The sequence below is a fragment of the Dermacentor variabilis genome, chromosome 9, assembly GCF_050947875.1.
Source record: "Dermacentor variabilis isolate Ectoservices chromosome 9, ASM5094787v1, whole genome shotgun sequence".
Classification (NCBI taxonomy): domain Eukaryota; kingdom Metazoa; phylum Arthropoda; class Arachnida; order Ixodida; family Ixodidae; genus Dermacentor; species Dermacentor variabilis.
In genome coordinates this window covers 39,320,747-39,392,835 of record NC_134576.1, presented here as the reverse complement: position 1 = coordinate 39,392,835, position 72,089 = coordinate 39,320,747, and the positions used below count along the sequence as shown (strand labels likewise).

General features: G+C 45.8%; 1 protein-coding gene across 1 annotated transcript; it reads right to left on the bottom strand.

The window, feature by feature from the left end:
* Positions 1-39,169: 39,169 nt before the first annotated feature.
* Positions 39,170-63,537, bottom strand: LOC142592628 (uncharacterized). The gene is made up of 5 exons (XM_075704169.1): positions 63,417-63,537; positions 60,986-61,331; positions 57,849-58,102; positions 56,864-57,368; positions 39,170-40,179 (listed from the first exon to the last, which is right to left on the bottom strand). Exons 1-5 carry the CDS (start codon positions 63,469-63,471, stop codon positions 39,939-39,941), a joined length of 1,401 nt encoding a protein of 466 aa, XP_075560284.1. The 5' UTR covers positions 63,472-63,537; the 3' UTR covers positions 39,170-39,938.
* Between the last annotated feature and the right edge of the window lie 8,552 nt (positions 63,538-72,089).

Here is a 72,089-nt window from a genome sequence, read left to right as displayed (position 1 = left end):
TAAAGCTGGGATTATCGATCAGTACTGTAGAAAGGGTGCATAGAATAGGAAAAAAACGGCCTGATAAACATAGACCAGTCATAATGAACTTCTTTGATTACAATGAGAAATTGCGCGTCCTACACAATTCAGTCAAACTGAAAGGCTCAACCATTTCTGTTAGCCACGACTTTTGTGTGGCTAGCTTAAAGAAACGTTCTAAACTATGGCAACACGGCAAACAGTTTAAAGCTAAAGCCCATAAAGTTTCTCTGGAGTATGAGTGACTTCGGGTAGACGATAGCGTTTACGTTTGGGATGAGACCACCTCGCAGCCAGTTATGCTACCTCAGATTAATTTCCCTAGAACTGGTCCTTGATTGCAAACAGAGACGCTCCGTTTTATCTTGCTTAATGCAAGAAGTCTTGCCAACAAGTCAACCCAGTTAGAAGATATCCTCATCCTCTATGACCCACACATTTTGGCAGTCACAGAAACTTGGTTGTGACCGGAGATAAATGACTCCGAAATAATTCCCCCATCCCACAAAATAATTAGACATGACCGTACTGGGCAAGGAGGGGGCGTTGCCTTGATCACAAAAAGGGAGATAACTTGTGTTCAGCTTCCAAATATACCACAGCATGAAAGCATTTCGTGTGACGTTAAATATCGAGATTTTTCTATTTTAGTCGGTGTCGTGTACAGGTCTCCCAAAAGCCCAGTGTCATTCGTGGAATCCCTTGCCGTCTACCTAGAGCGCATGCTCCGACCTAATCATAAATTTCTGATGGCCGGTGACTTCAATCTACCTTGCGTTGATTGGGAACAGTTATCAATCTCTGGCTCACATGATGCTGACAGTGCACGTTCTTCTTGATTCTATGTTCTTTCATGATCTTAAACAGGTTGTGCTACATCCCACACGTGTCACAGAACTCACCCAATCAATTCTTGATCTTGTTTTTATCAAAGGCTTGTCGGACAACCCTACTGTTGTCTTAACTGAAGGTATAGCTGACCACAAACTTCTACATGTGGACTTAGAAATACAAAAAACGACCAAGTTGCACCCATCACGCAGGCCTTTCTAGATTTTTCATCGGCTGATTACGAATCCGTCTTGGATTGATTACACCTTTCCCTCGATTAATTCAAATGTGATGATGGCGTCATGCTTCTCTGGGACAAGTTTAACTCTGTTGTTAGGTATTGTATTGATAAATTCGCACCGACGCGTAGAAAGAAAACTAGACGTCATAATCCATGGATCATTCGTGAAATCAGTCATCCCAAACGTAGAATAAAGCGCAAACGCAAATATAAACTTGCTCAGAGTACCGAACTCCGCTCTTTAAGGGATGCTTTGCTCATCGAGCTTCGCAACGCCCGTGACAAATTTCATAATCAGACTATGATTACATTCCTAAAAAGCTCCCCAGATAAGTTTTGGCGTTTCCTGTCTGACTCTAATTGTAGTGTTCAGCAGCTAAGAATAAACAACAGCGTAAGTTCTAATCTTAATGATATCGTCAATGAATTCAATGAAACATTTTATAAAGCATTCACTCCACCTTCAGTTCTCAGCGCCCATGATAAGTCGTATACGCTATCTACATCTCAATCAATTTCTGACATTTCAATTAGTCCTGAAGGAATTCTTACTATGTTGCTTGATATTGACGTAAAAAAATCGCCTGGAGCCGATGGTTTGCCTAACAACTTTCTTCGACGCTACTCAGAAGTAACTTCTCAATTCCTATACGTTATCTTTAATGCATCTCTTAAACAGAGCTCTGTACCGAAAGACTGGCTCACGGCCAAAGTAACAACACTGTTTAAATCTGGTGATAAACTTACTCCTAACAATTATAGACCTATTTGCCTCATAAGCACATGTTGTAAGCTCTTGGAGCATATTATCGCTAATCACATATCTAACCACTTGGAAGCGAATAAATTTTTTGTTGATTTTCAGCATGGCTTTCGTAGAAACTTTTCAACCTCAACTCAATGGTTATCCATTGTACATGACTTTGCCAGTGCCATTAATGACCGCCTGCATATTGACGCTATATTCCTAGACTTGTCAAAGGCATTTGACCGTGTGCCACATGCAAATCTAATTGAAATTCTTAAATCACTTGGGTTACCAGAAGATATAGTACATTGGATTCAAGCTTATTTAGCGAATCGTGTTCAATTTGAGGAAATCGATGGTGTGAAATCTAATAGCCTGCCTGTTTTATCCGGTGTACCACAGGGGTCAGTGTTGGGACCCTTGCTGTTCCTTATCTATGTAAATGATATTGCGAAAAATTTGGATCTTAATGTGAAGGTGAAATTGTTTGCTGATGATTGTGTCATTTATTCCACTGTAATTAGTTCTTCATGCCAGGATACACTTAACAACAGTCTTTGCAAACTCGCCGACTGGTGCGACGATAGAGGAATGCAAATAAATTTTTCTAAAACAGTGTCAATGACAATAACATGGAAACGAAAACCACTACTTTATACTTACCACATTGGCAATCGGAACCTTGAATGAATTACCTCTGTTAAATATTTAGGCATAACAATTAACAGCAGCCTCAAATGGGACACCCATATTAACAACATATGCAACAAAGCTTTCAAAAAACTTTGCTTTCTACGTAGAAAGCTAAAGAAGTCCCCTTCATCTGTCAAAGCTTGAGGCTTATCGTTCCCTCGTACGCCCAGTCCTAGAGTATGCTTCCATAGTGTGCGACCCGTTCATTAAAAAGTAAATTCACAAACTTGAACGAATTCAGCACCTGACTGCACGGTTTATTTGCTCTGATTACAAAACATCATCAGTTTCTGGCATGCTAGGCCAACTTGGACTGGATCCGCTCCACACGCCGCAAAATCGCCAGGTTAAAATTTTTTTACTCGTTGTATCATAATGAAACTGGTTTAGCAAATGCAACATATATTACCCATGCTCCACAAAGGTCGTCACGTATTTTTTCTTCTAAAATAGTTCAGTCATGCTTTGCTCGAACTAAAATCTTTCAGAAATAATTTTTTCCACCTACGAGCGAAGAATGGAATCATTTACCGGAATGTGTTGTTGAATGCACTTCTTATGTTTCATTTGAAAATATGCTGACAGAGCATCTTTTGTAAACCCTCTCCTGCTTGGGCAGCATTGCTGCCTGCAGTATTGTGTAAATAAATAAATAAAATAAATAAGTACTGGTTAAACAGTGAGGAAGATCAATAATGTACACCAGGAAAAGTAAAGGGCCTAAAAGTGAGCCTTGTGGGACACCCTTAGTTACTGATTTAGTACGTGAAAGTGAACCTCCGAAATTTACAACTTGGGTTCTGTTAGTCAAATAAATGCGGATGAGCGTAAGAGCTGGGCCAAGAATGCGCAGAGCTTCTAACTTGTAAGAAAGGATGTTATGACAGATGCTGTCAAATGCTTTACTGAAGTCAACGAAAACTGAACCAACAATATGGGAGTTTTTCCCAGCAAGGCACTGCACCAAATTTGACGAGGTTTGTTGCATTAGAAGAAAAACTTAACATTTAGTGACTTTCGATTTCGAATTCTTGATTTAGGTCATCATTTGTTTGTTAAAAATTGACAAACATCGTAACTTTTCAGAAAACAAAAGATCAAGTTTACATCTCTGTCTTTCAGCAATGAAAAATAATATCATTCTGTGCATTCCATCTAACAGTACATCTAAAGCGGACAATATTGAGATATTACGAATCAATAATGATTTCAAATTATGATCAAATCAAATGATCATTACAATCTAAATAATGTAGTAATATGGAAGTACAGCTTTCGCAGAACCCTTGTACACAACGTAACGAATTGTGCACAACGTCACATCCGCTGTGAATGATCTAGTGGATGCTGTTTACAGAATCGCGATATCTGTTCTTGATGCAAAGCTATTAATTTGTAAACTTCGTGCTTCTATTTTTTCTTTATTTGTGAAAATTCTTTCAACAAAATTCAAGCCGTAACTAGAAATTCCCCTTCCAACAGTCACTAGAATTTGCGTTTCTCGATCAAATGCAACAAATTTCATTAAAATTGTTCCAGGGCTTATCTCAGAAAAGTGTTTCTGCGTTTTACATCTATTTTAATAGGCCTCGTCGAAGTTGGGTCCGAGTTAAATGTTCCTCTTAACGGCTTCGCTGTATAAAAAAAAACGAATACACGGAAAAGAAAACGCCTCCGCCATCAATATCGCCGTCCCCGATTTCGTCATGATGGCAGCGTCACCATCGGCACGGCTCCGTGAGCAGCGACCAAGCTGTTCACTTTCGCTATGTTATTTCCCTGGGCGGAAGCGCATTGTCTTGCTGCCAGCGACTCGCTAAATCTGCCCCATCATTGCGTCATGCATCGCTTCTGCAACCAAGCAACTTTCGGCAGCACACGTTCGCTGCTATGTTGACAGTAAAGCTTTAAATTGCTTGCCTTCCAAAAAACTACGTGAATAAAGATCGAAAGCGGACCGCCCAAAAGGAACATGCTCACGGGCACATACTATTTATGACAGCATCACAAAGGCTAGGTTCGGCCAGGTTGACTTTACAGGTTTGCAAGGATTGACTGACGAACTAGGTGATTTATTATCACAGAAAGGAAAGCGATGCAAGTTGTTAGCGCTTTGTGTGTGTGGTTCTTCCATTGTGTCCCGTCTTGAAGCGCTGTTCTTTCTGAGACTACAGACGTTCTTTTTCTGCGTCAGTTACGCTTTCCAAGATTGTTTAATTGGAACTTGTTTGTTCGCATGGCCCTTACAGAAGCATGTTTAATCAGAATTTTTGCGTTCGGCTGGATAACTTTGAGGCCGGGCTCCAAACTGTTCCTTTCCTTTAGCCACCTAAGATCAAGTATTGAAAATTTAATTAACATACATTTGTTAATTACGCACACAACTTATTAACTTGCTGTGCATACTGAGGTTACAAATCTTAACAATCGAATGATAAAAAGTCATTAATACTTGTATTGGTTTATCAGTTTGGTGCAGTTAAAACCAGCCGGAATATTGATGGTACTGTAGCTTCTAATAAAGCAACTTGAAAGCTTGGACAGATTATCTAATCGCAAATGAACTTCATGAGCTTAACACATGTACCCAACCGTGTACCCCTGTCTTTATAACCGATTCTCATACATTAAAAAAGAAGCACCTCAGCGCTACGGTACACCACACAAGCTGTGCTAGAACATTATGCACGCTCCCGATTAGATTTCAGAACGTTGGCGGCATCTGGCTCGGTTTCCTGGCATCATCAGGAATAACACCTGGCTGGCGGAAAGCACTGAATACAGTTTCAGTACTTTATAACATGTCGATCAGCGCGGATTTGTACGTTAGAACAAACAATACTGAAATATTAAGATCAGGATTTTGCTGCGAATATTTTGGCCGTCTAATGTTAAGATCTAAAGAGAATATGCCGTGATTTTTGTGACAATTAATGCTGACATAAAATATTAGCTCCGACACAGTACCCGTGGTGGAACTGGCACCTGGACTACAGGGTTGTTTTGAACCACGAAACCGAGGTAGCGCAAAAGAGACACATAACGTTTTTATATCGTTTATCCGAGACGAAAGAAACGCTTTAAAGAAGAGGCGACTAAGACAACTTCGTTGGTAAAGCCTCGTATATGCCGGCTAATGTCCGGCTTAATTCCTTTTTTCAGACGATCTAGAACAGCGCTTCAAAACGTATTCGAAAAGCTGGTCTTGAAGTAGCGTTGGGAAAGAGAAATAATGCCGTTGCCAGGGCTCTTCATATATGATTTTTAAGCGCTTTTAAGACGTTATCTAAAAGCCGGTCTAGAAGTAGTCTTCAATGGTTTACGATAATGTGAAGCTCGTTTTCGTGGTTTCCAAATGAGTCAAAGCGTCGGTGTCTAGTGCTACTGAGCTCCTGGCGCAGTGCCAAGCACTGTTGCCTGTACACGCCGACGCATCCTCGACCAAATCACCTGAAAAGCACATGTCCACGAAAATGAATTCGCAATGCCGCTTTTGGTATGCAGCAAAAATGTTTAAAACGAAATGGGAATGACATCCCGCAAAGAAATGCTCGCGGCTTGACAATCGGTCAGACCAGGATTTTTGTGCTATAAGCACATGAAACGAGCATATTACAAACCAGCACTTTATTGCAAAAATGGTACTTATGCAAGGTTTGTGCAAAATATATGAGAAATGCAAGGTAAATTGAATTAAAAGCACATCAAAAATCACTAAAGCTATCAGAAACAATTCTTATTGAACTAGAAAGGGAGCAACAATGGCTATAACATGCATAAACGAAATTCGTAAGTACGCATAAAATGAACAGCAAGAAGGTGAAGTGTGCTAAAGTTTCTTATTTTGCACAGTAAAGGGCACATGCTATCAGATGAACAAACTAGTTATTTAGAAATTGATATCTGATAAATTGAGCAATTGCAAGAAGCAGGATGAAAATGCGAGATTTAGTCGCATGCTATCTGCCTACAACCTATGTTTCCAATATTCTAGGAGCTTGAAAAGAACACGGAAAGGAATAACGACACATACGATCAAAAATCAATCCTGTGATACAAACCAAACTGGAACATGCTCAGCTTGAAAATATTGCATGTACGGTACATCAAATAGAGTAATGGTGAGAGAATTAAAAGAACCTTAAAAATAAATCAACCAACCTCGTGAATGATCATAAAGAATACTCAAATAAGGAAATCTGTGTGTCATGTGAGCAGCACTGTAATGTAGAGTACCGTCAGACTGAGTAATGCTATGCATAACTAAAATAATCATAGTACTCTAGTACACGAGAAATGAATGCAGAAGACTTATTATTACAAAATTGCATACAGCTGGAAATTTCCCGGCCGCAGCGGCCGCATTTCGATGGTGGCTGAACGCAAAAACACCAATGTACATAAATTTATGTGTACGTTAAAGAACCCCAGATGGTCGAAATTTCCGCAGTCCCCCACTACGGCGTGCTTCATAATTAGATAGTTGTTTTGGCACGTTAAACCCCATAATTGAATGTTTTGAACATGGAAATTAACTGCTATGCACAAGAAGCTGCGTTTCAGTGACCAATGGAGCAATGGTTATAATAAATACGAATCCGCTTACATAAATAGTATTGTACAAAAGGCACATATGTACCACTCTCACAAATGCTGTCATAAGGTCGCAATGAATCATTTGCAAACACATGAATACATTAGTACACCTAGCACGCAACTCCAGTCTCCCAAAGTAAATAAAAGAAATTGGCTCGCCCTCCCGGCTCTGCGAAAGTGGATGTCCAGCGAAGCTGTTTAATACCAGCACTACAACTGCTGTGGGGGTATGCAGCGCCTTATTGCTTTAAAGTGATGGTAATTTTGACAGCCCGCCGCCACCTGTGGCGATGCTGCACCAACACTGAAATCAGGTGCTAGGCTGGTTATTCCCTATACGTAAGGCAAGGGACGTAACTTCCCACGTCGCAAGCTGCCATCGCCGCGGCAGCTTGCACAGCAGTAATCGCTATCGGGAAACGTATGCGGGGAGCGCTACGTGCTTCGCATTGTTACCAGGCGCACCTTATCAATTATGTCGCTCGGATGCTTGTTTTGCGCTTGTTCCTTATTGAAAGGTACGCTGTTGTATATGTTGCATCCGTTCTTCCAAGGAATGTATGCACTGTGCGCTTCACTTTGCTGAAGCCTCTGCCTTACGAGGGTACGAGCCATCGCTTCTGACCCTGCACTGCCACCCCGATTGGCCAACATTTTCGGTAATGGACACTGACACAAAAAATGCCGAACAAGTAGAGGCTAACAGCCTCGCTGTAAAAAGCACTCTGAATGACAAAAACCTTTCACACATGTAGCCCCGAGCCAATGCTTTCCCAGTTCACATTCACTTTCACATCCAAAAATATTTGGCACAGAGTCCAGGCAGAGTACCATTGATGAACAGCTTGGGAGAACAGCACATTGCACTTTGCAGTTCTGCGGGCAATGGCACTGCCATACATGCTGGTACTTGAAATGTCTTCAATGTAAACACAATTGGTGCCCTGGACAGGTGTGCCAAATTTATTTGTACTTATGCTCCATTTCGTCGAAGCGGATACGACGTTTTGCACTACGCTGGTAGTTAAAATGTTTTGAATGGAGATGCAGTGGCTTCACGAGGACGTCTTGCCCACGTACCATCTGACACATGTATGCGCTCACTCTTCAATTGGTAGCACTGAACTTAAAGTGTTCCCACTTGGTGTGCTAGCCAGATAAAGTGGGCAGGCATCACATTCAAATTTTTGTAGCTTGTAATGAAAGTTATAACAGCACACTTAAGTTGCAGTGTGAAAGATATGCTAAGTGTATGACTCATGAAAGTGGCATGAGCACAAAATATGCAACTACAACTTGTATCCAGATCATCAAAAGGAACATAACTAACGCTAAGTATAACAATGTATTTCGGAAATTGTTTTGAACAAGCTGTTCAATGAAATGGGCACATAGTATTGTAACGTAAGAAGACGCCCATGAAAAGTTATATACAAGTATATTTACATTTTAATACGCCGCACTTCGCCAAGAGACAACAACCCGCGCTAGCCTCCAATCCTCGTCGTCGTCTTCCCACTGCTCGCTTCTTCGTCATTGGAAATACTGTTCCGTAGCACTACCCCCGGCGGCAAAAGCGCCGTCCCGACTAAAGGCCGGACTCGGAAATAGTGTAGTAGGCCTTGAGCCTACTGGCGTTCACGACATCACTAGATGCCAGAGTAGACGACGAGGTTGAGCTCACAGGTGCAATTTCGTACGTCACATGCGTCACTTGGGGCAGCACGTGGTAGGGCACTGTGTATCGCGAAAGGAGCTTTTCTGAAAGCCCCACGTGACGAGAGGGCGACCACAGGAGCACGAGCGCACCAGGCGAAAACTGTACGTCGCGGTGTCGGCGTTGTACTTACGCTGCTGAGTGGTTTGCGAGTCCGTCAGTCAAGTACGGGCAAGCTGGCGTGCATGGTCGGCGAGGGCGATGGCCTCGCGCGCATACTCGCTTATTGAGATCGCAGCAGGAGGAAGTGCCGTGTCAAGGCGCAATGTCGGTTCGCGACCGGAGAGTAGTTAAAATGAAGAAAACCCGGCGGTGTCTAGCCGGAAAGAATTATACGCAAATGGGACGTAAGGAAGGGCAATGTGTCAGTTGCAGTGGTCCTTGGAAACGTACTTGGACAGCATATCGGTAAGAGTACGGTTTAACCGCTCTGTCAGGCCATTGGCTTGAGGATGGTATGAGGTAGTCAGCTTGCGTTGAATAGAGCAGGGACGCACAATGTCGGCGACAACTTTCGAGAGGAAGTTACGACTACGGTCAGTAAGCAGCTGTCGCGGGGAGCCATGAAGTAAGATGATATCACGCAAGAGAAAGTCCGCGACGTCAGTAGCGCAACTGGTAGGGAGAGCCCGCGTGATAGCGTATCCGGTGGCGTAATCAGTTGCGATGGCAACCCATTTTTTCCCAGAGGATGACGTGGGAAAGGGACCGAGGAGGTCTAATCCCACACGAAAAAACGGTTCCACAGGGACGGTGATCGGCTGCAGATGACCGGCAGCCTGAGGTGTTTTGCGATGCTGGCAGGGATCACAGGCTGTAACATAGCGTCGGACAGAGCGAGCGAGACCAGGCCAATAGAAGCGGCGGCGGACGCGGTCGTACGTGCGGGTTACCCCAAGATGTCCTGCAGTGGGTGCGTCATGCATCTCAAAGAGTACAGTCTGTCGTAGATGCTTTGGCACGACAAGAAGAAGATCAGAACCGTCAGGGAGGAAGTTCCTTCGGTACAGAATGCCGCCCTGGAGGACATATCGGCGAACGGATGCGTTGGTAGGTGTAGAGCGTAGACCCTCGATGAGTACTCGCAGCGATAGGTCTCGGTACTGCGCATCGGAGATGTTAGCGAAGGCAGACACAGAGAAAATGCCGTTGGCGGTACTACTGTCGGCGTCGTCAGGCTTGTCTACCGGGTAGCGAGACAGGCAGTCAGCGTCCTTGTGTAGTCGGCCAGATTTGTAGGTGACAGTATAGGAATATTCTTGGAGGCGTAAGGCCCAACGACCAAGTCTTCCTGTAGGATCTTTCAGTGAGCATAACCAGCAAAGTGCGTATTGGTCTGTGACAACGGAAAAGGGTCAGTCATATAAGTATGGGCGGAACATCGCAACCGCCGAAACTAGGGCCAGACACTCACGCTCAGTGATTGAGTAATTGCGCTCCGAGGGTGAGAGGAGCCTGCTGGCGTAAGCGGTAACACGGTCGTTGCCGCACTGGCGTTGTGCCAGTACTGCGCCATTTCCGTGACCGCTGGCATCAGTATGGACTCCGGTAGGCGCAGAAGGATCGAAATGGCCGGAACGGGAGGCGTAGTGAGAAGGTCGATTAGATGCAAGAATGCAGAGGCCTCGTTATCGCCCCACTGGAAAGGGGCGTCTTTTTTCAAAAGCTCGGTTAGTGGTCGTGCTATGGCGGCGAAATTTTTCACGAAACGGTGGAAGTACGAACAAAAGCCGATGAAGCTGCGCACATCCTTGACCCACTTCGGAACGGGGAAGTGCGTAACAGCATGGATCTTGCCTGGGTCCGGCTGCGCTCCGTTCGCGTCAACGAGATGCACAAGGACGGTAATCTGGTGACAGCCGAATTGGCACTTGGATGCGTTGAGTTGCAGACCGGCTCGACGAAAAACGTCCAGGACTGCTGAGAGGCGCTTGAGGTGCGTAGCGAACATGGGGAGAATACTATAACGTCGTCCAAGTAGCATAGGCACGTGGACCATTTGAAACCGTGAAGGAGGGAGTCCATCATGCGTTCAAAAGTGGCAGGAGCATTACATAGACCGAACGGCATCACTATGAATTGATAAAGACCGTCGGGTGTTGCAAAAGCAGTCTTCTCGCGGTCGAGATTGTCCACGGCAATCTGCGAGTAGCCGGAGCGAAGGTCAATAGAGGAGAAGTGGCGAGCACCGTGGAGGCAGTCAACGGCGTCATCAATCCGAAGTAGGGGATACACGTCCTTTTTGGTAACCCTGTTAAGCTGCCGATAATCCACGCGAAAGCGCCATGAGCGATCCTTCTTTTTTACCAGTACAACAGGTGACGCCCATGGACTACATGACGGTTCTATAATGTTCTTGCCAAGCTTTTTGCGAACTTCTGCGTGAATAACTTGACGCTCAGCTGGTGACACTTCATACGGGCGGCGATGAATAGGAGGGGCAGTGCTGGTATTATAGCGATGTTTCACAGCTGTAGTTTGGGCCAAAGGACGATAGTTAAAGTCAAAAATATTGTGGTAGGAAAACAGAACGCGGTAGAGCTCACGAGCATGCTCGGAAGGCATGTCGGGCGCAATCATTTTCTGTAAGTTGGCGATGGTACAAGTTGCCGTCTGCGATGGTAGAGGAGGATTGGCTGAATATTTGTCTACTGAAATAGATGCTATTGAGTGATGGTCGAATGAGCAAAGCTGGGCCAGAGACATCCCGCGTGGCAGCACTTGTGTCGTCAAGCCAAAATTGACTACTGGCAGGCAGACGCAATTCACCGTAATAGATAAAACGGTTTGAGTTACTGTGATCTCGTGTGTAAGTAGGACGTCGTGTATACGAGCCGCGATGTAGTGACCGTCGGGGACTGGTGGGGATGACACTAAGTCAACGTAAGTCAATGTCGAAGGTGGCAAGCGAACGAAATCGACGGAACTGAGGTGACTGCGGTGTGGTCCAGCGGGATCCAGAACAGGCAGGTCAAGGCGGAGAGTACTGGCGGAACAATCGATGAGAGCAAAATGTGCGGAAAGGAAGTCTAAGCCGAGAATGATGTCGCGGTGACAGTGGGCGATGGCTGTGAATAACGCAATTGTGGAGCGATCGGCGAAGGAGACCCGGGCGGCACACATAAAAATTACGGGGTCTGTTCCGCCATCGGCGCCACGGCGTCGCTCCTGGTCTCCGGGGCGCGTGAAAGTGTGTTCGGTGTTGAGACCCGGTTCACTGTTGACACGCTCCTGTTAACTCTGCTTGCAAATTGCGTGAAAGTGCTTTAGGCTTGAGTTTCTGTGCACAAGTTCACCCACAATAAACCAGTTTGTCTAGTATGTTTTATTGAAGAGTGCTACATTTCTGGTGGAGGTGCGGGGTATGAATTTTAGTCGCCAGTTTCTGAAAGACTGGAGCACGGACCCTCAGTGATTAAAATCCAGAGAACTGACTCCAGTACTCCAGCGCACAAGCCGGTGCCTCCGAGGAGACCCGCCCGAGTTCGGGCTACCTGTTGCTGCAGCACTGCATCGACGGTGCAATCATGGCCAGCAAGGTGGCATCGTCGCAGCTCATCGGGTACCCACCACGCACGCCCGAGTCCCTCCACAGCGACACGTTCAAAGATGTGGAAGACTGGTGAGAACACGTCAAGCGAGTCGCAGATTTGAACGGCTGGGACGAAGCATGGAAGCTTCGCAACGTGTACTTTGCGTTAGAAGAGTCAGCGAGGACATGGTACGTGAATCATGAAGCGCCACTATCTTTGTGGGAAGAATTTCTGAGACAGTTACTTGCCACGTATGCCAGCACAGATCGGCGAGAGAAGGCAGAGCACGCTCTCCAAGCCAGAAACCAGCGCACTGGCATGTGGAAAGCTCTCTGCAGCTTTACATGGTAATATTACACGAACTCTAAGCAGCAAGTGCTATGTATTTTTACACATCAACCTACTTAATGAACCGACACCCCTATATGCTTAAAAGGTTCCTCCGTTTGACGTACGCTTGGAAAACTTGTCGCACAAGGATGAACAGCTGATGCCCTGTTGCACGAAGTGCACGAACAATGCACAAATCGTAAAAACCGCACGAGCGCTTCCGAAACTCCGTGCGTACACATTACACGCGCACGAACTCGGCGTCTGCCGAGTTCAAGGCCGCGCAACGTGGAGACCGGCAGCAGCCGGCGCCCGCCTGCGAACCGATGTAGTCGCACCCCCGTGAGCACCAGACGGGTAAGCATCTAGGGGTAACCCTTTCAGAGATTAGAATCCATAGAAACATCAAGTTTTGGGAGCGCAACGAAAAGGTGCGGCCCGTGAGAGGAAACCGAAACTAACTGCCGTGCTCCCTCGTACGAACGCATGCACGAGTGGTCGTTGAAGCGTGTCGAGTTTTGTAGCGTTTTCACCCGTGCAACTAAGACTAAGAGACTATGGAGCAAATATAAAAAAATACTTCTATCCACACAGGGTGGAAGCACTTGCTGGACAGCAAGCAGTTGAAAAAGTGACGCCTTTTGAAAATATATAAGGGCGCCGTAAATATACGGCGTCGACCATTTGGGACTTGTTTCGCGGCGTCGCATAATATTGTATCATATTATATATATTTAAAATAAGAGCTTCAATACTATTACAAAATGGTCCATGTGGACCGTGCCATATCCCCGTTTGATCGAATCGTTTTATGTGGGAGCATACCGGGTTATTATTCAGTATTGCGTATGATACTTTGGTCCATTTCCTACTCTGATACACTTCCCCAGTCAGCCACTCCTTTTTGAACTTATGCATGCAGTTCAATGTTATACAACTGGTTTCGAGATCTACAAGGTTTCGGTCCTTTACATCTAACCGGTTAGATTTAATTCTTACCACTGCTCCTAATCTTTTACATGGTATTACCTACATGCCCGGGTTGTGCGACCACCGCCTTATTGACTTCAAAAGAATATATACTACAAAGTTAACAGTGTCAAGACAATTAGAGACTATGTGAGAGGCGACTACGCATTAATTAACACCGAACTTGCACTTTTCATTGAAAGCTGCATGGCTATCTTCTTTGAGAGAACAGTTGATCAAAATTGTGCATTATTTAGGAATACAATCGCGTCCCTAGTTGATAAGTACGTCCCATTACGCCTGATTACGACAAACTCCCGATCACCGTGGTTCACCGTCGCCCTGAAACCACTTTCGAATAGGAAGAAACGCTTCTTTTTCCTTGCAAAACGTGTTAACGCTTTGGAACGATGGTGCGCATTCAGCGATGTTCTCCGAAATCATCGATTAGCTATCAAAGCAGCCTATCATGTCTTTGTGTATGACACATTGCCTTTTCTCATTTTCACTAAACCATCTAAATTCTGGAGCGTTATCAGACCCGAACATCAAATTGTCATTCAGCTTTCTCCTATTGCTGGCAATACTATAACAAGTGATGAACGTTGTGTTGCCTTAAACGTCGCCTCTGCAAACTCGTTTTCTGATTGTACTTGCGATGTGGCCCCAGAACTCCTTAAGCGGGATTTTTTCCCGTGAACACCGTTTTCATTGATTTTACGAGTATTCTGACGTTAATCCAGGGCCTGAAGTTTTCGTCCGCTTGCGCTTTTGACAACATTAACTCAATTTTTTTTTTAAAGGCCTGTTTATACGTCTGTTCCGTATACTTAGCGCACCTTTCCACCAAGTCTTCTGATCCTTCCACAATGCCGGCTGAGTGAAAGGTAGCGAGAATGGTTCCACTCTCCAAACAAGGTAATCCGAATTCTCCTCTAAATGACTGAGAGCGATTCGGCAGCCCCGTCAACAGCACGACGTGTTAAACCACCGTTTTTTTCATCGCTGCAACTGGGCCAGCGGCCAATTTTTACTGTTTCTACTTAGAATATTGCGGCTGGTGAACTGCTCTCTGTTGCCGTATTACACCTTTGTTTCATGTGCGCTTTTCGTTGATGTACAGTTGATATCTTGCTTTGCACCATGGAAAGTGGGAAACAGTGACGCTCTCAAACAATTCACTAAGTCTATAGGAGACAAACCACCTGGATCTATAAAGGAGGTTTTTAAGACTATGGTGGAAATGAACGCGAAATTGGCTGAAGTTTTGTCACAAGTGAAAGCAGAAATGAAAAATATCGACGCATCAAACAATAGCATAAAAGCAGAGCTCAAATCAGTTGCCGCTTCAATGGGCTTTCTCAATACTAACTTTGAAGAGTTCAAGCAAGAAATTGCAAACCTTCGACAAGAACTTTCTCAGGTGCAGAAACAAAGCCTCATTTGTCAAACAGAAAACAAGCGGCTGGACCAAGAACTTACTGAAACTGCGGCGACTGACTGAATTGAAACAGTACAGTTGTACAAATAATCATGAATTGAAAGGCATCCCCTGCACTAAAAATGACGTTCTTGATGAAACTATCCAAAAAATTTCAACATTCTTGAATATTGACCTTTTAGGTGGAGTCATTGATGTCATTCATCGTGTGCGCACAAAGGGTGATGGACCAGCCAATGTTATTGTCAGGTTTCATTCGCGCCGAATGCGCGACATGATCCTAAAATCCGCAAGAAAAAAAGACCAATAACAGCAATGCTTGGCGCGGAAAAAGCTCAACCGCTGTACGTGAACGAACATCTATGCCCCGAATATAAGGCACTACTCGCCCAGGCCATCTAAATGAAGGGAGAGCAAAAGTGGAAATTCACATGGGTGTCTGATGGCAAAGTACTTATGCAGAAGACAGACTATTCTAGGGTAATCAGCCTTACAAGTGAAGAAGATTTAGCCCAAAAAGTGTGATTCCATATATTTTGGCTGCCTCACAGATGCAATCTTTAAATCAAAATGGCTTACACATCAAAGCAAATTGCTTACCTTTGTTTAAACAGAAATGCGACAATTTTTCATTCTAACATACGCAGTTTAAGAAAAAACGTAGACCTGTTGACCTCATTTTTGTCAGTGAGTAATTTCCTGTATGACGTCATTGCAACAAGTGAAACTTGGCTTTTGAACGATGAAATCGTAGATATGCGAGGGTACCGATTAATATCCCGCCCTCGTTTGTCACGTTATGAACGGGGCGGTGTCGCCCTTTTAGTGAGAAATAATCTCGATTTTACAATACTGCCTTCGATTGGATTCCCTTCCTGCGATATTGAAGTACTGTTGGTGAAAATAGAAACCGGTTATATTGTAGGCGTGCTCTATCGACCTATCAACGCGAGCTTTGACAGTTTTCTCGATAATATCGAATTAATTTTACCTTGCTTACAAACTGCCAAGCCACGCAGCTTGTAATCGTTGGTGACGAGAGTATTGATGTACTTAATCCAATACACAACGATTGTTCTTATCTCCTTAAATCGTTCAATTTCTTAAATTTGATATGTCGACCGACGCGTGTAAGAAGCACTACCGCTACTCTAATAGATCATTCACTGACGAACATCGAGTCTGGAATCGATAGTGGAATGTACAGTCTGCCTCTTTCAGACCATCTGCCCATCTTCAAGGCATTTAACAACCAAAGTCTTAAGAATAATGATGACAGGAGGCTTATAGCCAGGTTAGGTTACAAGAAGCTTAGAGATAAAATTCTTGAGGTCGACCTTGAACAAGTGTACAATGATAATGTACAAATAGAGTTTTTCAAATTAATTAACTTCATTGTCCATTTGATAGATGAGCGTAACAGTACATATACTCGAAGTTCTTATAATCAGCCTATCTGTGCACGGATTACGACACAAATTTTGGAAATACTGAAAACAAAAAAATACTGGTATAAGAAATGGAGGCATTATAGGAGTAATGCTTAATACTTAGGTCAGTACAGGACATTTCGCAACAAAGCGGTGTCCATGACGAGGGTCCGAAAGATATATTTCAATTCGAAACGTATCAGTCAAGCTGCCGGCAATTCCAAACAACTGTGGCGAATTGTAAACGAGCTTACTCGTAAAAAAACAAAAAAGTGCGTTTATCCTCCCACTGTCGATGCAGACACTGTGGAAGACTTCAACACATATTTTACTACTTTAGCTCCAGCACTAGCCACTCAACTACCACAGCTAAATAGTGAAGCTCCTCCGGCTCCTAATCCAGTAGTAAATTCGTTTATTCTCGGAGAGATAGAGCTCAGTGACATCGTTTCAAACATATTAAATACACCAAAGAATAACGCGTCAGGTCAGGACGGCATTCCTGTAAGGGTGTTAAAGGAAAATATTGATATATCAGGCCCAGTTTTGTGTCGAATGTTCAATCACTCCGTTACTCAAGCAATATATCCAAATTTTCAAAAAATTGCCAAAGTCATTCCGTTTCATTAAGAAGGTGATCCGTCTGACCCTTCAAATTATATGCCAATCTCTGTTTTAGGCATAATGAATACTGTTTTTGAAAAAAATTATCGAATCGGATAAAAATATTCCTTTATAAGTACAATGTGTTCTGCCATCAGCAACGTGGCTTCAGGCCTCGTTTCTCAAAAGCTACTGCAGTCATCACGTTAACGCAAAATATAAATATGGCTTTACAGCTAAATAAACTAGTAGCTGTCGTCTTTTTAGCTTTAGAGAAAGCATTCGACACAGTGGATCATTGCATCTTATTGGACAAACCTAAACATTGTGGGTTTCGAGGCAAGGTATTTGACTTTTCATCAAGTGATATGTACGATCAAGCTCAGGTTGTAAAAGTCAACAACATTACTTCTTCAAAACAAAATATTGTTACTGGAGTCCCTCAGGGTTCCGCAATGACCTGCAAAAAATTATAGACTCCGCAGAAGTATTGATGTATGCGGATGACACATGTATTATAGTAAGTGCGGATAATCTTGCAGAACGTAATCATAAGGTAAATCTAGAGTTAAACAGAATTTCCGACTGGTTCTTCGCTAACAAATTAACCATTGACGCAAAGGAAACAAAATATATTGTTTTTCAGTCACGCTTCGAAATAGGAGATACGACACCTTTAAACATACATATAAATAACATGCCACTGGATTAGGCAAGTTCTTACAAATACCTTGGGGTAATTTTTGATAAGTACCTACAATGGGAAAATCCCATAAAGAGCGTCTGCTCTAGATTGACATCAGGTTGTAACGGCTTAATTCTAGCCCGCGAGTACTTTGATACCTCAGTATTACGGCTCATGTATTGTGCTTATATTGAAAGTCGATTAAGATATTCCATCAACTCGTGGGGATGGGCATATAAAACCATATTAAATCCGATTATTAGGCTCTAAAAACGAGCAATCAGAATTATGTCTCATTCTAAGAATTACGATCACACGGCTCCATTATTCCACCAATATCGCATATTACCATTTAACTATTTACATCAGTAGAGCATTTCATTGTGTGTTTATAGGGTTGTTAGATTCAACCCCCCATTCAGCTAATCCATATTTCACTCGTCTTCGCGATGCACAAGAAATGTAACTGTAGGTCATTTTAATCTAGCACCATGTAGCAATATATACGGAGAGCGTACGCTACAGTTCACAAGCACTAAAACCTGGAAAGGACTCCAGCGGGAGTCATTAATTCCTCGAACTTCCCTAGTGCCCTGAAACAATTTTTTCTTTGTTTGTTAAAGACAGAGTAAATAATCAATTTCTTGACAGATTTGTGCAAAGAAAGGATAATTATATTTTTAGACTACTTTCTGCTTATTCCATGCAACTACTATGACGCGACTGTGTTGTTTTGTTATGCATTGAAATGTCATATTGCTCTCGTTTTTGCTCATCATGCACATATTGAATTTCTTAAATTGTATCCTTTATCAACCAGTTCAGTACCAATCGATATTGTTTGCAATTATTTGTTGGATACGTAAAAGAAATTTACTTCATAGTACACATCTCTACATTGAGATATGTATTCTCCTGTATTTGAACTGTGCCCCTTACACTCTTCTTTGGTGCTCTGATGTATTCACTTACTTTTAGTTGGTTTGAGAAATAACAATCAACAGCTTTGTATATGCAATTACTGTTGCTCTTTTTTTATTCCTTCTGTTCTAGGATTTCCTTTACATTTTTTTCAACGGACCTTCAACTAGACTTCGGCTACAGGTTCGACAAGTGATTGTCACTTGTGTATAATAATCCGGAAAAAACTACACATCTAAACATCTTTCTACAGGCCTATTTCATTAGCAAGCATTGCCTGTCAACTTTTAGAGCATATTATATATTCTAATCTCGTTTCTTTTCTTGAAAGCAACTCGTTCTTCAGTTTTGTCAGCACGATTTTAGCAAGAATTTTTCTTGCGCGAGTCAACTCTTGTCAGTTTTCGTAAAAAAGTGCTAAAGACGGAGACGAAGGAACGCATACGACAGGACTCGCGGGACAGGAGTGCGCCATTCCTGTCGTATGTGTTCCTTCGTCTTCGTCTTAAGCGCTTTTTCATGAAAACCGTCAAGATGAAGCAAGTCGCCCAGATGTAGGTATTGTTCCAACTCGTGTCTTTCCCTAATTTCTTAGAATCGTCTCTAGGTGGTAGCTTGCTAACGGACTGTATCTTTCCAGACTTTGCTAGGGCACATCGTTTACTCATATTTAAAATAAGTTCCCTGAATATTGAGCCTAATATTTTGTAACGGATTGAATGTTTCTTGTCTAACCGCTCCCAGTTTGTGCCAGCTAACGACTCGTTATCATCACCACGTTGCGTAACATCTGGTGTTCCCCAAGCTTCCGTTTTGGGCCCTTCACTCTTTTAAGTTGATGTTAAGTCTTTTCCATAGCATTTTCCTTCATAACCAGACATTGAAAGAGTAATTTTTTTCTTCAATTCGATCATACATATCATCGCGTGTAGATCATCCGCGTCATGTTGCCATCCGTAGCTACAAAATGAATGTGTTTTTGTTTAATTCTTCCGTACCTAAGATTAGCGCAGAGTGGAACCTTCATCCGCCCCTTATTGCCTGCACTGAAGACACGCAGTCCTTCAAGACAGCCATCACCCAGCATGTGATCGAACAAGCATCTACATAATGAATATTGCTATTGGCTTGTACTTTTTTAGTATGCATAACCCTTTTGTTTTTCCACCGCACTCTTTGTAAGGGCCCCGTAGGCACTGAGGGTATTGTAATGAAATAAATAAAAAATAAATAAATTCTACAACATATTGTTACCTGTTACGTGTTACATGAATACCGAAGATATGAACTTTGTGCGATTTTTCGATAGGGAAGAAGCTCAATATATGCTTGTGCACGAGGTTCATCAACGCCATAAGGACACCTTTTGGAAAAATTCGAGCAATACAAGTTATTCCCATGCTGTTTGAATAGGCTCAGTAGTGGAGCACGCAGGCACTATAGTGCCACCTCTCCCTCTAATACTGTTCTAATACTGTTTGTATGGAACTTCTGGCTTGGAGGAAGCCACGACATTTACTATCCGCGAAAGATGTCTAGAACCATAGCTCCCTCCTTGTCCGATTGAGCTCAAAACGTTGTGCGAAGATTCCGGAAGTATGCTTCCACTTCGTCGGGTTGGCGCTTTCTCTATCCGTGCCCGTGCTCGAGACCTTCTTTTTTCGCTTCCTCGTTCGGGCGTTTCTCAAAAGGCGTTTGCCGACAGTTTAAAAACTGTGACAAAACGGCCTCGTCTGCGCAGGCTGCCAGCGTGTAAATTAATCCGGCCCGGTGTGGGCGTACGTCGCTGCTGCGAAGAGTCCAGAATGAAGATACGTTATCATGGCAGGGCCTCTCAGGCATAAAAACTCGCTGCCGGCGTGGAGGGCTTTCGCACTGCGTTTCCTTGGCAGGACCGGAGCGCAGCGGTCTCCTCCAGTGTGAGTGTATGACTGATTTAGTACAAGCCTGCGCAACATGTCTTCCTCGGTGTCCTTTCTCTTGGTATTATTGCTACCAGTGTCCATGAGTGGTAAGTTCAGTTAATAGTACTTGCGTTTTTCCTTTTACTGTTTCTACTTTAACTATCGGCACTTTATTGTCCGAACTGACAGCTTCACAGACGGCTTGTTGATTTATTCAGGACATGTGAATTATGTCAAAGGTTATATCAGGTCACGTGCGCTTCGCTGGTACCTTTTTGCACTTTCTTCTATCATTTCACTATATCTCGTGACGTAAGTAACGGATTCGCAACTGTTAACTTAGTCTATTTGAGCTCCTTATTTTCTCTACATTGAGTCCCTTTATTTGTCAAACTTTTAATTTGGCCTTCTAGGTGTGAATGAGGATTTTGAAGAGACCAGCTTAATTTTGTGCACCTGTAGAAGAAACGAAAAGAACAGCGAAGAAAAATGTGGAGTAAGAATTTTACATGCTATCAAAACTTTACGTGGCTCATTCCGCAAACTACAGAAAGTTTTAAGTATTTCGAATTTCTAAGTTGGCAATGACAAGAATTTACATTTCATAAAAGTTATACGCTGTATCTGGCAGTTTCTTATGATGCGGGAAAGGCACCCAATTTCAATAGACCGCAACCTACAGACATCTAAAGAAAATTCATGGATAGTCAATGACCTGCAGCAGCAAGCGTACATGTAATTAGAGTTGGCACAACAATTTCTCACGCTAGCTCTGGCTTCCGTTCATCTACGTGCCCAATATATCTTGCGAAGCATTATGATCCCTACATATATCGTTGGTCCGAAAAGTGTCGCAAGTTTCTCGAGCGTGGCCCGTAACATGACCGGGACCGTCAATCACCCGCGTGTCCCCCGATTCTCATAACACATGGCCCAAATTTTTGCGAAGTGACATACCGATAAGGTTTAAAAAGCGCCCCGTATCTTCTCGCCGGCACAATAGAGCCAAAGATACGCCAGCGAAAATCCCATCGGAGGAACGAACATACAGATGAATACGCACCCATCTTTGCAGGTGCACTCATCGCGGAAAGCTCCAAGGTCCTCTTGGCGGTAGAACGTCGTGAACTGTTTAACAGTAATCTGAGAAGCTCCTGTCATTTTAATGACCTTGGGTTGGCTCATAACCTTGACTGTATTGGATATTTCCCCCTCAAAGTCCGGCAGTCGTCATTTCCTTGTTTTGGCAGTGCACTGCACCGCGCTGCTTTCCTATCCCCTGCCGCAGCGAACTTCTTGCTACCAAAAGCAAGATTTCTCAGTTGCCACTGCAACTTCCTCGATCCCCCTCGCATACCAAGCAGAGAGCCTATGCCCGATAACCAGCGGCGTTTGCCCGCAAGGCTATCTCTAAGACCAGTACATACACTCTATCAGCAGACCTACAAGTGAACTAGAGCGATGACAGCTTTACACTACTAAAAACACCGCAAAAGGAGCTGTTGTTTCTTGCTTTATTTCACGGCGACGTCCTTACGCGGGAAAGTTTGTTCACCTTCAAATTTTCGACTGAAGCAACGTAATGACTAATCGAAAGAAACTAGGAGTTGATAGAACGCTGAGTACTAATTCGCTTTTACTTGGGAGCGCCAAGGTTTAAAGGGACACTAACGAGAAACACTGTATGAGTTTACACTGACGACCTCATTAACAGCGGTAGCCTAAAGAATGTCGTTGAAGCGAACGTTTCCACAAGAAGATCTGTCTTCGTAATGACAGCCGCTGTCAAGGCAGAAGAAAGTAGTTGCGGCCCTGTCGAAGACAAGTTTCGTTGTCGAAAACTTGGCGTCAGTGACATTCCTTGTTTTACTGTACTGTTAACCACTTCAAGCCTCCATCTTCCTGCGAACGTCATTCCTGCTTTATAGACTGATGGAGTATCTTAGGATTTGATAAGCAGAACGAACGACGCTGTCAAGCAAGTGGAAACCGCAGCTGTCGCTGCGCTTAACAACAGTCCTATGTATGTCTCACCAACAAGACCGAACTTCAAAGCTCGTGATGAAGAACTCTTTCAAAACTCCATTTCGGTTATTTTGCGATACTACTTACTTTATTTATTTGTGATACAACCGATCCCTTACAGGACCAAGACAGGAGCGGGGTACCTATGTGCTCACCGCTTATAAGAAAAATGTATGTCAAAACAAGCACTAGAACGATCAGTACAAAAATCTGCAGTTGTGACAAACTTAACGAAATTCTGAAGACACAAGTGTGAATTCCTTTCGGCTAACTGCAGAAACAACGCAGTCAGGGAGTTGGTTCCATTCCCTTGCTGCTCGGATGAAAGAAAGGAATGTTTAAGCAGTTTTTATTGGATCTTGATTCAGTTGAATGTACACTATGTTGATTCTGTTGCATCCTAGATTTCGTTTTCTTTGCATAAGGATTTTATTAGCCAAGGCCGTGTTGACCGTAACATTGTAAAAAGGTTTAGCCTCTACTACTTTCATTGAAGTTGTAGTAACAATAGGATGGCGTTTTCATACAGGAGCGAAACAGAACCTACGTTCCTATAACGAGAATGAATGAAGTGCAGTGATCTAGGCTGCACACTTTCTAATTTGAGTTCTTGTTTATTTGTATGCAGATCCCAAAGCTTTGCAAGCATATTCCAGTATCAGACGCACTAAGATCTTGGAGGCGATTAACTGAGTTTCGGCAGAAGCAAGTTCGAAGGTGCCGCGGACAAATCCTATGCTTTTATTAACTTTGCTAACAATATTGTCAACGTGTCGATTCTATTTTAACACTGAAGGTATGGTAACGTTGCTTTTGTTAAAGGATTGCCCAGCAATTTATAATTGAAGTCTGGGGGCCAGTGCATGTGACTTATGGTCACGCGCATACAGTTTTTCTTGTGCCCATTCAGTGCCACTAATACCACCTCACAGATCTCAGACCCCTTTACACTTATACTGACATATTGGCGGTCGCTAGTTAGAAGCATTGAACAACGTTAATCTTTCGTAGAGTTGTATTTATTTTAATTATCAGTTTGCTGTGACTCACTTTAACAAAGGCTTCTTTGAACTCCGAGTATATTATGCCAATTTGCACTCTTCCATCAAGCAGTTAGGCAACATAATGATTTGTCTCTACTAGGTGCGTCACTCTTGTACAGAGTCTCCTGAAACTCACGCTGATATTCGTTGAAAAAAAAAACATGCCTTGAGAAGAAACGAAATTCCTTATGTGCTACGCAACTTCGTGCTATAATACTTTGCTCGACGTCGATTTTAAGATAATCGACCCGTAAATGAACACAATAAATTGATCACCAGACGAAAAAAAATTTTTAAAGATTTGGGATGGAATCTCAGCGCCGGTATACTTCAGTGTGACGTCGCAAATTTCAATTTTTCTGCTGTTTGTAATGGTAAATGGTAAACGTTCTCAATACTTGCTAAGTTCAGTGGCTGGCTCCTTTGCAATACCATGTCGTCCATCTAGCATAAGAATGGTAACTGGGTGCAAGCACGCACCCTCAGAATTGACAACGTCGCGGCGAGCTGGTGCGGAAACTTCAAGCTGGCCTTGCCACCTGTATTTCGCTTTGGCGCGTTTTCTACCTCACCAAGCTCCCTTTCCCAGTAAGACCGGCTTTTATTTGGGGGGGGGGGGGGGTATTGCAGGAGAGTCACTTACTCTTCAACCTTGACTAATATTTCTCTTTAGTTGCCGTTTAAAAGTTTAAAAGGCTGGCGTTTCAGAATTAACTTATGCTGGTTGTCGGCACTTATATTGTTCTCTGCCTTTTTTTCCCGCCAATTTCTTTCGCGACGGTTTAGCTCGAAATTTTAAAGGTTATTTTCGCATCGTTTCTTGAAAGACAAATTGCTCGATGCTTTTCTTTTTTCCTTTTCAGAGACCTAATATCGACGCGAGTCCGTTTTCGACAGAGGTCTGAGAAAGCGGCTCGGCTCAGATCGATTTTCCGAAATAGATTTGCCGGACTTTATGCAGAACGTGGATGAATTTTTGAACGTGAGAGCGGGCTTCTCGGATGGCGTGCTGCGCGGCCTCGGCAGCACACGGAGGAGCGGCGAAGCCGTGTTCCGCGCTCACGACTCCGGCAGCCGACTGACTTTCCATGCAGTGGGAGGGCCCCTGGAGGCTTACTATGCCGCAGGACTCCGGGCTGGTTTCCTGCGAGCAACTGTAGACCTACGCGCACGCATCCCACATTTCCAGGCTTCGCTTACCGTCCAAGAGTAAGTGACCGTAGTATCGTGACCACCATATGTTGGCTTGGCGCATAGCACGTAGAGTCATCATCATCATCATCATCATCATCATCATCATTATCACTGTCATCAACAGCAGCAGCAGAGCAGCAGCAGGGGGCTATTTGAAGTTCACTGCACAGAGCCTTTCTTGCGTCAGCTATCTCTGTCAGTCATCCCCGTAGATTACAATAACAGTACACACAGGTTAATCTCCTACAGTTATCAACTGTGCTTCCGTTCCCGTGGCTCCCCGTTCTGTTACTGTAACTAACCTTCAAAAACACCCAGAGTTAGACAAGTCGCTATACGCATTGATGACTGAAAAAAGAAACAACACGGATAACGTGTGAAAAACCGGGCAACAGAAAGACAGAAACTTTATTTCTTAGCGACACTTTGTCCAAGTTGACGTCCAAACGGGCAGGAGAAATGGGACAGAGGAAATTTATTGAAGGTACACGGAAGAAATACATGTTTCAGCGAACACTTTAAAAAATTTTTAAAAATTGCCTGTTGCAGATGGCACAATCATAGCCCGTGAGGTGATCCACTCAATGAAGCGGATATTACTTGCACAAAAATTTGAAATACATAATCAGCCGATTAATAAGCATTCACTAATAAAGTTTTAAACTAATTACCTTATGAGACATTGCTATCTTCCAATTGAAGCGGGTGAGACTACAAGGCGTATTCACTCGGAAAGAATCGTGTGGATGACACCTTTTACGAGATATGCGCCGTCAGACTTGCGGCAGAAATGCACTGTTGTTCTACTTACTTTCTTAACAAACCGTCGTCTTATGCATTGAACGACAACAGTAACTGGAACGCCATTGTACTTCTCCGCAAAGTTCGAGAATTAACATATCGAAAGTAGTGTCATCCTGAGGATTCCTTCCATGGACCACCGCCGGCCCTAGCGCCATCTGGTACGAAAGAACGCTACCAACTGCTGAGTCCGTTGTTCACTGCATGGGCGCAGCATGCAGCCTCGTCAAAATAAAGCTAGGGCCGTGACTACCGTGCCTAGATGTTCTGACGCTGTCGCGTCAGAACGCAAGCTCGAAGAAAAAGGCGTGTGCGTCAAAACTGGAAAGAAATCAGAGCTTTTCTTGCTCATTTATTCTTAGAAAGGTTTCGTTAAGTCGGCTTTAACGCGAGCTAGTTCGTTAATTCGGGTTGATGACGACATTGAACCTGATAGGTACCGGCTGGGGAACGGAAATTTCTTCATCAGATCGGGAACTCCGTCAAATCGGATTTCGTTCGATCGAGTTTCTACCGTATGTGCCACAAGGTAATTAGTTAAAAAATTAATCTGTGAATTTTTGTTAAGCAGTCGATTATCCCTTTGAATCTTTTGTGCAAGTAATGTGCGCCTCTTCGAGTAGACCAGCTCATGAACTAGAATTGTGCTATCTGTAACAGGCAATGATTTTTTTATAAATTTCAAATTATTCGCTGAATTACCCGTTATACAGAAAGGGAAGCATCATACCGCCGTCATCATGTCCCCCCCCCTCCATATTCAGTCGGGTTAATCAACTCAGGCACATTTTACCAGGCTCTAGATGACGACGAGCCTCATTTTGTGGCCCGTAGGTGTTGAGCCAGTGGATTAAACCCCTCTTCCTTTCTGCAGAAATGCTCCGCGGAACAGTTCACCCATATTCGCTTAGGTACTTGCCGATGAGCACGTACGACGGCGGTAGTAAATTATAGAGTAAATGTCGGTATATGCCTTGATATTTTGTGAATACGTGCCACCTCACCCATGTGACCTTTACTCCAAGTCGCGTCTAACATGTCATAGTGAAAGCGAACTTAGTCTGAAATATATATATATATATATATATATATATATATATATATATATATATATATATATATATAGCAGACGTTCTAATCGACGTGACAACAACGCATATTCAGGATCAAGCAGACACATAGGCAGGATCACGGAACAGCGGCTGGAGCATGATAGGGCTCGCAGGCGGCGCCCGCTGGGTGTCTTCGACGGCTGCCTGAAAACGCTGGTGGTGTCGACAGGATTCGAACCCGCACCTCTTCCCGACGATCTCGAACCGCTTGCTTTCTCCGTAGGCCAGGTGCAGGTGACGGCGGGTAGCGTGACCGGCCTCTCGAACGTCTCCGTCAACGGCCACAGCTGGACGTCGGTTGGCGAGTGCGGTCTCCGGGCTCGGTTCGACCTGGCTTTCAAAGATGTCCAGAGTGCGCGCGGCAGCATCGGTCGGCGCCCTCTTTGTGAGCACGAGCGCAACCTTCGACCTGCGGATCCCGGCATTGGAGGCCGTCCTAGAGATCTAAGAGTGAGTGAATTTGAGTGGTCCAGTCCCTAGCGAAAAATTCCTATGCACAAACTGAGAGGCCATTCGGCTATTCGTACCTATGAATAATAAATAACCTATGATGAGTTGCTATAAAGACCGCTTTCAAAAAAACACTGTCTTTCAAAAAATCTTTCTTCGAAGTACTGTCTTTACCGTACATTGTGGGTTTTGATTGAGGGGCAGAGCTGGAAGAGTTAGGATTAGAATCTGACTTGGAAAGACTATCTTTAACAAACTTTTTGTTTTTGGAGTGCGGCACAGAGGCCGACGAATTATCATTAGGTAATCTTGTGCGTTTGAGCGTCGGGAGGTCCATTTCTACATCCTGGTTGTTTTCCGACACTGATCCAGAGAAGCAACTGTTGTCCGTCTTCTGACGAATTGATGGCTTCGCATTGTCTGCGTCTTCTCTACAATAACTGATAAAGGATCCATTAACTGTTGAGCATTGAATCTTAGGGTCTGTGTAAGAACCTGCGAGCTTGCATTAGAACTCGCTAAAGGACTGAACAGTTCAATCATTTGTGATGTTAACACTTGAGGTAGTGTCTCCGACAGGTTTGATTTTAATTCTTCCATAGCCTTTGACAACGCCTTTTCGACCACTGTCGCAATGGAATCGGAAATGGCTGAGTCTGCAACCATTATCTGACGGGCTGTTACTCCTGAATATCCCTTAGACCTCCCCTGGACCTCAGCAACAGCATCACGGCGCGAGCAACGTCTTCTTTTAATTACATATATAATTTGAATTTCTTGTGGTCTTGCAGGACAATTCGAGTAGTTGGCGGGGTAACCACCCCCACAGAGACATTTCTCTTTTGAAGAACAATCACTAGAATTGTGGCTATCTCCACAAGTACGGCAGCGGGCGTGCAGATCTGCAGCCCCTGACGCTGTGACCGAATCGCCAACATTTGTTGCATTGTAGAATTCGTAGAGCCATAGCTTCTACCTTGTAAATTAGGGGCCAGACCTTAATTTCCGTTGGCCGCATCGTCGCAGCACATGTAACTATGACCGACTCTGTTGGAATCTTTTTGCTGTCAATCACGCAACTACATCGGTAAACGGATACGACTCCAGCCACAGAGAACATGTCTAAAATCTCGTCAAGGGTTAAAGTGACATCTACCCCTCGCACAATGCCTCTAGAGCATGCGAGATGTGGCGGTACGAAACAGCTCACCGAATGTGAAGCGAACGTGGTACAACTGAGTAGTTCTTTGACACAGGTCTGGTCTGGTGAGCAGCATAGTATACCCCCTCTGCCGGACTGGCGGACCTCTGTGATCTGTCGGAAATGAGATGAGGCCTACTGCAATTCGCCCTGAATCGTCTTTGGATTTTTCATATTGATCGTACCGCCGTCGGTGGGCACCATAGCAACGGGAACATTGCTGGGTCCACTGCGAAGAAAAAATTCAAGCGGCAGCTCCTGAGGAGCTACCGAGGCTGACCACGGGGAAGCCCCGTAGCCAAGTCATGATAGAGACATGAAGCATGACACAAAAAATGAGAGTAACGTAAAATTACAAGCTGAGCAAAGAAAATACCATCCGATACTTGACATAAGCCCCTAAAGCAGGAGATGCAAGAACCGAGGAACGCGTTTCCTAATCGCAGAGCTAGATCGAACGCCGAACACAACTCAAGCCTCCGGGCGGCTTCTTGCTTGCTCCTGGTTTGCATTGTAATTGTTAACCGCTGGTGTATTCCTTTTTGTTTTCTTTTACCTCTCCATTTACTAGACACTATACTTGTTTAACGTCAGGCTATCTTTACTGTTTGCTATAATTACCGTTTTCCAGTGTTCTTATATTTCTTAATACTTGTGTAATGTCGCCACCTTTATTTTCTGAAATTTCAATTGCTTTTTCAATTGTAACCCCACTCCCTCTCTTTAAAGCTTCGACGATTGAGGGTATCTATAATAAATAGAAAAGTAAATAAATAAAATTTTACATACCTTATTATCATTGCTCTATGTACCATTTTGAAAAAATCTAAAGAAATACAGAAATCGTGTGCAATATTGATCCCCTAATAGCATTTGTTTTATTTTTATATTGCTTTTCTGTGTGTTTTGTCTCTACTATGGAGGTGAATGCCGAACAGCACGTGAAGCACAAATCAGAAAGTGAGTGACGTAACTTCATGGATGAGGCTGATGAATTTATCGAAGCACAAATTGGTTTGATTGCGTTTTTTTACTTACTTTTTTTTCTTTCTTTCTTTCTTTCTTTGCTTTTTCTAGAACGCCAAACCTTTTAGATTGCCAGCGCTCCTTGTCATAAAAGTTCCAAGGTTGAGTTCCTTCCTTGATACTAGCGCTCGCTTCTCCCCTGGCGGAAGGATTGCGCCTCAGGCGGGTGTATTCTTTAACCACTCCCCAACGGGATCACGTATTCGTTATATGTAGAAGGTCTTGTTTGCGATGGCAGCGGCTCTGTCGGCACAGAAGAGGGCTACACATGCGTGAAGTGTCGTGGCAGCGATGCAAAATTAATAGAAATTGTCCGATACCATCGGGTAAATTCCAACGCTTTTGGAGGTGATAGTGTCATAAAAGCAGACGGGAACGCAGACGCGCATAGTTAAACGCACTCACGGTGGTGCGACGGAGCCTAAGGCCAAGCGCTAGACTTGTATTTAGGAAGAAAAACGGAAGATTAAACGAGCAGGTTTGCTTTTGTTGTCTATTGGCTGACTGCATTTGCTAATACTATGTCCGGCATCAGGATTGGCTGGATTTTCTCGCACCAACATTCCTTCCGTAAGTGATATTGGTGAATACGGGCCCTAGATAATGTATAGGCACTTTTCTAACAACTGAAGAATCTTTTGTTGCAACGTAACAGGGAAAAAAATAAAGATGAGAAAGTCTGGCTTTCGGTGGCATTTTGGGCAACAGCATTTTCGGAGCACGCGCTCGTCTTGAGTTAAATTTTTTCTAATGGCATTCTTAGCTCAGCGGTTATTAAAAATTTTGCTTTTAACGCGATAGCTTTAACGGCCCCGTATCGCAGAATACGCTTCCACGGCGTGCTGCACCGACCATCTTGTGAGCCACAAATCATTCCGAACCATGCTTACCCAACCGCGCATGTCCTCCGTGTGGTGCGGAGGCGTTAAAGAGCTGATTCGGAAGTACGACTACAAACAGCCTAAAGACGTGATAGCGTCGGATTGTAATTTGAATATACGAGAAAACATCATTGTGTTACGCGCAAACTCATACAGAAACCCCTTTTCCATCGTTTCTGCCATTCGTAGAGCTGCGTGCCCGGTTCCTTGCAACACCATGCCCATGGTGCTCGCCTCCGCGCATCCGTACGCATCCGCAGTCCACGCAAGAGGCCACGTTTCTGTCAGAAAGCTCGCCTTCGTGCATAGCGATCACCGTCAGCGTTTGCCGGTAAGCATTACGCTTACATAAGCTGCATTTGCCGGGAAGCGCGAGAAAGAGTTAAGGATCTTTGAGTGCTCCCACGTTCCATTCTTAAAGGCGAAGCTTAAACGTCCTCCAAATTTTGGTCATCTTGCGCTACCAGACACCTTTTATTCGACAAAATAGTTTTAAACCAATAACTTTCTTTAGCTAATACGCCCACTTTGGATGGACGTCATCGAACTCACACGATAAAACCATAAGGATAGTCAACCTGGGCCACTAAATATATTCTCGCTACATCGCATAGCAGTCAAGGTGGACTACTGGTACGGCCGGTGTGACCTGCCGAGGTTGCTGAGTGGCTATGGCGTTAGGCTGCTGAGCACTAGGTAGCGGGATTGAATCCTGGCCACCGCGGCCGCATTTCGATGGGGGCGAAATGCGAAAACACCCGTGTACTTAGATTTAGGTGCACGTTAAAGAACCCCAGGTGGTCGAAATTTCCGGAGTCCTCCACTACGGCGTGCCTCATAATCAGAAAGTGGTTTTGGCACGTAAAACCCCATAATTTAATTTTTAATGGCCGGTGTGTGCGCGAATGGACAACTTACTGATGGCTGCTGTCCGGACCAGTAGACAACTTGTGTCGCTGGATGTGGGCCTTTCTGACTGGTTATGTGCCAATCAGACAACTATTGGCATTGCGCACTTGATATTGGTAGGGGCCAAATCATGGTCAATCGCCAAGAATGTACCATGGTTACACAAGCGGAATGCAGCCTTTAAATAGCTAAGAACTGGGAAATAAAGACGCCTCCCGAATCACCCAATCAATATTCGCGTTTAATTTGTCGTAGACCTGCCGCTGTTGCACGTTGCCACTTGGTGGATAGCCACTGTTACAAAGTGCGTGCAGCCAAGATGCGAGAGGTAGTAGCGACTACTACGAAGCTTCAATGGGTTGCAATGTTTATAACAAGACGCTTATGTAATGTGTCTTGGTGTCATACGGCATTGTGGCTGGCAGCAAGATCGTCACTTCGTGTGTCTGCTGATGTGCCCATGAGGTTGGGGATTCACGGATGGCATGATATTCATCAGGCTCCATAAGAAAGCTATCACTGACTCTAACGATCATCTTTGTTTCTGCCTCAATTTTTATTCCTAAAGGGGTCATGATGCGGTCGCTCAGCGATTCGCCTTTTATCACGGTGACTGAGAACCGAGATTAAACGGGGGGCCAATATGGCTATGCCAAAAAATACGAGAAAAAATAAGATCTAGGCTATGAGCACGCATCCTGTCTGGAAATGCTAACTTGAAATCGCTGCTGCTACTCCCCTCCCCCCTCTCACCGTAAGCAACCGCCATTCTGGCTTGATTTTTGTGACGTCTGGAACAGCGCGGCCATCGCTGTGTCGTCTGCTCCGAAACGGTCCAAATTCGCGTCTTGCTCCCCAGGCTTCGACACCGACTGCCGCAGAAAGAGCGTCACCATTGAATAAGGTCCGCACTTCTATCACTTGCGCGATAGAGGTAGGAACGCCCGCAGAAAATGTATCCAGCTATCCTCCAAAATATGTTTGCAAAAACTAGACGACGCATAGCTACCATGACGCATTTCGGGTTCCAGCCATCACTTCCGGTGCGTGCAATTTCTCAAAGAATGGCCTTCAAGATCAACTTCCATTCCTGCTTGCGAGCAGTTGTGGATGCAAACATTGAGTTTCCTACGATTACTAGATGAAACCCTGGCGCTGCAATCGTTCAGCCACCATGGGAAACGAGTAGTACATAAATTTCCATGACTTTGGTGCTTGGGAGTTCATACGTTCTTGTGGTTCCGTTTACACGCTTTACCTGGGCGTAAATTGGCCTAAAATTCAAATCAATTTACACTTTTTTTAATGTCAAAGGTAGTGCGACTGCAAGCACGCATGATCGGGGCTAATTCCAGTGGTTCCACTTGTCCGTGCATCCGTGGCGTAATGGTTTGATATCGGGCATCTGTGCTTGAAATCCATGTACGAGGGCTGCCGTCTCACAAATTCAATGATGTTTAAATATTTATTGCGCAATACTTTCTTAAAGATGGCCACTTTGCAAAGTTACAAAGCCATTTAGAGCTAGACGGAAGTTTAGGCAAGTCTATGTACTACCCACAATTCTCATCCTGGTTGAACTGCTCTGAACACTAGCGCCTCGGTTTCCTCTACTAATTGTGTAATACCCTTTGTCAACTCATTTTGTCAACAATTAATGTTGCCAGATGGCTGTTGGGAACAAATGCTACATAGAACAATTCAAATGAGATTTTTGTATCGCACCGAATGTGCTCAAACTTTGCCAGTTCTCCGTAGGGTGCGCATGGTTTAACATTTGATGCACAATAAATATCAAAAATCTGCTGTTATACGGCCCCTTAAAGTTTGTCTCTGCCTGACGGAAACGTGAGTTTAATTCGTAGGTCCGTACGACAGTTGATGTGGCTGCCAGTTCTCATCAGTGTCATAGAAAAGAAAGCTGTCATCCACAGAGAAAGTAGACAGAAACATGAAATATAGCCGTGGTAATCCAGTTTTGAAGCTAGCTAGGAAATGAGAAACATTATTGGAAGCAACTTGATACCCTTTTGAAGAGAGTCCTGCCGGAAAATCTCAAGCTATAAATTTCCGCGTAACCATTGTACTCACCGAGGTGTTGGAAATCCCATACATTTAGAATTTGAGCAGAATTATTTTTTTCTTTCAGAACGCCATATATAGGTAACTTGCTTTTAAGGAATTATTGTGGCTTTATAGGTGCCAAAACCAATTGCCAAAACTTTGATTGATGCTTCAGCCGTCTACTTTCTTTAAGGCTATTTAAAAACAACTGCTTTCGATATTGTAGACGTTTATTAGTGGTAGTTAACGCGGTTTTCGAGTTACTATGTTCTCAATAGAGCTTATTCTGCCGCGCTGTTGACACTCGCGAGCGAGTGGCAAATGTTGTGGCACCCTCTCCATACATAATTTTACGGGAACGTCGCAAAGAAGCGGCCTTCTCCCTCTTTCGCCCTGTGTTTGCCTGAGGGAGGGTCGATGACAACGAAGTCGGTTTGTCAGTCTTGTTGAAATACGCGTAGACGACATAAGGGGTGCGTCGAGTCGTTGCCGGTCTTACCCATGCATTCGCTGCCGTTTGTGGCGAACGTCGTGTAACGTTTAGATCGTGCGGCCACTCATGGTTAATGTGGGTCGGATGTGGAGCAGGCCTGATTCGAGCTGAAGCTCCGCCTGCCGGTGACGATGGTACTGTGGTGGTGTTGCTCAGGCGCTGCTCTGGCATGCGCGATGTCCCACGGACTTGGAAACGGATGTCAGTAGCACTGTGCAAAACTACTGTCTTGATCATCGCTTTCCTCGGTCGCGTGATGGGGTGGTAACGGCGGAAGGCCGGAACTGTGTAGCGCTTTTCGGACGCTCCGCTGATGCCAGCAACACCTTCCTTCGTACTCAGCCCGTCGTTTTGTCTCGACGCGTTATTATTCGGAACCAGAGATGGCGAAGTCCAGGTTTTCAATCGGTTCTCTTCAACGGGCACCCCTAGCACGAGCACGGCCTTCGTTTCGTTGATGGAGTCTCGTGTAACGATGGCGTCACCTTCTCGGAGCGCGGACAGCTTCGCCAGTACGAGTCTCGATGCCAGGACGCAGCAGACGACGGCCAGGACCGATGTGTAGATCAGCTTGGCACCGCCGGGCACCACGTCGCGCAATCGTCGCGTTGACGCGCTGCTCACGTCGAAGCACGTCAGATACGCTTCCTCGTCCCGCTTGCAGCTGCTTCGAGCTGAACGGGTGCAGCTGCAACGCTCCGTCGAGGTTTCGGACGGGACGCGTGAGTTCGCCGGGAACGGCTGCCATGCGTGCATGGAGTCGAAGAACGTGCTGTCGTCCACGTCGCTGAGGTTGAGCGAGCAGCTCGAAGACGGCGAGGAGGCCAGGTAAACCGTGCTCGTTGTTGCCTTGACAGCGGAAGAGAGCTGCGGTGCAGAAAAACTGCAACGTGCCGGGAGTGGCCAATCCATGATGGCACCGTTGGCGCTCTTTGTTCTTTTTCTTTGACTGCTTGTTTGTTGTCGGTATGCCCGTTTGTTTTTCTCTCATCTCATGGCTGATACCCACTATAGAGATTGGCCAGGAATCAGGTGCGAATAGCAGTATTACCATAAAAGCTAAATATATCTTGCAAATTTGTGAGAAATGATGAATTTCGCGTTACAAATACAAGATAATGAATCGATTGACAATAACTGTAAGGTCTCAAATAAATATTAGAATATATGCAAATTTCATAGGGTAAGCGCATGTATTCAATAATGAAATTCTAGATTGCGGCTCCATAGAGTTTCTGGCTATATTACCTAGAGGAACATCTGGCGCCACCGTCCGTGGGAAGAGCTGGTGCAGCTGACTTTGTCACCCGAAGATCCGGCGCGGTCACGATTCAGCCGAGCGTCTGCTCTTGGCTGCAAGCGGGCGAGACCGGCATGCCTTGCGCACCTTTCCCGGTGGAGACACTCGCGACCTCACATAAAGAGGTTCACTGGGCTGCTTGGTCAAGTTTCGTTTTCGCGCTTTTTTGCTTATTTTAAATTATTTGCGAATTTACGAAACAATCCTGCCTTCAGACGCGTGACAGGGGGGTCTCGAAAACCATTACCTTGACATGGTCAATGTAATTACCTTGCTTTACCTTGACACGGTCAAAAAATCGCTGGAGTTGCACTTTAAGCACTCGCTATGCGTGGGCCGATCCTGAAGACAGTGCAATGCAGGGGACGATCCGCGGCGGAGATGAAACAGGCGTTAAGTACTCCCCATACTAGGGCCGATCCCGAAGATCGTGCAATGCCGGGCCGACCCGCGGCGGAGGTGCAGTTCGCCGTTAAGGGGCCCACATTCACAGCTTCGCTGGTAATCCTTCTTGACAGAGTGGAAGGGTACTGAATTTATACGTTTCACATAATTGTACATCCCACGAGCAGTCCATATATTCAAACGAAACATGGTTTTCTGTAATAATGAATCTAAAGCAGCTCTTTACGTGCTTTTTTAATAAGCAGTGAATCATTGTGACAAGCGGAACGGTATTAGCCACGCGCGTCATTAAGGTGTCCTGGCTCTCCGAGAATGATGCCACTCCGAAGTCACCAAATACCGGCATTCCAATGGATACAACAGCGCAGCAATGCCAGATTTCCCACTAGTTAATATTATGAGAAACCCTATGGGTGGCGCAGACATCCTTTTGGCTGAGCTCGTCTTGTTGGACTGTCGGTTGGTTTGTTTGGCTCAATGTATGGCTCCTACCCACTATGGGAGATTAGCTAAGAATCAGGTGAGCTAGAAAGATAATTAGCCGTCAAATGACCCGAAGTGGCCACACACGCAGGAACCACTCGTCATGGAAATCAGGCGTCTCTATATCAAAGCCTCTGAACCACATCACCAGGTTTTGGTGCAGTGGTTACGAGCCCACTGCAGTACACAATCCTGCCAAATCCGCACACGACACTTAGAAATGGACCAGATACCTGTTTCCAGAAAAGACGTGGCGACACTGCATGGCACCGCACATGCTTGGCGGTTACAGCGATCCCTCTGGAGAGGTGCAATACAAAAGTACGGACCCCTACATAAAATCGATCCATCTTGTGACTTTTACATGCCGCTGAGGCCTCAACAGGCAAGACAAAGCGTGCATTCAGCACATCAGACTCGTCGTGGCCTACACGAACTACTTCACGTGCAGGATTCAGCTGACGGATTCGCCAATGTTCTCTGTGTGTAACGCCCCTGAAGACCTGCTACATTGCGACTGCTATTTATTGCTGTGAATCTAAGTAAACATCTTAAAAGTATAATTAATGTTCTTTTAAAGTATTGATTCAAATGAAAACTCTTCAATGCAGAAGTTGAGTGGCGTCTTGAGCAACACACAACTGATTTTTAACGCGACAGCGTTAAGGAGCTCGTGTCGCAGAAAAGCCGGTGTCGTCGGCGGCGTTGGTCGTGAGCGATAAATCCGAGCAGGCACTTCATGAATAAAGAACAACTTGCAAGTTGGGCTGGGTGGGAATCGAACCAGGGTCTCCGGAGTGTGAGACGGAGACGTTACCACTGAGCCACGAGTTTTTTTATCTTTATACCTGAGTCACGAGTTCGATGCTTCAAAGCGGTACAAAAGCGCCTCTAGTAAACGCAGTGTTGCCTTAGAAACGAGCTGTTTCTAAGGCTCAGGGGTGCGTCGCTTGCTCAGGCGCACATTTCGTTGTCGCGCCGAACGCTGCGTTGCTCGACGCTCACCGCGTCCGATGCGGGGCGCGTAGTTGCTGCGCCGTAGCCAATTGTCTTACACCCCTTGGCGGGTCGACGGGAACGCTGTTGCGTTCCACTCTTGAAGGCGAAGCTTAAGCGTCCTCCAATTTTTTTTATGGAGATGTCGTTTTGTTTTCCCAGAGCTCAAAAAAGAGCGCGCGAAATCTGAAAAAGTATCATGCGATTAGGCACTTGTGCGCCGCTATACCAGTGCCCTTGAATATGCTAAGTGTCCTTCAACGCTGCCCTTAAATATGCCTGTTAACCATGATAAGGAAAATTCACTATTACAACACTTCTTGTTATCATCAGTTTGTGGGTTTCCTGCAAGACGGTGTCAGCATACTTTCGTTGGATCAATGCCTCCGAATTCGGGCCGTGCGCCGGTAGAAACACCATGCGCCACCCGATCTCGGATGCCGTGCACGTTGCGCACTTTTTTTGCCGCGACGCCGCTCCGTATGCGCTGACTTCCCATAAAGACGTCATTGCTGTGCTTCGTAAGAAGTGACAGTTGTGTTAGAAGAGTTGCGGTTCCTTCTTGTTGAATGGAATGTGCTGGATTTTAATTCACTGAAATGATTTCTTCTTTTGTTTCTCTGGATTGTCCGGCTGGTTGAGCCACGGCGAAGCTGGTCTATGCTGTTAAATCTACAGATATCCCCCTGAAATGGGCCACATAGCGACTGGGCCCCAATGCATGAACTACCATGCTTAGCGCATGGACGAAGCAAAACAAATGTGACAGACAAAAGAGGGCGCCGTAAATACTGTTACGTCGAACCAACTCGACCAACAATGGCTCCTTCCGATACCCTAGAAGAGCTGACGGATATGGCCGTCATGGAGGTATTGCGCAATCATGTAAGCAGTGCAGGAGGCATACGTGTCTACCTCGGGAAACTTCTACAAAGATTTCCCAGCTACTTTGGCTCTCCAGAAGGAAAGTAGAAAATTACCTACGGAGAAAAATGTCAGGCAGGGAGACGCAATCCATGCTATTCGCTGCACGCTTAGAGGATGCATTCAAGCTATTAGACTGGGAGCACTTAGGAGTGACGATCAATGGCGAATATCGCAACAAGCTTCGGTTTGTACAGATGACATTGTTCTGTGCAGCGCCACTGGGGACGAAGTGCAACATATGATCGAAGACCTTAACTGAGATAGTCTGTGAGTAGGCTTGAATCTTAATATGGAGAAGACAAAGGCAATTTTCAATAGTGTGGTAAGGAAACAAGAGTTCATTATAGCTGGTCAGCCTGCAAGGTCTGCGCAGGGGTATTTTTATCTAGGCTAATTACTCACAGGGGACGCTGATCATGCGAAGGAAATGTACAAAAGAATAAAAATAAGTTGGAGTGCATATGACAGGCACTACCAAATCCTGAATGGGAGCTTACCAGTTTCGTTGAAAAGGAAAATCTACAAGGGTTGCATTCTACTGGTGCTAACATATGGGGCAGAAACTGGGGCAGCAGGTTAAAAAAGAAGCTCGAGAACAAGCCACGGAACGCGCAAAGAGCGTTGGAACGAAAAATGTTAGGCATAACGTTATAGACAGGAAGAGAATGGTGTGAATGGGGTAGCAAAAGGGGACAGTTGATATTCTGGTTGACATTAAGAAAAAAAAATTGAGCTGAGCAGGCCAAGTAATGCGTAGGGCAGATAACCGATAGACAATCAGACTTACGGAATGGGTACCAAAAGAAGGGAAGCGCAGTTGAGGACGGCATAAAATTAGTTGGGTTGATGAAACTGAGAAATCTTCAGGAGGAATTTTGAGTCAGCTAGCTCAAGACAGGGGTAATTGAAGATCGCCGGGATAGGCGTTCGTCTTGCAGCTGACATAAAAACTAGGCGGCAGATGCTGGTGCTGGTCCTGGTGCTGCTGGTGCTGCTGGTGCTGCTGGTGCAGCTGGTGCAGATGGTGCTGGTGCTGCTGCTACTTATGGTGATGATGATGATGACGATGACTTTGGCGATGACGACGACGACGATGATAACATTAAAAAATATATATTTCGTGATGGGCGACGGTCGCATGGTAGAAGTATAGCATCTCCATGTTCCCGTGAAGGGAGCATTCATTTCCTCATCTCTTTATTTGTTATGGTAAAAACAATTTTCTTCGTCTAAATAAAGAGATGAATCTGTAACATGATGTGGTGGGTTGACATGTTCACGCTTAATCCTAGATTTTTCAGTATCGATCGTGGTGCTCGAAGTGTATAGCACGGGCGCTTCGCATATACTGCGGTGAAACGCGCTTACAAAAAAGAAGAAAGGTTCTCCGCTCCGTAGTATATGTAATGAATAAAAGCAAAAACTTCAGGTGCCCAGAAGTGGAGGTGAAAATACAATATTTCCCCCGCAAAACACTAGTATTTTTGTCAAAGGAAAGCCGCGATTTTTTCTTCTTTTTTTATTTATTTCGGTATGTTCACTGTCGAGAGACATTAAAGAGGAAACCAGGCAAAAATACAAGTTTTCGGAGTTTTAGCTTGCACCGTTCATGTAAAACCACCAATCAAACAAGCGTGAATCGCGACAGGAAATAAACCATTATTAACAAGAATCTACAGTTTCTTCGTCGTAAGGCAGCAAACTGCGCCAAAGAACACAAAACACAGGCAAATAGATCGAGACGATCGGAAGGCGTCTCGTTCTCGTTGCTTGTCCTTTGTGTTCTCTGGTGTCGTTTGCTGCCATAATGAACCAACTAGTTCAACATTAAGTTTCGACTGGTAGTGGTTTCGACTCTCACATGTTGCGCATGCCTGCTCATGGTACGACCTCGCAGAATTCGTGTAAATATTTTCCTTGGGGTGAGAACATTCAACGGAAAGTCACAGATGGTCGCCCTTGACTCTATGGCATTGGTACAGGCGGAGGATCGGCGATGAAACTCCGAACCGCGTCGACGACTCTTTGAACGTATTTGAGCGAAGATGAGCTGAGTAGCTGAAGATCTTCGTCTTCTAGCGTCTTCTCGGGCAGTCCACCGAAGAAGTCGAAAACTGTGCCAACAGCCCCCGTAGTTGACGTCGTCACCGTGACGTTAGAGGTAAAGGTCAAGTTGTAGGTGATAACTCGAAGTGAATTTTCCGTTCTGCAAGAAGAGTAGAACATTTTTTGACATTCCATATAGAAAGCCGCGAACCTTGTTTTCTAGTGGCACGATTTTGCTAAGTTTATTCTGAATGTTACTTATAGGTCACTGGGAAAGCCAATTTCGGGACGGTATGCGGTGATCTCTGATTAGGAATAGTAGTAGGACCAGCTGTCATTTCCGAGATAATTGCAAGCATCCCAATTGATTCGGTAATTTTGGCTTGCACAGAGCACAAACCACACTATGTTAATGCAGCCTTGTATAGAACTGTTCGTAAAGTAGTGACATCTGACAAAATGCAGCGCCTGAAAGGTGAAACGGTGACAGCACTTGACGGCGCTTTGAAGAAATGTGATCAGACGTGACACACGATGTTAGAACCGACATTTTCCCGTCCAATGAAAGCGATTCGGGATTCCGCTGCTGTCGTGAGCTGCGTTGTTAGAGCGTTAAGGGACAGGAAAGACGTGCGCGAGGACGCTGTCGCTGAGTGCAAAGAGCGCGCGCCTGCGCCCATGCGTGGAAAGACGTGCAGTCGTGAGACGTCAAAGTCGCGCAGACGTGAAAACAAGGCAAGGCGCCTGTACTACAAAACCGCTTCTCCACTCAGCGCTCCCCCTCGACTGAAGCTGAGCGGCAGCGCCGCCCATAGACTAACATGTTCACTGCTTCTCAGTGTCACACAAAGGAGGTTTCCGACGTAATAGTTCTGCGGAAACCCGCAAGGTGGAGAGAAGTAATTAATAAAGGGAAAATCAGACATTCACCCGTTCGTAGCAATTGCTACAAAGAAAACCCATATGGGTTCCTCGAAAGAAAAGCCTCAGAGTTGAAGCTCTGAGGCTTTTCTTATTCTTTCTTACTTGTACCCTCGAACCTCCTTATAACGAAACGGGATATCACGAAATAACAGATATAACAAAGTAAATAAAGTTTCACTTGAGATCGCGATAGAGATCTACGCATCTAAAACATCGTCTTAACGAAGTGAAATTGTCCTGCCAATGGGTATAATCAACTAGATTCGTCTCCAAAACCAAAAACTACCCGACCGTTGCGCGCCGTTTATATCGCTTTCCGCGGGCTTGGACGCTCCTTCGCCGCGGCAGTTCAAAACCCCCGCGTCGAATGGGTCGTCGAGCAACACTGGTCTTTATCACCACCGCGCGTCGCTGCACACCGGCGCATGGGACGACCGCACGCCAAGTTTCATCCTAGGCGCCAGCGCTTGTTTCTCCCCTGGCGGAACGATTTCCTCTCCAACGGGTGTGGGTTTCCGCCGCCGCTTCCCTTAGCGGTCGCGCCCGCGTTCAGTTCACGCTGCGCGCGAAATGTCTCTTGTTTGCGACGGCGCCTCTTCGGATGACCGGAAATTATTATTGTGTTGTTAACTGTCACCACAGCAATGTAAACACGAAAGGGTGGATGCCACCAGTGAAATTCTGCCGATTCACAAGAAAATGGTACGAAAAAAGCAGACGACAGACATGGATTACTGCGGTGCGCCGAGTGAAGTAAACAACTGGCAAACGAAGCGAGCTCGTTCATTGATCACTCCTGAGTGTACGACGGTTTTTATATGTAACCCACATGAATTTAATAATTACTCGGTACACAATCGGGCATGGGCAGGACACGTAACGAGGAGGGAAGATAACCGATGGTCATTAAGAGTTACGGAATGGATTTCAAGGGAACGGAAACGTAGCAGAGAGCGGCAGAAAGTTAGGTGTGCGGATGAGATTAAGAAGTTTGCAGGGATAACATGGCCACAATTATCGCATGACCGGGGTAGTTGGAGCAGTATGGGAGAGGCCTTTGCCTTGCAGTGGGCGTAACCAGGTTGATGATGATGACAGAATCCTTTTATTCATATAAAAACTTTATGTTGTTCGACGAGCGCTTGTTCTGTCTTCTTTCTCGTGTTTCGTTTGTGTGTGCGCAGCCCAAGAACGGGAACCACTCTGTTGTATGCTCTAGCAGTGGCCGAAGTTCACGCGTGCCGAGAAATTGAATATGTGCACCATGCATCGAACATGACCGGAGTTCATTCCCGCTTTACCACTGCACCGATCGACCGAGTTACTGGACGATACACGCCCGCGTCTTGGTCGCGCCGGCATTGCTGAAGCAGGAATGATTACTAATACTTTCAACTTCCGTCTTTTGAGCGCTGTTAAATAATGGCCAAGCTGTCTACATTGCTGCCTCTATTCCATGTTGTAGGGGACGTAATAGTTAAAGTTGTGCGCGCATGTGGTACTTGTGCTATGCAGCGACATATTTTGTTTATTTCCGCACAGTGTCGATGGAAGTCCGTTGTCGCTATCAGAGACAACACGGATTTGTAGCAAACATATTGTGAGAAACTGCAAAAATGACTTTAGCTTTATGTGCCGTATGTATGTGCCGCATCGTATGTGTTGACGATTCTTCCGGCAGCACATACGATGCCGTTTCCAATTACCTGCTCAGCGTCACTTACACGGTTAAGCAGACGCTGCCCTTTCGCCGCATTGCAGCCATAAAAATAATCGTCAAGCGTACCGATCTTCTTAAAGGCAAATGCAAGCGTGTACAGTCCGTTTCACATTTAAGGGAAAACTCGGAACGCATTGCATCGCGATGCGGCAAGCAATGGAGTCGTGCGGCGGCAGCAGCTCGAGCAGGTGCAGATGCTCGAGGGATGGAGTCGTGATCTGCGTGGTCTGCAACGGCGGCGCGCACTGGCCGCATTGTCGGGAAGCGTGCTATCACGTGCTGTCAGGGGCAGTGCACCGATTTCATCGGTAATGCGGGAACTGAGATGATATTCTTTACTAAACGTAGTGCGTCGCAACACTCTGAGCCTTCATTAGCGATAATGGAGTTCTACAAACTTCTTTTTACAGCATGCTTCGTTTGTTCTTTCGAAAGGGTGGGGTACTGAGCGCGCGCAAGTATATTTCTTCACTATGTGTGCTACTGTAATAAGCAGCGACAAGACACACCAAGATGTGCGCGCAACGTGCTCAGTCTTTGTTTGACTCGCAAGGAAAACACAGCACTCAACAATGATAACTATATATGGGGGTCGAACACGATGAAACAAACGCATGCGAATAAAGGAATGTTTTAGGTTAAGACACTGAGCTGGAAGTGATTTTTCTCGACAATCATTAACTACACCAGACAGACCCTGCCCGCCGGTGGGGTATTGGAAACGTCACGCTCGGAACTTCAGTTAGTATCTCGTCATGTCCCCAACGGTAGCGATGACAGCGCTCATCCTGAAAGTCAGTGAAGTGTAGAATGACTTGATCAGGGATGTGTTCATTCGCAGCACGTCTCAGTCGCTGACGATGGTGGATCGAAGCCTATCCTCGGGCGACTGATAGAGGGGATGGTGCGGCAGCGATACTTTCAACGAGCCCCAGACATTTTAAATGATGTTGGCGCCGGGGGATTGAGGCGACCACTCCAAGAGAGTGACTGCGCGCGCTTCCAGCAGTTCTTGCACAACACGAGCAGTGTGGATCGGCGACCTATCGCGTTGGAATATATAGTCGCCTTCCAGAAACTGGCCGTCAAGAATGTATGGAATCCGTACGTCGTCTATGACTGGCATGCAGCGATGACCTTACTTTCGAGGCGTATCAGTGGGCGTCACACAACGATTAGTAATGAATACCGGCTCATTTCACGCAGTAACGATGAGATCGGTGCCCTGCAATTGTCAGTAGAAGGTTTCCCGACAATGCGGCCATCGCGCGCCCCCGTAGCAGATGACGCCGTTCAGGATCCCGCCCCTCGAGCACCTGCGCGAGCTGCTGCCTCCGCCCGACTCAAGCGCTTGCCGCATCGCGATGCAATGCGCTCAGAGTTTTGCCCTAAATGTGAAAAAAGACTGTACATCGCCCTTCGAATGAAATGTCCGCGCGCACACACGTAGGCACACACCGCGCGCGGCACGAAACGTGCCCAAACACGCGCAGGGCAGGAGGCAATCAAGGCGGTGCGAACGAGAGATGGGAGAGGGGTACCACCCGCTAATAGAATTTTGCTTCGCATGCGGCGCTGTCAACGCCGGCGCAGCAGCGCCGCTCTCGGTGCCGTTCTTGACCTCTCTCTTGCGCGTGCCCAGGCCCCGCACACTCTCAAGTTCAACAAATGGCCACAGAGGGCGAAAAAATCGACCGCGCGCTGCTGCTAAGAAAACCAGCATAGTAAAATCACTTCGGGGTGCTTACGTTAGTTTGAACATTTTCCGCTAGAGGCGTCGTAATAAACGCAATTTTATCTTACAAACTTTCTCTTACAATTACCGAAGCATTTTTATTACATAAAATAGAGGGCAAATTATCATTGCTAATTAGATATTGTACTCTTTGTAAGTAAGTTTATTGTTTCTTTGTCACTATAAACGCAAATAGCATTCAGCATCATCGATCTTTCACGTGACCTCTGGCCTGGATTTAAAATTTTTACCGGTATTTTCGAGTGCATGGCGGCACGGATTCATTCGTTCGCGCACTCAGACTGGTTGCTTCTTTTCCGCTAAAACTGTTTATTGCGCTTTGATATCTCGCGTTATTTATCCTGGGTTGAACTGACGTGTTTGCAAGCGGACATGTAAGCCCGAAAGTTGGGTATCGGTCGCGAGCCATTCGGAACCCGTCTGCATCGAAACGGGAGCTGGATTCTGGTGCGGCTGACAATGGTAGTAACGGTGAGTCGTTTAACACCGCTGCTTGAATCGTTATATGATATTCGTCTCATTAACTTACAGGCGGAGACAAGTTCGCGAACTAGATCCTGCACAACATATGGCAGTCGAGATCCTCCGTTGCTGTTTCATAACTAAACCGTTACTTGCGAGGCTGTCGTTATACACACACAATCGGGAAAGAAAGAGCGATATCGGAACGCGCGTCTCATTTTTCACCTTATTGTAGCCGTGGCCATAGGTGACTGGGTAGCCTTAGCAATATACATATAAAACTTTTTTTCGAGTCAGCCGGCAACTTCTTTCGTCCACAAAACCGAATAATCCTTTGGTAAAATGATGTGAAAGTACAGAATTTAATGTGTTAAACAGTTGCAAGCGTGATAATTCACTCATATTTCGTATTTGTTGGTTCCAAATGTTCTTGCTGTTCAGTTTGGTTTACCGTAGGGCACTTATTTCTGCAGTAGTGAAGCAGTGCGTCACGTTCGTGCAGAAAAATAATGCATCAGTTCTAATAGCTTCATGACTTTCATGCATTTGCCTGTGGAACCAGCAGTGTGATCTCTTCCAGTGTATAAATGAACGCACAAATGCTCTCATTTGTAATCTTAATAATACTTAAGCTGTTTACATGCATTGTATAGTAAGGCAGACATAAATTTATGGACAATAGCAATATTTATTTAACGGGCTGTTTCAGCACCCTAGAACAGACAGGGTACATTTGCATGTGTTCTGTAGTCGCAAACCATTAAAATATATATGTCACTCCTTTTCGCATTTCATATTGCAAAATTGTGCTTTTTCAATTTCTAATTCAGTCAAAATTTCTGTTCCAGACATGGAGTAATGAAGATGGCACCACTATAAATCAACACACTCCACACACTAAACAGAAGCTGCTGCCTCCTACAAGAAGGCCATTGTGTCGACATTGGCTGCTACTACAAGGTAAACAACATGTGGTTCAGAAATAAATATTCCTGACATATGCTGTATTGGCTTGCTAGTCTTGAGATACATGTCATTTGTTTGCAGCAGAAATGAATGTTTGTTCATGTTTATGGTTCAGTATAATTGGCTCGAACATAAAAGAAAACACACATGAGTTTGGCTAATCTGTGCTGTATCTCATGTGTCACCGTTCTGCCCCAACAGAGTCCATGTCAAGCATATCTTGGTCATCACAGGAGTTCTATCCACACCAACAGAAAGGGGCTTTAGCCGAATTTGCAAGGCTTTTACACCACGAACAAAGAAGCGCATGCAGAAGAATTTGCATGAGATATCAAGTCTGCAGAGCACTCTGTCAAGACTGAAAAGAGCTTCAGCCACCATTCCACCAGTACGGACAAGTTAGTAAGTAAGTAAGTAAGTAAGTTTATTTGTTTCGACCATCACGTCATACATGATGATGCAGGGGGACCGAAGTAAAGTTGGCTGAGTCATCCAGGTAGCTCAAAAAAGACTTTATAGAAATTCTTCGTCTTCAGATGCACCTGCAACTTCTGATCAAGCACGCACGATCAAGCACGCTGGCCAAAAGAGTTTCGTCAGTTTGCCCTTAATCAACTTCCTGGCCATGTGAATTCCATTTGTGCCAAGTGTAATTTTTCTTCTATAAATGCAAGCTTTTTCATTGCCCATTCTCGTTAGAGATCATTCATCCTCATCCAACCTAAAGGTCAACCGATTCTTCGCTGATACCTAATACCAGTCACTGTCTAGTAGCATAACATATCTGTAGCAGTACCTTTTAGTGTATGTTGTCATGCACTAGTACTCTCCTTAAATAGCTGATGCAACATCGACATGTGTCTTGCATTAACCTACGCACCGTTTGCTATGCGCCATCTTACTTTTCTTTATGTTTTTGGCCTTTAATGCTTGCAGAGCAGAGTGCCTTCTCTCTTGAATGCAAGCTTTCTCATTTTCCATATTCTTAGTCTCATTGATGATTGCTCTTCTTCCTCGATAGCCTGGGTCTTTGCGCAAGCTACACTGAATGATTGATTGCAGAATCTGGTTTTGCTGCCCCACTTGGTTGTGGTCGCCGTGTTACATTTCTCGGATGTGGGGGCCTGGTCAGTTGCATTGGTAAGCAGTCTCTCGAGGTAAGCATTTGCTCCTGCAGTCCGCACAGTGACATAGACTCCCAGTATACATGTACCGTAACTGGTGCTCCCGTTCGTTCTTTCCTGCTGCAGCCATTGGCAAATTGTACTTGTGGCCTACCTCGGCCATGATTTGCTCAGAACGGAGACCAGCATATGTGCTTACATGGTTCGAAGTGTATGAAGTTGATAGCCGTATGGGTGGAAAGGCCCGCAAAAATGGCTGCCGAATGTGATGCCCACAAAAGCGGCTTGTCCATATTGAGACAAAGTGGGACACCAAATGTGAGCCACACATTAGCGGCTTTCGACAGAAATGAAGGGTGCAGGTTGGACAGGAGTTAACGCTAAAATGCCGGATAGTCCATTTCGCTGTGTTGGTTGCGGCAGCAGATGCCTGCGTCATCTGATTGCTTCGCAATGGAAGTTGCTCATCTTGAACGGCAACTGTCGGTTCAAACAGGTGCGACGCTCTGTCCAATCTGTTTGTACTGCTGGTTGTCGCTCGTTACCTGACCACCACATGCGACGAAGGCAAGCATTATGCCTGTAAGTAGGCGGCTGAATGCATCCTAAGAGACCTGTGTATGTGAATGCTCACTGTTTCCATACTCTTAAAGCGGTTGCACCCTTTGGGGTGTATATAGGACTAGATAAGCCCCAAAGGGTGTAAGTTTATATAAGAGTGTACACTCCAAAAACAGTTGTACCCTTTGAGGTGTATATTACTCCCACAACAATAATCGTCATCTGTCTTGCCCGCGTTTCCTTTCTTTAACGCTGCGAGCCCGGTACTTCCCAGTCACGAACGGCATGCGCGTTATCAGTGTGACGCAGCATTCTCGACAGGAAAGTAGCGAGCGCCGAGTATTCAAGAAAGGAACCGCAAGCAAGGCAGATGACGATTATCGTTGTGGGGAAAATATACACCGCTAAGGGTGAAAACTGTTCTTACACTCTTAGAAAAATTTACACCCTTTGGGGCTTATCTTGTCCCACAACAATAATCGTCATCTGTCTTGCCCGCGTTTCCTTTCTTTAACGCTGCGAGCCCGGTACTTCCCAGTCACGAACGTCACGCGCGTTATCAGTGCGACGCAGCATTCTCGACAGGAAAGTAGCGAGCGCCGAGTTTTCAAGATAGGAAACGCAAGCTAGGCAGATGACGATTATTGTCGTGGGACAAATATACACCCCAAAGGGTGCGACCGTTTTAAGAGTGTAGAGTGATATGGTTCCTAGCCAATGTATAATGTAATAATAATAATAATATTTGGGGTTTTACGTGCCAAAACCACTTTCTGATTATGAGGCACGCCGTAGTGGAGGACTCCGGAAATTTTGACCTCCTGGGGTTCTTTAACGTGCACCTAAATCTAACCACACGGGTGTTTTCGCATTTCGCCCCCATCGAAATGCGGCCGCCGTGGCCGGGATTCGATCCCGCGACCTCGTGCTCAGCAGCCCAACACCATAGCCACTGAGCAACCACGGCGGGTGATGTATAATGTATTCTCTGAACCTCATGCATTGATTGTTTGCTGTTTAATTTTACTTGGTTACGGTCGCCGTGTTATGTTTTTCGAATATGGCGGCCAGGTAAGTTGCATTTGGACGCAGTCTCTCGAAGTAAGCATTTGCTCCTCCAGTCCACACAGCAACAGTGGCTCCCTATTTACACACACCGTGATTAGTGCTCCCCGTTCAGCCTTTCCTGCTGCAGCCATGGACAAATTGTGCCTGTGGCCTTTCCCAGCTGCGATTAAGCACGAACGGAGACTAGCACACATGCTTACATGGTCCGACGTGTATGAAGTTGGCTGGAAAGGCCCGCAAAAGTGGCTGATGAAGGTGATGCCCACGAAAGCGACTTGTCCATATTGAGACAATGTGGGCCACCAAGTGTGAGCCACACATTAGCGGCCCCCGAAAGAAAACAAATGAGCAGGTTGGAAAGGAGTCAATGCAAACATGCCCGGTAGTCCATGTCGCTGTGGAGGCTGCAGCAGCAGATGCCTGCATCACTCGATTGCTTCGCAATGCAAGTTGCTCATCTTTAATGGCAACTGTCGCTGCAAACAGGTGCGACGCTCTGTCCAATCTGTTTCTACTGCTGGTTTTCGCTCGTTACTAAGGTCCTCTTCCGGCTTTAACTCTGGAAGAGGACCTTAGTGTTGAAGCAATGAACGACAATCTTGTAGGCATCATTAAGGAGTGTGCAACGGAAGTCAATGGTAACTCCGTTAGGCAGGATACCAGCAAACTATCGCAGGAGACGAAAGATCTGATCAAGAAACGCCAATGTATGAAAGCATCTAACCCTACAGCTAGAATAGAACTGGCAGAACTGTCGAAGTTAATCAACAAGCGTAAGACAGCTGACATAAGGAAGTATAATATGGATAGAATTCAACATGCTCTCAGGAACGGAGGAAGCCTAAAAACAGTGAAGAAGAAACTAGGAATTCGCAAGAATCAGATGTATGCGTTAAGAGACAAAGCCGGCAATATCATTACTAATATGGATGAGATAGTTCAAGTGGCTGAGGATTTATATAGAGATTTATACAGTACCAGTGGCACCTTCGACGATAATGGAAGAGAAATTGGTCCAGAGGAATTCGAAATCCCAAAGGTAACGCCGGAAGAAGTAAAGAAATCCTTGGGAGATATGCAAAGGGAGAAGGCAGCTGGGGAGGATCAGGTAACAGCAGATTTGTTGAAGGATGGTGGACAGATTCTTCTAGAGAAACTGGCCACCCTGTATACGCAATGCCTCATGACCTCGAGCGTACCGGAATCTTGGAAGAACGCTAACATAATCCTAATCCATAAGAAAGGGGACGCCAAGGACTTCAAAAATTATAGACCGATCAGCTTACTGTCCGTTGCCTACAAACTATTTGCTAAGGTAATCGCAAATAGAATCAGGAACACCTTAGACTTCTGTCAAGCAAAGGACCAGGCAGGATTCCGTAAAGGCTACTCAACAATAGATCGTATTCACACTATCAATCAGGTGATAGAGATATGTGCGGAATATAACCAACCCTTATATATAGCTTTCATTGATTACGAGAAAGCGTTTGATTCTGTCGACACCTCAGCAGTCATAGAGGCATTAAGGAATCAGGGTGTAGACAAGCCGTATGTAAAAATACTGAAAGATATCTATAGCGGCTCCACAGCCACCCTAGTCCTCCATAAAGCAAGCAACAAAATCCCAATAAAGAAAGGCGTCAGGCAGGGAGATACGATATCTCCAATGCTATTCACAGCGTGTTTACAGGAGGTATTCAGAGACCTGGATTGGGAAGAATTGGGGATAAAAGTTAATGGAGAATACCTTAGTAACTTGCGATTCGCTGATGATATTGCCTTGCTTAGTAACTCAGGGGACCAATTGCAATGCATGCTCACTGACCTGGAGAGGCAAAGCAGAAGAGTGGGTCTAAAAATTAATCTGCAGAAAACTAAAGTAATGCTAAACAGTCTCGGAAGAGAACAGCAATTTACAATAGGCAGCGAGGCACTGGAAGTCGTAAGGGAATACATCTACTGAGGGCAGGTAGTGACGGCGGATCGGGATCATGAGACGGAAATAATCAGAAGAATAAGAATGGGCTGGGGTGCGTTTGGCAGGCATTCTCAGATCATGAACAGCAGGTTGCCATTATCCCTCAAGAGAAAAGTATATAACAGCTGTGTCTTACCAGTACTCACCTACGGGGCAGAAACCTGGAGGCTTACGAAAAGGGTTCTACTCAAATTGAGGACGGCGCAACGAGCTATGGAAAGAAGAATGATAGGTGTAACGTTAAGGGATAAGAAAAGAGCAGATTGGGTGAGGGAACAAACGCGAGTTAAAGACATCTTAGTTGAAATCAAGAAAAAGAAATGGGCATGGACAGGACATGTAAGGAGGAGGGAAGATAACCGATGGTCATTAAGGGTTACGGACTGGATCCCAAGGGAAGGGAAGCGTAGCAGGGGGCGGCAGAAAGTTAGGTGGGCGGATGAGATTAAGAAGTTTGCAGGCATGGCATGGCCACGATTAGTACATGACCGGGTTTGTTGGAGAAGTATGGGAGAAGCCTTTGCCCTACAGTAGGCGTAACCAGGCTGATGATGATGATGATGACCAGACCACCACATGCGACGAAGGCAAGCATTATGTCTGTAAGTAGGCGGCTGAATGTATCCTAAGAGACCCGTGTATGTGACTGCTCACTGTTGCCATATGGTTCGTAGCCAATGTATAATGTATTGTCTGAACACTATGTGGTGAATGATTGCCGTTTATATTTGCTGTTATCTCACTTGATTACGGTAGCCGTGTTATGCTTATCGGATGTGGCGGCCTGATCAGTTGCATTGGAAAGCGGTCTCTCGAAGTAAGCATTTGCTCCTGCAATCTGCACAGCGACATAGACTCCCAATTTACACACCGTTATTCGTGCTCCCCATTAAGCCTTTCCTGCTGCATCCTATAGCGCCTGTTGCCTTTCTCGGCCGCGATTAAGCACGAACAGAGACAGGCATATGTGCTTGCATGGTCCGACGTGTGTGCAGTTGGGTGCAAAGGCCCGCAAAAGCGGCTGGTGAAGGTGATGCCCACGAGAGCGACTTCTCCATATTGAGCCAATGGGACACCAAGTGCGAGCCACACAATAGCGACACCCAAAAGAAAAGTAACGTGCAGGTTGGAAAGGAGTTAAGGCTAAAATGCCGGGTAGTCCATGTCGCTGTGTTGGCTGCGGCAGCAGATGCCTGGTTCACCCGATTGCTTCGCAATGCAAGTTGCTCATCTTTAACGGTGACTGCCGCTGCAAACAGGCGGGACACTGTCCAATCTGCTTGCGCCGCTGGTTGTCGCTCGTAGTAGACCGCCATGTGCGACGACGACGGTGAGCCATTTACGAGCTCGCGTGAAAGATTCCAGCGTATCGCGACATACAAATTTTATTTCTGCTATTGCACGAGAATCTACACTGCTTGTCTTCTGCCAACAAAGTCGCACGTTCAGTTCACTCACTTGTGGCTTGTTTGTATGGTCGTCAGTAGAGGCTCTTTGGTCTCCTGGCAATTAGAACGCACCGGCTACGCGGCATCCGAGGCATCGAGGCATGCCGCATAGCCGGCGGGGCGAGTACGGCGCGTACGAGCGGATACAAGCGTACACGACCGGCGAAAAGCGGCCATATTGGATGATGCTCTTAAAAACAATGTGCATTTCCGCCTTCTGTTTTAGCATCGCCATCTGGCGTCCACCTAGGTAAGTTCCATGCGCTGCCGCTGCTTATTTTCGAACCACTGCGGAAGGTACAGTTTCCCTTCTTTAAGGTTGCTCTTTATTCTATGGCATGCCTGACTGCGCGAGCTTCGCCACGCTGCGTGGCTGCACGCGTTGGTGCGGAATGATGATGATGATGAAAAACGTTTATTTGCTCTATTTTGCAGTGATTTTTGCGGCTTCAGATAGAGTCTTCCATCTTCTCTGCAGGGTCGGTTCCCCTAGTCCAGGGCTCCGCTGAGGGTAGCTGCCCTGCGTGCACGCCTTACTAGTCCTTGTTGGACTTTCAGGATGTCGCTGGATAGCACCCTCTCCCACTGTTCCGGACTCGTGTTTTTTATTATGGCTAGCCCTTCTGTTTTCTGGCAAGCCCATGTGGTATGGTATAGGGTTGGTTTGTCTCCACACCATGGGCACTTGCTCTCGTACTGCGTGGGGTAGATCTTGCTTAACATGTTTAGGCACGGGAATGTTCCCGTTTGTAGCTGTCGCCATGCTACGGCATCTTCTCTATTTAGTTGTTTGTGAGGGAGCGGGTATTTTCGTCTGATGCCTCTGTCTCTGAATAGCTTTGGGCCACCGGCTCGGGTTCCTCAGCGGGGTCGGCATTGTTGGATGCTCGGCTTGTTGCGTGCCCTCGAGCTATCCTATCGGCCTCCTGATTCCCCGTAATGTCGGTATGTCCCAGCACCCAAACTATCGTGTGTTTGGCCTGGTTGTTGACGGTTTTGCCACTTGAGCGGAGGATGCGGAGCGCGCTGTGGCGGATTCTGCCGTTTAGGTAGTTGTGACATGCTGCTTGTGAGTCTGTGAGTATGGTTAAGGACCTGTTGGATCGGTAGCCCTCCGCTGCCGCTAGAGCCACGGCTGCCCTTCGGCCTCAACTACCATACAGTTCCGAATTGATGCGCTGGTGATTTCTTTTAGGTCCGAGTTGATCACCGTTGCGACTTTGCTTTTCTTGTGGTTTCTGTCCTGAGTGTAGGTAGCGGCGTCTACGTACACTGTGTCGTGTCTAGTTGCCAGTGTTCTTTGTACATACTCTGCTCTTGCTTGTCTTTGTGCCATGTGTAGATTCGGGTCCATATTGCTGGGTATCGGTGCTACTTTGATGGTGTTTCTGTATTCGTCCGGTATCGTCTCCATGCTTTGTGTCTCCTTTATGGTAGCTTCACCACCGTATCTGCTCAGGAGTCTTCTGCCCGTTGCCGATAGCTTTAGTCTTTGCATTTGTGCGATTATCTGCGCTTCTTGGAGCTCCTCGAGACTGTTGTGTAGCCCCAGGGCCAGGAGTTTGTCGGTCGATAGATGAGAGCACTTACTTCTGCGCGCCGCACAGGCAGTCGCAGCGGGGCGTGACCTCCAAGTTCTCACCAGCGCAATCTCGGGGGTCTACACGCAGCGGTGCGAAAAATTAGTGCTGTTAATTCTCTCTTTCCCTACTGCGCACCGCGCATGCAGCCGCTGCTGGACTTGGCCTCCGAGACCTCCGAGCGCAATCTCGGACTGTGACGCCCACGAGACGTTCTTTTGGGGGATCGCCAGCCGTGTGTGCTTAGGCGCGAGTAAGAGCGCGCGCGAGAGAGAGAATCTGGGAGCTTTTACTCCATGAATATAAGGCTTAGACACTATTCTTCGATTTTCGGAGTTCTGACAGCCCGCTGGCAGCCAGCTAGTTCCGGTCCTCATAGGAAGTTACGTGGGCTGGGATCCCAAGACAACCCGAACCTGCTCGAAGTTTGCAAAATTGAATGCGAGAGAGCTGGAGAAATGTAAACATGCTAGTTTTCTTAGCGCGCGTTGTATGCCTTTGTCCCTAGGCGTGCCGCCATTGCGGAGTGGAGTCGGGTTTGTTTACGCTCCGACGCTGGCTGCCCGCTGTGGTGAGGCAGTGGGCACGGACGCCCCATTTGGTGATCGTTCTGTCTGAAGGTATGTAGGACAGATTTTCATGCACCTGTGGCGCTAGTGCTGAGTCAGTCATGCCGGATCAGACATTTCTTGCCCCTTACGGCGGTGTACATTAAAAAAAAACATAACTGATGTTTCCGGGGGAGCAGTACGGGCCGTAGTAGAGATCCGGCCTGCTTTCCCGGTGCAGTATCTTCGCTCTTGGCAGGCTTTTCGTATGCTGATGTCCGCCACATTTCCGAAGCATTTTTGAGTGGTCCCCTTGGAGTGAAATAAATGCACAGCGCCTTAGCAAACGCAGTTGAACGCCACTGCGTGATATCACTCTCTGAGGATTATTGGCTTTACGTCTCGCTGACGTTAGGTTAGGTTAGCGTAGGTTTAGGTTAGGTTTATGGGACTTTCGGTTAGGTTACGTTAACGTAAAAGGCAGTAGGGTGGCGCGGCGTATTCTCACAGCGGTTACGGCGTGCACAATTTTGTCTTTGCGTTTCGGCCACGTTAGGTTAGATTAACGTTAGTTTTGGTCAGGTTAGGTTATTGTAAGAGGCGTTAGGGTGGCGCGGCGTATTCTCACAGCGGTTACGCCGTGAGGATTATAGACTTTTTGTCTCGGCCATGTTGGCTTACGTTAACGTTAGGTTAGGTTAGCGTCAGTGTTAGAGGCGTTAGGATAGCGCGACGTATTCTCATAGCGGTTGCAGGGGCGTCGAGCGTCACGGGCGGCCTTTCAGCCACTTGCGTTCAAACGCGGTTGCTAAGACGCTCTGACTTCTAGATTTTGAATGTATGCGGCCCGGCCTCTACTACGGTCCCTACTGCTCCCACGGAAACATCTGTGATGGTATTTCCAAGGTACATCACCGTAACGCGAAGGGAAGCTATGGTCCGGCACGACTGACTTAGCACGCGCGCCGCTAGTGCAAGACAGTCTGTCCGACACAGCGGTCGCCAAATGGTGCGTCAGTGCCCGCTGCTTCGCCTATTTCACCACGCCGGGAGCCAGCGTCCCAGCGTAAACCAACTCGTCCCCACTCCGCAATGCCGACACGCGTAGGGACAACCGCATACAACACTCGCTAACAAACCTGCTTCGTAGTGCCTAGGCAGAATCATATATTCCAGAAGCAAAAGCCCCTAGATTTTCTCTCGCGCGCACGCTCTTACTCGCGCCTGTGCACAAACGTCGGGCGATCCCTCTAGTGAACGTCTCTTCACTGACACCGGCTCAATCTCGTAGGTCACGAGCCGGTGAAGTCAAGCATGGCGTGGCGAAGTTCGCTTGCCTCCTCGATCACACAATGGAGTGCTGTGTTTTGGACCACGTGCTATTCGACCGCGAAGAGGCAAGTGGAAAGCGGGTGAAAAAGACCATCACATTCAAACAGCAGCGACCTAGCGAAAAGCAGTCGCGTCGGATGCTAAGTCATGCGTTGCTCACGCAGAAGATTCTTTGGTTTTTCGATTGAAATTTAATCGCTTGCGTGACCACGTAGCGGTTCCGCGGACTTCAAAACCGTCTTCTTATTTCCATGTTTACAATTTTGCACCCCATAGGATATATATTGTTATAGACGGTAATAACTGATCTAGCGAAGTTACGGATATACAGAAATAATTTCAGCTGCTCATTCAACTTCGTTATTTATTTATTTGCTTTATTACCCACAGCGCCTTAACAGGCATTACAGTGGGGGAGGGTATACACAAAAAAGATAAAGAAATACACACAGTGTCAGTCACACAACTAATAAAAATAACCACTAATCACAATCAGTCACAAAATATATATGTCATTGGCACAAACTTAAACGTGGTTATGCTAACATAGAAAAGAAAACATCATTAGACATAAGAGAGTCAATGTTTGACGGTAATTGGTTCCATTCGCAGATTGTTCTAGGAAAGAAAGACAACCGAAGTAAATCAGTCTTGCATGTGATTTCGCGTACCTTGAACATATGATCAACACGGTCTGAGACATAGTAGGGTGCAAGCAGATATTTTGTATTTTCAATCCCGACGCGACCATGGTAAACAGCATGAAAGAATTTCAATTGCAACTTAGGTTGACGATTATCTAAATGCTCCCAATTGAGTGTTTCTTTTATACTTTCTTCCCCAATAGTACTGCGGTAATTGCCTGACACAAACCGAGCAGCCAAATTTTGAATCCTTTACAATTTAATATTGTCTTGCTTTGCTGGAGGGTCCCAGACTGTGCAGGCATATTCAAAAGGTGGTCTAGCGTTGGTTTTGTACAGTAATTCTTTAGTAGGTACGGGAAAAGTTCTGGCATTCCAACGCAAAAAGCCCAACACTTTCCCGAGGTAAAAGTGCATATATAGGTTAGAGTGCATATAGGTCTACTGGTGTATTGGTCTGATGATTAATGTGCGGAATGCAAATTGGCTTTCACACCGATACACCAATAGAGTAATCAGACAATGCACTAATAGACCTTGTTGGACTAATAGGCTAATATACCTATTAGACTAATGCACTAATATGTCTACTAGATAAATACACTAACAGACCCATTAGATCAATACACCGATAGACCTAATAGCCTGTATTAGTACAAAGAGCCGAATGGCCTATCAGTTTGTGCATAGGAGTTTTTCGCTAGGGAATGCACCGCTCAAACTCACTCACTCTTGGATCTCTAGGACGGCCTCCAATGCCGGGATCCGCAGGTCGAAGGTTGCGCTCGTGCTCACAAAGAAGGCGCCGACCGATGCTGCCGCGCGCACTCGGACATCTTTGAAAGCCAGGTCGAACCGAGCCCGGAGACCGCACTCGCCAACCGACGTCCAGCTGTGGCCGTTGACGGAGACGTTCGAGAGGCCGGTCACGCTACCCGCCGTCACCTGCACCTGGCCTACGGAGAAGGCAAACGGTTCGAGATCGTCGGGAAGAGGTGCGGGTTCGAATCCCGTCGACACCACAAGCGTTTTCAGGCAGCCGTCGAAGACACCCAGCGGGCGCCGCCTGCGAGCCCTATCAGGCTCCAGCCGCTGTTCCGTGAGCCTGCCTATGTGTCTGCTTGATCCTGAATATGCGTTGTTCTCACGTCGATTAGAACGTCTGCCCTGTGTGAGGGCCAAATACCTCGAGGCAGCATTCAATCCCTCTTTCCACTCACGGGTAATTGGCGAGTCTGCAAAACGAAGGTGCCGGAAGAAGATCATTTAATTGCCAATTGATTAACTTATTTATTTATTTAATTATTTACATATAGAAGATAAAAAACATTACCTTAGCGGAAGATTTCTTCTGAACGTCACTATCTTTTGACTAAAACTACTGCACTTCTTTTATGATTTCGCCTTCAATGTTTTCTGCTCATTACACGCTAAATATAAGGTGCTCCTGTGCGGTGAAATTTCAGAATGGTACAAGGAATGAACTGAATTGACCATATGCCCTCTTTTTCGCGTCGTTATTTATCTAGACCACCGACACTTTCCGTTTGAACCCACTGTATGAAAAAAAGGTCGGCGCACATGATTTCCTGTGCTTCAGCTTTCAGCGAAAGAACGGAACCCCAATTGCATAACCATTCCTGTCCCATTCCCCACTTGCTCTTAACGCGTGCATACCGTTTCGGCCTGGTACGTGTGCCACCAGCTTTACTCACCTTCTGCACGAGCGGTGCGCTCCGTGCTAGCCACGGCGTATAGCTCTACTGCCCCGAGTGTGTCCGCTGCCAATTTTCGGAGCTCCTGGACCAGGGCTTCGCCGACCTTCTTCTGAATGAAAGGCCTCAATTGGTCGAATACGATGTCGTAGAGGGCGCCGTCCAAACTGACGTCCTCTTCCTCGTCCAATAACAGACGAATCCTAGACATCCTCACTCCGTGCACCTCAACACGAAGTTCGTTCGGCGATGACCTTCAATTATCAAAATAAAAAGAAAGGCAGGTGCTGCTTCACTCGCACAGATACTGACCCTCTCGATGCTTGCTTGCAGAAGTAATTATCTAGGAGAAATCGACAGTGGCCTGTGAACAGCTTTGTTTAGTGATATGTTATGAAAATTTATATCCGGCAGTTTCAAATTTTTCTTCTCTCCGATAACGGAAACCTTGCGCGGTACATATGTTGCTTGGAATTGCATATGCACGCATACAGTCAGCCCTAAAAGGGAAAAAAGGATCCTTTTGCCAACTGGAGCGCGTACAGTCACCGGAAATGCGTTTGAGAACTTACAAGTGTGGCCTAAACCAAACTCTACGGCGAAAGCAACCAATGATCCTTTGCCTGAGAGACTGCAAAAATGAGGTTGGTTCACAATGCATGAAGTTCTACCTGTATCCCGCGAATGCGCGACGTCAAGGCGCAGGCTCCTCGATTATTATTGCTGTGCCACAGTTTGAAATTTTACGTACAAACCTAAGTGTAACGGGAATTTAACGTTTCGGCTTCAACAAATTTGTGCTCCATCGCAGGACATGATTCGAACCCGTGCCTAACTGTACATTCTTCCTTTCAGCAGAAGGCCCCGTTCAATAAGCTGCCTCGGATGGTTAGATTACATCAATACGCTGAGCGGGTTAATTAACGAAGTGCTGACATAAATATTCGTCCAATTGCCTTGTTTGTTTGATTTTATATGAAAGGCATATTCCTCAGAAGCACGGATAAACTCTATTGTGATGTCTGAAGCCACTCTAAAAAATTGCGATACCTTTTTTTTTTTTTTAGATTAAGTTCGCTTTCACTATGTCATGTTAAACGCGACTAGGAGTAAAGGTCACATGGGTGAGGGGGCACGTATTCGTAAAATATCATGGCATATACCGACACTGACTTCATAATTTATTACCGTCGTCGTACGAGCTCATCGGCAGGTATCTAAGCGACAGTGGGTGAACTGTTCCGCGGAGCATTTCTGCAGAAAGGAGGAGGGGTTTAATCGACTGACTCAACACCTACGGGCCACAAAATGAGGCTCGTAGTCATCTATAGCCTGGTAAAATGTGCCTGAGTTGATTAACCCGACTGAATATGGAGGGGGGGGGGCACACGACGACGGCGGTATGATGCTTCCCTTTCTGTACAACGGGTAATTCAGCGAACAATTTGAAATTTATAGAAAGAAGGATTGCCTGTTACGGATAGGACAATTCTAGTTCATGAACTGGTCTACTCGAAGAGTCGGACATTACTTCAACAAAAGATTCAAAGGGATAATCGACTAGTTAACAAAAATTCACAAATTAATTTTTCAACTAATTACCTTGTGGCACATACGGTAGTAACTGGATCTAACGAAACCCGATTTTACGGAGTTCCCGATCTGATGAAGAAATTTCCGTTCCCCAGCCGGTACCCAGCAGATTCAATGTTTTCATCAACCAGAATTAACCAAACTAGCTCTCGTTAAAGCCGACTTAACGAAACCTTTCTAGGAATAAATGAGCAAGAAAAGCTCTGATTTCTTTCCAGTTTTCACGCACACGCGTTTTTCTTCGAGCTTGCGTTCTGACGCTGTCGCGTCAGAACATCTAGGCACCCTAGTCACGGCCCTAGCTTTATTTTGACGAGGCTGCACGCTGCGCCCATGCAGTGAACAACGGACTCAGCAGTTGGTGGCGTTCTTGCGTACCAGATGGCGCTAGGGCCGGCGGTGGTTGGGCCGCTCTCGCGGATTTTTTTACACGCGCAAGCGTGGGTTAGCGGCAAATATAATGCCGCGTATCTTTTGGGTGTCGCTACGCTACAATTTCAGATTTTTAAGGATCGAAAAATATCTTACTCTATTTTCCGAGCTTCCAGATTTAACGAAATAATTCGAGCGTGATGATCACTTCGTTAAATCGAGTCTCAACCGTATTGCACTTTACAAATCCTAACCGGGCAGGTTGCAAGGCGGATCCACACGGAAGGAATCCTCAGGATGACACTACTATCGATATGTTAATTCTCGTACTTTTTGGAGGAGTGCAATGGCGTTCCAGTTACTTTTGTGGTTCAATGCATAAGATGATGGTTTGTTAAGAAAGTAAGTAGAACAACAGTGCGTTTCTGCCGCAAGTTTGACGGCGCATATCTCGTAAAAGGTGTCATCCACACGATTGTTTTCGAGTGAATACGCCTTGCAGCCTCACCCGCTTGAATTTGTAGATAGCAATGTGTCATCAGGTAATTAGTTTAAAACATTATTAGTGAATGTTTATTAATCGGTTGATTATGCATTTCAAATTTTTGTGCAAGTAATATCCGCTTTATCGAGTGGATCACCTCACGGGCTATGATTGTGCTATCTGCAACAGGCAATTTTTAAAAATTTTTTGAGAGTGTTCGCTGAAACAACATGTATTCGTTCTGTGTACCTTCAATAAATTTCCTCTATCCCACTTCTCCTGCCCGTTTGGGTGACGAATTGGACAAAATGTCGCTAAGAAATAGTTTCTGTCTTTCTATTGCCCGGTTTGCACACGTTATTCGTGTTGTTTCTTTTTTCAGTCATCAATGCGTACAGTGAGTTGTCTAACTCGGGATGTTTTTGAAGGTTAGTTACACTAACAGAACGGGGAGCCGCGGGAACGGGAGCGCCGTTGATAACTGTAGGAGATTCACCTGTGTGTACGGTTATTGCAATCTACGGGGATGACTGACAGAGATAGCTGACGCAGGAAAGGCTCTGTGCAGTGAACTTCAAATAGCCCCCTGGTGCTGCTCTGCTGCTGCGGTTGATGATGGTGATGATGTTGACTCTACGTGCTATGCGCCAAGCCAACATACGGTGGTCACGATACCACGGTCACTTACTCTTGGACGGTAAATGAAGCCTGGAAATGTGGTATGCGTGCGCGTAGGTCTACGGTTGCTCGCAGGAAACCAGCCCGGAGTCCTGCGGCATAGTAAACCTCCAGGGGCCCTCCCACTACATGGAAAGTCAGTCGGCTGCCGGAGTCGTGAACGCGGAGCACGGCTTCGCCGCTCCTCCGTGTGCTGCCGAGGCCGCGCAGCACGCCATCCGAGAAGCCCGCTCTCACGTTCAAAAATTCATCCACGTTCTGCATAAAGTCCGGCAAATCTATTTCGGAAAATCGATCTGAGCCGAGCAGCTTTCTCAGGCCTCTGTCGAAAACGGACTCGCGTCGATAGCAGGTCTCTGAAAAGGAAAAAAGAAAAGCATCGAGCAATTTGTCTTTCGAGGCACGATGCGAAAATAACCTAGAAAATTTCCAACTAAAGCGTCGCGAAAGAAATAAGCGGGAAAAAAAGGCAGAGAACAATATACGCGCCGACTACCAGCATAAGTTAATTCTGAAACGCCAGCCTTATAAACTTTTAAACGGGAACTAAAGAGATATATTAGTCGACGTTGAAGAGTAAGTGACTCTCCTGCAATACCCCCCCCCCCCCCCCCCAAAAAAAAAAAGCCGGTCTTACTGGGAAAGGGAGCTTGGTGAGGTAGAAAACGCGCCAAAGCGAAATACAGGGGCAAGGCCAGCTTGAAGTTTGCGCACCAGCTCGCCGCGACGTTGTCAATTCTGAGGGTGCGTGCTTGCACCCAGTTACCATTCTTATGCTAGATGGACGACATGGTATTGCAAAGGAGCCAGCCACTGAACTGAGCAAGTATTGAGAACGTTTACCATTTACCATTACAAACAGCAGAAAAATACTTTGAAATTTGCGACGTCACACTGAGGTATACCGGCGCTGAGATTACGCCCAAAATCTTTTAAAAAAAATTTCGTCTGGTAATCAACCTATTTTGTTCATTTACCGGTTGATCACCTTAAAGTCCACGTCGAGCAAAGTATTATAGCACGTAGTTGCTAAGCGCATCAGGAGTTTCGCTCCTTCTGAAGGTATGTTTTTTTTTCAACGAATATCAGCGTGGGTTTCAGGAGACCCTGTACGACAGTGGCGCATCTAGTAGAGACAATTCATTATGTTGCCTAACTGCTTGATGGGAAAGTGCAAATTGGCATGATATATTTGAACTTCAAGGCAGCGCTTGTTTAAGTGAGTCCCAGCGTACTAATAAATAAATTAAATACAACACTATGAAACGTTAACGTTCTTGAATGATTCTAACTAGCGACCGGCAATTTGTCAGTATGAGTGTAAAGGGGTCTGAGATCTGTGAGGTGGAATTAGGGGCACTGAATGGGCACAATAAAAACTGTATGCGCGTGACCATAAGTCACATGCACTGGCCCCTAGACTTCAATTATACATTGCTGGGCAATCCCTTAACAAAATCAACGTTACCATACCTTCAGTGTTAAAATAGAATCGACACGTTGACAATATTGTTAGCAAAGTTAATAAAAGCATAGGATTCATCCGCGGCACTTTCGAACTTGCTTCTGCCGAAACTCTGTTAATCGCCTCCAAGATCTTAGTGCGTCTGATACTGGAATATGCATGCAAAGCTTTGGGATCTGCATACAAATACACCAGAACTCCAATTAGAAAGTGTGCAGCCTAGATCACTGCACTTCATTCATTCTCGTTATAGGAAAGTAGGTTCTGTTTCGCTCCTGTATTAAAACGCCATCCTATTGTTACTACAACTTCAATGAAAGTAGTAGAGGCTAAACCTTTTTACAATGTTACGGACAACACGGCCTTGGTTAACAAAAATCGTTATGCAAAGAAAACGAAATCTAGGATGCAACAGAATAAACATAGTATACATTCAACTGAATCTATATCTCATAAAAACTGCTTAAACATTCATTTTTTTGCGCGAGCAGCAACGGAATGGAACCAACTACCTGACTGCGTTGTTTCTGCAGTTAGCCGAAAGGAATTCGCACTTGTGTCTTCAGAATCTCGTTAAGTTTGCCACAGCTGCAGATTTATGTACTGGTCGTTCTAGTGCTTGTTTCAACACACATTTTTGTCTCTTCAAAACCCAGATTCACAAATAGAAGGGCAAATTAAAAATTGGGCAAATGAAGGGATTCAATGCAGAGAAAATAAGGAGCTCAACTAGACTAGGGTTCAGTTGCGATGCCATTACTTACGTCACGAGATATAGTAAATGAGAGGAATGGATAGAGGAAAAGGAAAAGACGTACCAGCGAAGCGCACGTAACCTGATATAACTTTTGACATAATTCACATTCCTGAATAAATCAACAAGCCGTCGTGCAGCTGTCAGTTCGGACAATAAAGTGCCGATAGTTAAAGTAGAAACAGTAAAAGGAAAAACGCAAGTGCTAGTAACTGAACTTACCACTCATGGACACTGGTAGCAATAATACCAAGAGAAAGGACACCGAGGAAGACATGTTGCGCAGGCTTGTACTAAATCAGTCATACACTCACACTGGAGGAGACCGCTGCGCTCCGGTCCTGCCAAGGAAACGCAGTGTGAAAGCCCTCCACGCCGGCAGCGAGTTTTTATGCCTGAGAGGCCCTGCCATGATAACGTATCTTCATTCTTGACTCCTCGCAGCAGCGAAGCCGGGCCGGGCCGGGCCGGATTAATTTACACGCTGGCAGCCTGCGCAGACGAGGCCGTTTTGTCACAGTTTTTAAACTGTCGGCAAACGCCTTTTGAGAAACGCCCGAACGAGGAAGTGAAAAAAGAGGACTCGAGGACGGGCACGGATAAAGAAAGCGCCAACCCGACCGAAGTGCAAGCATAGTTTCGGAATCGTCGCACAACGTTTTGGGCGCAATGGGACCAGGAGGGAAGTATGGTTCAAGACATCGTTCGCGGATAGTAAATGTCTTGGGTTCCTCCAAGCCAGAAGTTCCATACTAACAGTATTAGAGGGGGAGGTGGCACTATAGTGCCTGCGTGCTCCACTACTGAGCCTATTCAAACAGCATGGGAATAACTTGTATTGCTCGAATTTTTCGAAATGTTGTCCTTATGACGTTGAAGAACCTCGTGCACTCGCATACATTTCGCTTCTTCCCTATCGAACAATCGCACAAAGTTCCACAACATTGGTATCCACGTAACAGGTATCAATATGCTGTAGAATTTATCTTTTTATTTATTTATTTTTACAATACCCTCAGCGCCTACAGAGGCGTTACAAAGAGTGTGGGTCAAAAAACCAAAAGGTAATGCATACTAAAAAAGTACGAGTCAAAAGCAATAATCATTAGGTAGGTCCTTCTTCGATGACACGCTGAATGATTGCTGTCTTGAAGGACTGCGTGTCTTCAGTGCAGTCAGTAAGGGGCGGACGAAGGTTCCACTCTGCACTAATCTTAGGTACGGAAGAATTAAAAAAACACATTCTTTTTGTAGCAATGGATGACAACATGACGCGGATGATCAACAAATTATGATATGCATGATGGCATTGCAGAAAACAAATTACTCTTTCAGTGTCTGGTTAAGAGGGAAATGATGTGGAAAAGACTTCATATCAACTTAAAAGAGGGAAGAGCCAAAAACGGAAGCGTGGGGAACACCAGATCCTGCGCAACATGGTGATGATAACGAGTCGTTGGCTGGCACAAACTGGGAGCTGTTAGTCAAGAAACATTCAATCCATTGTAAAACATTAGGCTGAATATTCAGGGAACTTATTTTAAGTATGAGTAAACGATGTGCCCTAGCAGAGTCTAGAAAGATGCAGTCCGTTAATAACCCATCATCTAAATACGATGTTAAGAAATTAGGGAGAAACAAGAGTTGAAACAATACCTTCATCTGGGCGACTTGGTTCATCTTGACAGTTTTCATGAAAAAGCGCTAAAGACGAAGAAGAAGGAACGAATACAACAGGAATGGCGCACTCCTTGCCTTGTGTCCCAGAAAGTGGCGCGTACCCACTATGGGTACGCGCAGGCGGTTTTCCGTAAGGTAAGAAGTATAGAGAAACTAGATTTGAATAGGGGAGCATGGGATGATAGAACTGTGATTTAGACTTGCAATGAAAATATTGTTAAGAATTTTGATAAAATAATTTAACGTAAAGAAATGAAATAATAGAAAGTATGGATTATTGTAGAAAATCAGCAAGGTACTCTTTTTGTCACTTTAATATAATTGTAAACTGCAAGAAAAGCATCCCTGTGGCTGGATCCCAGTGAAGTCGCCCCAAAAGAAAGAATGCTTGGCGAGGTTAGCGACAGGCCCAGTTTGGTAAATGAGTATTCTTCTTTGTCTTAGAAAGCGGCGGCATGAGAGAAAATAATGTTGGATAGTTTCAGATGCACTGCAAAAAGAACATAGAGGGGACAAAGCGAGACCAGACCTGTGTAAGTAAAAATTTAGAGGAGGTATACGACATCTCAATTTTGTAAAAGGTGCTTCGAATTGCCTTGAAGGACACCAATTAATATTCTATGGCAAGCCAAGATGGTAGAATTCAGAACACGGTGTTAGCATGGGTATTGCAGAATATTGAGACATGGCGAAATTTCTGCACCTAGCCGCGGTGACATAATCTGATGTCGGCAATACAGATATGATAGGGCCGTTCAGGGATGTTCGTGCGAGTGAATCGGCCATTTCATTCAATTGCAACGCATGATGTCCCGGTACCCAAAGCAAACATACTTTTCGTAAGTACATAGGTACCATGGAACGAAATGTTCTTTGAATTGCTGAATTTAAGGATGCAGTTAGTGCTGTGCTTACAGATAGCGAGTCGCTCACGATAGCAGCTAATGGGTCTTTTGGGGGGAGTTTTCGTAATGCTAATATAAACGCTAATAATTCTGCCTGAAATATAGGTGGGAAGTCGGGAAGGCGAAGGGAGTAGGACCATTGAAGAGATTCAGAAAACATCCCCACTCCTGCTTTCTCATTGCAAACAGAAGCGTCCGTAGCTAATACGTTGTCACTGGTTAGCTGGTGTAGGGGGCCGTGTAAGCTATTAATTAAATCTCGCCTTGGTAAAAGTTTAGCATGATTAGGAAACATGTCGTCGAACTCAATTTTGAGGTCTGTAAAAACATTATTTGAATGGTAAACTTGGCGTATGGACACATCCAATTTTTGTAACTGCGCTTGTACGAATACTATCTGAGGACTGCGGAATCTCGACCACGATACTTGGAAAAACTCAGCAGGTTCAGTGATAAAAGCATATTGCGTACGTCTTTTTTAAATAGTCATGCATTTTTAAAAATGTCTGAACCCTAAGTATGCGGAATCGGCAATCTAGGGTGGGTATATGAGCTTCCAGATATAAAACAGCGTTGGCAACAAATCTAGGTAGCACAAGGCTGTGGCCACGCTGTTATTCTGGCCACGCTGTGGTCACGCTGTTATTCTGATAGCGCCCAGACTGTTAACACGTGACATCTACGTCACCCCTTTCCAAGTGTACATATATCCCTCCCTCCCGTGAATAAAGCACTTTCGTTACCGGACCGCCGGCCGGCCTACATGGTGGCAGCGGAGCCCAGTTGAGATGTCGACGACACCGCCTACGACGCTGCCAGTTCCATCGACTCTACTACCGACGCCGAAACCCCTGGATACGTCAGACGACGCCTGGCGTGTTTGGAGAACATGGAAGAGTGAGTTCGAACTGCTTGCCACTGCTACTCAATTGACTAAGCAGCCAACCGATGTGCAGGCAGCAACTTTTCTCGTGAGCATAGGCGAAGAAGGCAGGAAAGCATTCAGCACTTACAAGTTTGACGCGGACGAGGACAGAAATGACGTCAAAGTGTTGATTAAGAAATTCGAGGACTACTATAAGCCAACAAACAACTTAACCCTCCCCGAATTTCGCTTTGGTTCAAGGGACCAGAAAGAAGGCGAACTATTTAATGGATAGTTGATCGAATTGAAAATTTTAGCCAAGAACTGTGAATTTGGACTTATAGAAGACCGCATGCTACGCAGCCGTATCGTCCTAGGCGTCCGAGACAAGCGTTTGCAGCAGAAACTGTTAGCGGAAAACCCTTCTTACCAAAAACGGTAGAAATTTGCCGCAATGAAGAGCAAGGAAAGCAGCACTTCCAAGAGATAAGCGCAGCAAGGGGCGGAGAGCACACTACGATAGTTAACTCGGTTGCGACAGAAAGGAAGCTGTGCAGTAGGTGTGGCTACCAGATGCATCGTAGTGGAAATTGTCCAGCGAGAGGAAAGAATTGCAGGAAGTGCGGCGCACAGAACCACTTTGACCAGGTTTGCAAATCCGTCGGTGCCATGCATAACGCCAGCCGTCAAGGAAAAGAGCTGCGGGAGGTACGGGCCGAGACAGACTATTTTTTTTTCTTGCGGGGCTAGCGATAAACTCGCTTGAATTTGATAAATGGACAGCAGCAGTTTACGTCGAAGGCCAACCTTTCACGTGCAAACTGGACACAGGAGCAAACTGTTGCGTTATCTCTAAAAACGAGCTGGAAAGATTACCTGCTAAGCCAAAGGAAGCCTGCAAGGTGACTCTAACAGCGTTCTTTGGTCACAGGACTATGGCACAAGCAAAAATCAAGCTTCTGCTTTGCGCTAACAACAAAAAATGCGAAGAACAATTTTTCGTCGTCGAGCACGATGTTCCAGTCACGCTCAGCGGGGCAGTCTCAGAACGCCTGGGGTTTATATACCGCATACAGAACGTCGCCAATGGACAACTATATCCCCCAGCCCAACCTTTCGCAGACCTTTTCAGTCGGCTAGGACAACTGAAAGGCGTGGAGTACTCGATGAAGGTGGAACCCGGCAGCGCGGGAACCGTCGTGCCTGCTAGCAGGGTCTCCGTCGCCCTGCTAGACAAACTTCTGGCAGAACTGCAGCGCATGGAGCAGCAGGGCGTAATTACTAAGGTAAATGAACCAACCGAATGGTCTCACCACATGGTGACCATGGTGAAAAAAGAAAGTGCGTATTTGCCTCGATCCAACCGCCCTGAACAAACAGTTCCTTCGAGAAAATTACCCCATGCCAACTTTAGAAGACATAGTTCCACGGCTGTCCGAGGCAAGATTTTTTTCCTACGCTAGATGCAGCATCTGGATTTTGGCGGATTAAGCTAACGGAAGAAAGTTCAAAAATATGCACTATGAGTACGCCATACGGGTGCTATCGATTCCTCCGAATGCCCTTTGGAGTATCGTCTGCCCCAGAGATTTTTCAAGCTGCAATGCATTGTTTGTTCGACGGTTTACCCGGTGTCGCAGTTGGCATGGGTGATATACTAATCTGGGGCAAGACAAACTGTGAGCATGACTGCAACCGGACACTCGTACTGGCGCGCTGCCGTGAGCACAATCTGCGACTTAACCTCAAAAAATGCACCTTCCTTCAGGCGGAGGTTCGCTACATGGGACACAATCTCACTACGGAAGGCCTGCGCATCGACCCCGAGCGTGTTCAGGACATTCTGGAAATACCCGAGCCTAAGACTAGTAAGCAACTGCAAATTTTCTCGGTACAATGAACTATGTACAGCGTTTCATTCCCAACATGTCTGTCTTGACGGAACCGCTAAGAGAACTACTACGAAAAGATAACGCATGGGTCTGGACAGAAAAACAACAGGCGTAGTTTTGAAGTACTGCGCCAGGCACTGACAACGGCGCCGATTCTTTCCTACTTCAACCCGAAGAAGGCAGTCACGCTTTCTGTCGATGCTAGCCAATCGGGCGTAGGAGCTGTTTTGATGCAAGACAGCCTTCTCGTCCAGATAACAGAAGCACAGCAGCGTTATGCGCAGATTGAAAAAGAAACGCTTGCGATAGTACATGGGTGCACGAAGTTCCATGATTATATTTTCCGCCAAGCAGACTTGATCGTCGAAACGGATCACCGGCCTTTGATACCGATCTTCACCAAGCCCCTGCATCAGTGCCCGCTTCGTTTGCAGCGAATGCGCCTCAGCTTGCAGCGCTATGCAATAACTTTGCAATACAAACCGGGTAAAGAGCTATTACTAGCGGACGCGTTATCGCGGTTTCCTAATAAGATGGCACTGCAAGAAGAAACCGAGCAGTTTCAAGTGAATGTGCTTGACTATGTTTCAGCGTCGGAACACCGGTTGAAAACCTTGCGGGATGCTACAAACGAGGATCCGGCACTTATCATCATCCTTGAATACGCAGAGATGGCGTGGCCGAACCACAAGCATGGCGTCCCAGAGCCGGGAAGGCCATACTGGACCTACAGGGAAGAAGTTCACGCACAAGATGGGCTGGTCTTCCGAAGCAACAAGGTAATTATACCGCAATCGAAACGGGCAGAGATCATGCAGCTCCTTCACACAGCGCATGCTGGAGCAGATAAGATGAAAGCGAGGGCCAGCAGTGTAATGTTATGGTCAAATATGTCCGCAGATATTAAACAGTTTTGCAAGACCTGCAAGGTATGCCAAATGCACCAGCCACGAAACCAGAAAATGCCCCTTTTGAGCCATGATGTTCCGACCCTGCCATGGGAGTCCGTAAGCGTGGATCTGTCTCACTATGGCGGTCGGGAGTTCGCCGTCATGGTTGACTTCTATTCCTTTTTCTTTGAAGTCCGAGAACTTCACCACACCACGTCTAATGCGCTCAAGACTTGGTGTGCACAAGTTTTTTTCGGTGCATGGGCTGCCACAGAAGCTGTATAGTGACAATGGACCCCCTTCAGTAGCACAGATGTCAGATTTTTAAAGCAAACTAGACATTTAACTCCATATCACCCGCGTTCTAATGGCATGACGGAAAGAGCTGTTCAGGAGGCCAAGAAGCTGCTCAAAAAGTGCTCTTTTCGCACACCAGATATTGAAATTGCTCTGTTTGAGTGGCGTAATACTCCCAGGGACCCGGTTTTGAAGTCTCCTGTGCAGAGCCTCATGGGGCGGCAGACCCGGACCCTCCTGCCGGTACCAACAACTCGCCTGGAGCCAGAGGCTATACCTAGCAAGGATGTCCACGACAGTCTTCATGTGATCCGGCGCCGGCAAAAGATCCACTACAACCGCAGCGCCAGGAACCTTTCCCCGCTGACGCCGGGACAACGCGTAACGACGTACGACATTCTCCAGAGAACCTGGTATTGTTCTAAGGCCAGCCGCAACGCCAAGATCTACGATTGTGAAGACCGGAGACGGCAGTGAAATCCGTCGCACAAGAGAGCATCTGCGGGAGGCAGCACCTCAACCGGAGCCAGAATCAACCTCGTTGGGGCCTTCAGAAGACGACCTCCAGCCTGGACAACAGCAGTTACGCAGGAGCACAAGATTTCGTCGTGAACCCTGTCGATACCCGCTGCCATATGAAACTTCTAGACCTTCTCATCATTAAAGGGGAGACATGGCCATATCACGCTGTTATTCTGATAGCGCCAAGTGTACATATATCGCTCACTCCCATGAATAAAGCACTTTCGTTACCGGACCGCCGGCCGGCCTACAAAGGCATGACCGTAAAGCTTCTCTTTCTAAAAGTATGAGAGGTTTATTTTGTAGGCGGGGCCACCGGAAAATATCACGCAGCCGAATTTTAATATGGGCCGAACATACATTTTATAGATCATCAGTAAGGTATACCTGCGTAGTCCAGAGCGACGGTGGCTGAGCCGGCGGAGCATAGCTACGGCTCGTTCGGCCTTTGTTTTATTATGTTCAATGTGACTGCGCCAGGTGCGTTTGCCATCGTAAATGACACCAAGGTACTTGACTTCGTCAACTTGAGGAATGATTTCCTGTCGGTATAGTAAAGATATATGCACCTGTGCAGTTAATGGGACTACTAATACTGCCACTTTGCTAATATTTAACCACATGCATAACCCCTATAGCCATGTCTCCAGCATTCCTAAGTAATTCTTCAACGACTATTGTAGTGAATATTATTTGCGGGCGTGAAAAATGGGATATCGTCCGCGTGAACATAAACATGTACAGGCGCTCCCAGAATAATTCGGAACGCCACACTCGTGGCCGCTCGCCGCCGGAGCGCACCCGTGGAAGAAGTAGTACCATGGTCTGCGCGTGCGCGGTCTCCCTAGCAAGCAAGGTTGGCTCCCTAGTGCATCTAGTTTGTGTTGCCTTGCTCCAGAACGGTAGCCCTAGGTGCCTCTTAACGTTTTGTCCAGGGGGGCTGGGCCGGTGGTGTCTGTGACAAGCTGTGTCTGCGCACGCACTCGAGTTGGAGCGTGAGCGCTAGTGTCTGCATGTTCACGTGCTTGGCCCTTTTTTTTTCATTTTTCGTGTGGGCTGTATTTATCATGTGCTAAAAATATTTATGGTAGGTTACCGTGACTGGCGCTGGCAAAGGGCGGCGCTTTCGTCAGATGCAACCGTGATGATATCGGCGGCTCGATTGATAAAGGGATACGAACATATTTAAACAACGACAGTTACGCGAATTCCGCCCTATTCCAATCGAGGCAGCATGCCGAAAAGAGTGCCGATGAATGTGCGGAGAAATATAGTTAAGCTCAGTTCCCAAGGTATACCTCAACGTGAGATATGCCGCCTCACAGGAAAGTCTATCAGTGCGGTCAACCGAATAATCCAAGCCTACAGGGATGAAGATGGCCGACTCAAAGATGCAGCACGATCGGGACGACAACGATGCACATCGGAAGAGTCCGATCTTCTTATTGTTGCTGCAGCCGTTGCTGATCCTTTCCAGAGCGCCCGCCAGATCAAGACAGCCCTCAACCTGCAAGCTAGTGAGGAAACAATTAGAAGGCGCATGCGAGAGGCTGGTCTTCGTGGATTTGTCGCGGCACAAAAGCCACACCTTACGGAGCACCAAAAACGCCGGCGCCTTGAGTTTTGCAGGGCATATGAGCGCTGGACGACTGAAGAATGGAAGGAAGTAATATTTTCAGATGAATCGACATTTTCATCTAGATGGGACCAAGAGCGCCGCGTATGGAGACCATATAACTGCAGGTATTTTCATTTTCTTTCTGATCTTTTAAGCACAAATTCTTCGGACGCACAAAAGGTATTTCTTCTGAAAAGACATTTCATTATCTATTCCCTTCTTTTCG

Coding starts and splice junctions, on each gene's coding strand:
- LOC142592628 (XM_075704169.1), bottom strand. CDS start 63,471: ATGTCTTCCTCGGTGTCCTTTCTCTTGGTATTATTGCTACCAGTGTCC. Junction 57,369..57,848: donor GCGCACCGCTCGTGCAGAAG/GTGAGTAAAGCT, acceptor TTCGTTTTGCAG/ACTCGCCAATTACCCGTGAG. Junction 40,180..56,863: donor GCCGTCCTAGAGATCCAAGA/GTGAGTGAGTTT, acceptor CTCTTCTTGCAG/AACGGAAAATTCACTTCGAG.